At 43.6% G+C, this 72,089-nt stretch overlaps 1 protein-coding gene across 1 annotated transcript; it reads left to right on the top strand.

Moving 5' to 3' along the window:
• The first annotated feature begins 33,212 nt into the window (after positions 1-33,212).
• On the top strand, positions 33,213-62,316 carry LOC110504210 (estrogen receptor beta-like). The gene is given in 9 exon segments (XM_036962978.1): positions 33,213-33,703; positions 33,855-34,009; positions 34,254-34,370; positions 34,524-34,847; positions 49,182-49,320; positions 55,609-55,742; positions 60,957-61,140; positions 61,333-61,589; positions 61,727-62,316. Coding segments are annotated over 8 exon segments (1,608 nt in total). The 5' UTR covers positions 33,213-33,380; the 3' UTR covers positions 61,565-61,589; positions 61,727-62,316.
• Positions 62,317-72,089: the final 9,773 nt, after the last annotated feature.

Here is a 72,089-nt window from a genome sequence, read left to right as displayed (position 1 = left end):
CCTCAGATATCATAGTTGTTGTATCAACTTCAAGTCTGAATGGCAATAATGAAGCATATGGATTGAGTGGAATATAATAACTTTATTGTGCCAAGGATGCAAGTCCTATATACATGTACTGTAGTTATTACCATGCATGATATCCCCACATTGTAGCCTGTACATTGAATATATTCACTGATCATGTACTCTTCCTTGGAAAATAAAGGTGTGGTTCAGGTATGAATCTCTGTGAGACATTCTTTTTCAGTCATATCCAATACCAGGTGTATCAAACTCTATTCTTTGAATGATGCTGTGTCTGCATGTCTGTATTACAATTATTCATCTGAGGACACAGGATAGTGTTTCAATGGGATACTTATTTTCAACCAGTGGAGAATGTGTGCCCTCTGTGTCAGCCAGTTCAAATGCGGGAGGGGTTCACCAACACAGCTGATATAACCTAGAGGATTTAGGGAGAAGGGGGAGAGGGATGAAGTGAAGGAGAGAGACTGTTATTGTGTGTGTGTGTGGTCTCACCTGGTGTCCACACTAAGTGGCTACAGAGTACTTTATGCTGACAAACAGACACATGAGGACAAACAATAGAAGATAATATAATTATTAGACATAAATATGATGACTTGATCATTTGAATCAGCTGTGTAGTGCTAAGGCAAAAAAAAAAAACAACGTGCATAGGTGTTTGGAGCATTCCAATATGCCACAGCTGGTGAGGTGTCAGGTTTGCCTCTGTACTTAAAGGGTGATTATTCCAACTCTCTGTGAAATGCTGCAGATCTGCCCGCAGACGATGTAGGAACACATATCCCACACAGAACAGGTGGATAGAATTCAGGTCAATGTATCCTTCTTCCTCCAAACTGTGTATGTGAGACAGGTTCCATGTACAAGACAGGCAGAGAAGAAGAGTGAAAAAGAACACAGAACAGTTTAATTACCTCTGGTTATGGACACTTTTGCCAGCAATAAAGCTTCCACGGCCTATCCCTCGGACAGTGAACATCTGGCAATTTCTACATTTGAGACCCCTTGATCAGCTTGCACGCTGAAAGCTTATTTTTTGTAGATATGAAAACAACAACTGAGATATGACCATTCAATCTAAAGCAGTAGATGTCATTTTCAGGATACGTCAATACAGCACAGAAAGCTTAACACCAGACTGGTATTGTGGTAGTTTATTAGGTGATGGGAAATATGCAATATGTATTCAAAATAATATAAAAAGTGAAATGTTTAACCTATTAACCTGCTTCATTATTTATGTATTACCAGTTGATGAACAACTCCAATTTCATACATCATTGAAAATTTGTCTAGGAATAAGTAAAAATAAACAGGTTAAAATAACTTCTTAGATTTGAAGGAGACATTATACATTGCTCAAAAAAATAAAGGGAACACTTAAACAACACAATGTAACTCCAAGTCAATCACACTTCTGTGAAATCAAACTGTCCACTTAGGAAGCAACACTGATTGACAATAAATTCCACATGCTGTTGTGCAAATGGAATAGACAACAGGTGGAAATTATAGGCAATTAGCAAGACACCCCCAATAAAGGAGTGGTTCTGCAGGTGGTGACCACAGACCACTTCTCAGTTCCTATGCTTCCGGCCTGATGTTTTGGTCACTTTTGAATGCTGGCGGTGCTTTCACTCTAGTGGTAGCATGAGACGGAGTCTACAACCCACACGAGTGGCTCAGGTAGTGCAGCTCATCCAGGATGGCACATCAATGCGAGCTGTGGCAAGAAGGTTTGCTGTGTCTGTCAGCGTAGTGTCCAGAGCATGGGGGCGCTACCAGGAGACAGGCCAGTACATCAGGAGACGTGGAGGAGGCCGTAGGAGGGCAACAACCCAGCAGCAGGACCGCTACCTCCGCCTTTGTGCAAGGAGGAGCACTGCCAGAGCCCTGCAAAATGACCTCCAGCAGGCCACAAATGTGCATGTGTCTGCTCAAACGGTCAGAAACAGACTCCATGAGGCTGGTATGAGGGCCCGACGTCCACAGGTGGGGGTTGTGCTTACAGCCCAACACCGTGCAGGACGTTTGGCATTTGCCAGAGAACACCAAGATTCGCAAATTCGCCACGGGTGCCCTGTGCTCTTCACAGATTAAAGCAGGTTCACACTGAGCACGTGACAGACGTGACAGAGTCTGGAGACGCCATGGAGAATGTTCTGCTGCCTGCAACATCCTCCAGCATGACCGGTTTGGCGGTGGGTCAGTCATGGTGTGGGGTGGCATTTCTTTGGGGGGCCGCACAGCCCTCCATGTGCTCGCCAGAGGTAGCCTGACTGCCATTAGGTACCGAGATGAGATCCTCAGACCCCTTGTGAGACCATATGCTGGTGCGGTTGGCCCTGGGTTCCTCCTAATGCAAGACAATGCTAGACCTCATGTGGCTGGAGTGTGTCAGCAGTTCCTGCAAGAGGAAGGCATTGATGCTATGGACTGGTCCGCCCGTTCCCCAGACCTGAATCCAATTGAGCACATCTGGGACATCATGTCTCGCTCCATCCACCAAATCAAAATCAAATCAAATCAAATGTATTTATATAGCCCTTCGTACATTAGCTGATATCTCAAAGTGCTGTACAGAAACCCAGCCTAAAACCCCAAACAGCAAGCAATGCAGGTGTAGAAGCACGGTGGCTAGGAAAAACTCCCTAGAAAGGCCAAAACCTAGGAAGAAACCTAGAGAGGAACCAGGCTATGTGGGGTGGCCAGTCCTCTTCTGGCTGTGCCGGGTGGAGATTATAACAGAACATGGCCAAGATGTTCAAATGTTCATAAATGACCAGCATGGTCCAATAATAATAAGGCAGAACAGTTGAAACTGGAGCAGCAGCACGGCCAGGTGGACTGGGGACAGCAAGGAGTCATCATGTCAGGTAGTCCTGAGGCATGGTCCTAGGGCTCAGGTCCTCCGAGAGAGAGAAAGAAAGAGAGAAACAGAGAATTAGAGAGAGCACACTTAAATTCACACAGGACACCAACGCCACGTTGCACCACAGACTGTCCAGGAGTTGGCGGATGCTTTAGTCCAGGTCTGGGAGGAGATCCCTCAGGAGACCATCCGCCACCTCATCAGGAGCATGCCCAGGCGTCGTAGGGAGGTCATACAGGCACGTGGAGGCCCAGGCGTTGTAGGGAGGTCATACAGGCACGTGGAGGCCACACACACTACTGAGCCTCAAGGTATGTTTGTTCTTAACTGACTTGCATAGTTAAATAATATATATATATATATACACTGTGCACCAAAAGCATGCTCAAGCCGCAGAGTCGATAGAGGGCATCCTCGCGGTAGCTTGCTACTCAATGTAATGACTTTTCAAATAAGTTACCTTACATGTTATGTTGGCTGACAATTTGTTAGCTACGCTGTCCTTACGAACCACATAGCATATCATTACAGCAGTATGTACCGGTATGTTAGCTAGCTACCTAACGTTAGTAGTTATACATCAAACTAGACAGTATATTAACTATCTAACTACCCAACGTTTATTGACCTGATTATTCCAGTCATTCTTAGCTTAGCTAAATGGTATAGTTGTTGTGTGTTCTCAATGGACATTCGGGTGCTTTCATAAATTCGCTCTGGCTATCTACTCCGATTTCAGAGCACTCTCAACTGAACTCTTGAATCAACTCTTCTCTTTGGCCCGAACGCCCAGTGTGCGCTCCGAGAGCAAAATGGCCTGAATTTACCCAGAGTGCTTTTCGTTTTTCATGGAATAGAAACACCATAATATTAATCAAATTAATTAAGCAAGTACCAGTCAAAAGATTAGACAAACCTACTCATTCCAGGATTTTTCTTTATTTTTAATGTTTTCTACATTGTAGAATAATAGTGAAGAAATCACAACTATGAAATAGCACATATGGAATCAGTGAAGAACAAATTCAATGATGGCATTGAGATAGAAGCTGTTTTTCAGTCTCTCGGTCACCGCTTTGATGCACCTGTACTGACCTCGCCTTCTGGATGATAGCGGGGTGAACAGGCAGTGGCTCGGATGGTTGTTGTCCTTGATGATCTTTATGGCCTTCCTGTGACATCAGGTGGTGTAGGTGTCCTGGAGGGCAGGTAGTTTGCACCCGGTGATGCGTTGTGCAGACCTCACTACCCTCTGGAGAGCCTTCCGGTTATGGGCGGAAAAGCTGCCGTACCAGGCGGTGATACAGCCCGACAGGATGCTCTCGATTGTGCATCTGTAAAAGTTTGTGAGTGTTTTTGGTGACAAGCCGAATTTCTTCAGACTCCTGAGGTTGAAGAAGCGCTGCTGCGCCTTCTTCACCATGCTGTCTGTGTGGGTGGACCATTTCAGTTTGTCCGTGATGTGTACGCCGAAGAACTTAAAACTTTCCACCCTCTCCACTACTGTCCCGTCAATGTAGATAGGGGGCTGCTCCCTCTGCTGTTTCCTGAAGTCCACAATCATCTCCTTTGTTTTGTTGACGTTGAGTGTGAGGTTATTTTCCTGACACCACACTCCGAGGGCCCTCACCTCCTCCCTGCAGGCCGTCTCGTCGTTGTTGGTAATCAAGCCTACCACTGTAGTGTCGTCTGCAAACTTGATGATTGAGTTGGAGGCGTGCATGGCCACGCAGTTGTCGGTGAACAGGGATTACAGGAGAGGGCTCAGAACGCACCCTTGTGGGGCCCCAGTGTTGAGGATCAGCGGGGTGGAGATGTTGTTACCTACCCTCACCACTTGGGGGCGGCCCGTCAGGAAGTCCAGGACCCAGTTGCACAGGGCAGGGTCGAGACCCAGGGTATCGAGCTTAATGACGAGTTTGGAGGGTACTATGGTATTAAATGCTGAGCTGTAATCGATGAACAACATTCTTACATAGGTATTCCTCTTGTCCAGATGGGTTAGGGCAGTGTGCAGTGTGATGGCGAATGTGTCGTCTGTGGACCTATTGGGGCGGTAAGCAAATTGGAGTGGGTCTAGGGTGTCAGGTAAGGTGGAGGTGATATGGTCCTTTACTAGTCTCTCAAAGCAATTCATGATGACGGAAGTGAGTGCTACAGGGCGGTAGTCATTTAGCTCAGTTACCTTAGCTTTCTTGGGGACAGGAACAATGGTGGCCCTCTTGAAGCATGTGCGGACAGCAGAATGGGATAAGGATTGATTGAATATGTCTGTAAACACACCAGCCAGCTGGTCTGCGCATGCTCTGAGGATGTGGCCGGGGATGCCGTCTGGGCCTGCAGCCTTGCGAGGGTTAACACTCTTAAATGTTTTACTCACTTTGCGGGCCGTGTCAGTGGCACTGTATTTTCCTCAAAGGAGCAAAAAAATGTGTTTAGTCTGTCCGGGAGCAAGTCATTGTGATCCGCGACAGGGCTGTTTTTTCTTTTGTAGTCCGTGATTGACTGTAGACCCTGCCACATACCTCTCGTGTCTGAGCCGTTGAATTGCGACTCCACTTTGTCTCGGTCATGTTTCCGGTCACCTTGCCCTGAGTAAAAGCAGTGGTTCACGCATTCAGTTTTGCACGAATGCTGCCATCAATCCACGGTTTCTGGGGAATGTTGGGGAATGTTTTAATAGACGCTGTGGGTACAAAATCACCGATGCACTTGTTAATAAACTCGCACACCGAATCAGCGTATTCGTCAATGTTGTTGTTCTCGGCAATGCGGAACATATCCCAGTCCACATGATCGAAGCAATCTTGAAGCGTGGAATCCGATTGGTCAGACCAGCGTTGAACAGACCTGAGACAGACCTGTCTATAGGCTGGGAGCAACAAAATGGAGTCGTGGTCAGCTTTTCCGAAGGGAGTGCGGGGGAGGGCCTTATATGCATCGCGGAAGTTAGAATAACAGTGGTCTAGGGTTTTGCCAGCCATGGTAGCACAATCGATATGCTGATAGAATTTGGGGAGCCTTGTTTTCAGATTAGCCTTGTTAAAATCCCCGGCTACAATAAATGCAGCCTCAGTATATGTGGTTTCCAGTTTACATGGAGTACAATGAAGTTCTTTCAGGGCCGTCGATGTGCCTGCTTGGGGGGGAATATACACGACTGTGATTATGATCGAAGATAATTATCTTGGTAGATAATGCGGTCGACATTTGATTGTGAGGAATTATAAGTCAGGTGAACAAAAGGACTTCCTTCCAGTATGTTGTTATTGTAACGTTCGTTGTTGGGAGAGAGAGAGAGAGGAGGACCAAGGTGCAGCGTGGTAAGTATTCATATTCTCTTTTAATGAAAACGAATACTCGAACAAAACAACAAAACACAAGAACGAAACGAAAACAGTCCTGAACGGTGAAATACAAACACAGAACAGAAATTAAACACCCACGAAACACAGGTGGAAAAAGGCTACCCAAGTGTGATTCTCAATCAGAGACAACTAACGACACCTGCCTCTGATTGAGAACCATACCAGGCCAAACTCAAAACACAACATAGAAAAACGAACATAGACAACCCACCCATCTCACGCCCTGACCATTCTAAAACAAAGACGTAACAAAAGAACTAGGGTCAGAACGTGACACTTATGATCACACCATGTCTCGTTAATCATAAGGCATACACCCCCGCCCTTCTTCTTACCAGAGAGATGCTTGTTTCTGTTGGCGCGATGCGTGAAGAAACCAGGTGGCTGTACCGACTCAGATAGCGTGTCTGGAGAGAGCCATGTTTCCATGAAACAAAGATTGTTACAGTCTCGGATGTCTCTCTGGAATGCTACCCTTACTCGGATTTCATCTACCTTGTTGTCAAGAGACTGGACATTGGCGAGTAGTATGCTCGGGAGCTGTGAGCCCATCTACGGAGCCTGACCAGAAGACCGCTCCGTCTGCCCCTTCTACGGCGCCGTTGTTTTGGGTCGCCGGTTGGGATCCGATCCATTGTCCTGGCTGGTAGGCCAAACAGAGGATCGGCTTCGGGAAAGTCGTATTCCTGGTCGTAATGTTGGTGAGTTCACGTTGCTCTTATATCCAATAGTTCCCCCCGACTAAGTAATAAAACCTAAGATTACCTGGGGTAACAATGTAAGAAATAACACATAAAAAACAAAATACTGCATAGTTTCCTAGGAATGCGAAGCGAGTCGGCCATCTCTGTCGGCGCCGGAAGTTGTTAAATATACAGTTGAATTCAGAAGTTTACATACACTTAGGTTTCAACCACTCCACAACAAACGTTAACAAACGACAGTTTTGGCAAGTCAGTTAGGACATCTACTTTGTGCATGACACAAGTAATTTTTCCAACAATTTTTTACAGACAGATTATTTCACTGTATCGCAATTCCAGTGGGTCAGAAGTTTACATACACTAAGTTGACTATGCCTGTCATACCCTGACCTTAGAGAGCTTTTTATGTCTCTATTTTGGTTTGGTCAGGGTGTGATTTGGGTTGGCATTCTCTGTGTTTTTTTTCTACGTTTCTGTATTTCTTTGTTTTTGCCGGTTATGGTTCGCAATCAGGGACAGCTCTCTATCGTTGTCTCTGATTGGGAACCATACTTAGGTAGCTTTTTCCCACATGGGTTTTGTGGGTAGTTATTTTCTGTTTAGTGTTTTCTGCACCTGACAGGACTGTTTCGGTTTCGTTTAATCTCTTTGTTATTTTGTTCCAGTGTTCAATTCATTAAAAGTCATGAACCCTTACCACGCTGCGCTTTGGTCCGATTCTTCCTCTTCAGACAACAACAGTGCCTTTAAACAGCTTGGAAAATTTCAGAAAATTATGTCATGGCTTTAGAAGTTTCTGGTAGGCTAATTGACATAATTTGAGTAAATTGGAGGTGTACCTGTGGATGTATTTCAAGGCCTACCTTCAAACTCAGTGCCTCTTTGCATGGGAAAATCCCCCCAAAAATTGTAGACCTCCACAAGTCTGGTTCATCCTTGGGAGCAATTTCCAAATGCCTGAAGGTACCATGTCCATCTGTACAAACAATAGTACGCAAGTATAAACACCATGAGACCACGCAGCCGTCATACCGCCCAGGAAGGAGACGCGTTCTGTCTCCTAGAGATGAAGGTACTTTGATGCTAAGTGCAAATCCATCCCAGAACAACAGCAAAGGACCTTGTGAAGATGCTGGAGGAAAAGGGTACAAAAGTATCTATAACCACAGTATAACGAGTCCTATATCGACATTACCCTGAAAGGCCGCTAAACAAGGAAGAAACCACTGCTCCAAAACCGCCATAAAAAAAGCCAGACTACGGTTTGCAACTGCACATGGGGACAAAGAACGTACCATTTGGAGAAATGTCCTCTGGTCTGATGAAACAGAAAGAGAACTGTTTGGCCATAATGACCATTGTTATGTTTGGAGGGAAAAGGGGGAGGTTTGCAAGCCGAAAAACACCATCCCATCCGTGAAGCACAGGGGTGGCAGCATCATTTTGTGGGTGTGGTTTGCTGCAGGAGGGACTGGTGCACTTCACAAGATATATGAGGTAGGAAAATGATATGGATATATTCAAGCAACATCTCAAGACAAACCTGACTCAGTTACACCAGCTCTGTCAGGAGGAATGGGCCAAAATTCCCGCAACTTATTGTGGGAAGCTTGTGGAAGGCTACCCAAAACGTTTGAGCTAAGTTAAACAATTTAAAGGCAACGCTACCAAATACTAATTGAGTGTATGTAAACTTCTGACTTCAACTGTATATATTTTTTTAAATACACCAGAGAGTGCTGTTGAAGTTACCATAGACCTTTGATGGATTCTGTTAAAATGTAACATTTAAAGTTAAATTGTAGTTTGTTTGTATCCTGTTTAGTGAATGACTACTGTGAGTGTTAATGGAGTTTCGGCCATGAAACTGTGTGTATGTTAATTTAGAAAGGTTGACCTATACAGATAAGAGGAAATTGCCAAGGATCAGAGTGTCAGGGGGGTGTTCTAGTCATTTATTTTCTATGTTGGTGATTTGTATGGTTCCCAATTTGAGGCAGCTGGTAATCGTTGCCTCTAATTGGGGATCATATTTAGGAAGCCCTTTCTCCCAGCTGCTTTGTGGGATATTGTTTTGAGTGAGTGCGTGAAGCACTACGGTACTGCATGGTCGTTGTTAGTTTCTTGGTTTGTTTAAGTTTCACTAAATAAAGATGTGGAACTCCAATCACGCTGAGCCTTGGTCCGTCTCTCCTCACGACCGTGACACAGAGAGAAGGGTCAGGCCAAGGATGAAAATGGACGGGGTGTGATTCTGACATCTAGCTAAACAAGAGAGGACCATTGACATTCCACAGGGGAAAGGAGGGAAACTCAATGGGATCATAAAATGTATAGCTGGGGAGATGACGCCTATAAGGGACGAGTATAAAATGTGTTGTAAACTTTCTAAATGGATGCACTCAGCTGACTGTATCCTTGGTATTAATCACTTGAAACTTCTCTTGAGCTTTTAGTCTCAGTTCCTTATTGCAAAGAGGTTGCAATGTCATTTCTTCTTAACACCTTCACTGCAAAACCGTGTGTTTTAATAAATTATTTGGTGACAAACATATTTAGTATAGTTTCATCTGAAAAGGATCACTTTTTTAATGTTTCGCTATTTTTATTTTTTGAAATTTCAGTGAGGAGGATGGTCCTCCCCTTCCTCCTCTATGGAGCCTTCACTGCAGCATTCAATAACATTCTAGACGATTCCATGCTTACAACTTTGTGGCAACAGTTTGGGGAAGGCCCTTTGCTGTTTCAGCATGACAATGCCCTGTGCACAAAGCAAGGTCCATACAGAAATGGTTTGTCAAGATCGGTGTGGAAGAACTTGACTAGCCTGCAGAGAGCCCTGATCTCAACCCCATCGAACACCTTTGGGATGAATTGGAACGCTGACTGCGAGCCAGGCCTAATCACCCAACATCAGTGGCCGACCTCACTAATGCTCTTTTGGCTGAACGGAAGCAACTACACATTAATGACTATGATTTTGGAGTTAGATGAGAAGGTGTCCAATACTTTTGGTTTTGTAGTTTGTGAACAGGTGTGTAACTTGCAGGAGATGGTGGTCATGACCAACACCAACTCTAATATGATAAACAGGTCAATTTGCCCCCCCCCCCTCCCCCAATATTACACAATGAAGTAGATGAAGGTAATGGAATCGAAATTATTTCTGCACCATAGAGAATGGCTTTCTGTGACTTTACACTATGCAGTACTACTCAATTTCATATTTTATGATTGAAACACCCTGTGAAGAGGTGATGAGGTGCACAATGTGACATTTAGAATGGGCCATTATCATGCACCTGTCAGAACAGGGGCTAAAAATATATGTCATCCGTATGCACTTGAATAACTAATGGAGGAAGCTTTCACCACTGTTCATTATCATGTCAGCCAGTTGGCTACTCCGGTTGTAAAGCGAACTAATGTGCTGAATATTAAGAAAGTTGAGAAATTAACATAGTAGACCACGACTATAGAAAGCAGTTGGGCTCCTCCTCTTTTAATTAGAGTCCATCCAAACTCTGTTTTGTCACTTAATTGCATAGTCTACAGAAATGTTGCGCAACATGGGTTATTAGGAACACATTTCATTCCATGCATCAACCAGCTATGAGGAGCTCCGCCCACCTGCGCAACAGCTGATCCTATTCCACTCAAACTCTGAATGCCAGGGCTCTCATGAAGTGTTTGATTTGATTTTCAAATGAATAAAAACATATCAAATGTCCTAATTTGGATAATAGTAGGGGACAGTGTATTAAAAAAGCCAGAGACGATTTCTGGTCCCAATCCACCCCTGTGATGACACAATTATTAATATGTTGTCTATTACCATATTAATAATAGCTAGCAGGCAGATGAAAGTAATGAGCCTCTACTTCCAACTCTCAGATAGAGCAATGGGATAATGGAAGTAATTAAGGAATGAGTAAGGGAGGAATGGGGCCTCAGCTTAGCTACAAATGTGATCCCGATTTTCTCCACTCCCTCTGATCCCCACTCGTCCCACATTATGGTCAAGAGCTAGCGTACGCTCGCTGTCTCCCCATTTCTCTGGGAGGTGCTACCCTCTCTGTTGCCTTGGAGCAGAATTAAGTGGAGAGGAACAAAAGTGAGAGGACACAATTCCAATTCCAAGGTCATTTTTTCAATCAAGATTTTGGATATGAAATAGCCCACTAGTGATCCTTTTCAGCGGCAGATTTGATTCTGGGAAATTACACATGCAATTTGACATCCTGTTACCTTATGCTGCAGGGACTCGGCTATTAGGGTCAGTGACATCATCACCAGAAAAATATGGAGGAGAGGATGAGAGAGAGGGTACTGGATTATATAATTTCTTCTGAGTGAATTAAGTTGCATAGTGTAGAGACTAATCAGCTTCCCATGAACTGGGTCTCTGTGGCCATGCACTAAGAAAAGAGTGGATGCTGTCCTATGCTCCTCTCATACTCCTCTCATCTATCTGGCCTGGTTCTAGGTTCTGTATTCCTTGTTCTGCCCATGCTGTTGGTCATGTTCTTTCCACAAATAGTGCACATGCTATTTTATCTTTCAGGCAAATATGTTATTGTTCCTTTGTATTTTTTAATGATGTGTCACGATTGGGTCAATGTACAGAAGTGATGTCTTATGGGATTGTTTTTTATAAAGGCATAGATTATGGCACTAGGGGAACTGAGTCGAGGTGTGAATGGTCTGACACTAGTAAAATTGTCTTGCATGCCACAGTTGCTGTATGTACAAATGACATGATGGCATCTGCCTTTTAGGGGGTTTATATTAAAATGTAATTGTAAGTAAAAACTAAACAGAGACGATGTGAGGACTTATGGTTTGTTTGTTGAGTTGCGTTCTTGTTGGAATGAAGCAGTGGCTTCCATCAGATTTTGATCATTATTGAACATGTTGAACAAGGGGGCAATACTTCTTGAGAGATGATGATCAGGCTAAACTCTGACTCTTATCTAAATAACGATGTTAAGACTGATTTATTGTAACGGCTTTCGTCGTCAGATGAGGAAGAGCAGTTGGACCAAAGTGCAGCGTGGTAAGTGTTCATGTTTGTTTATTGACCTGAACACTAATACAAAATAACAAAAGACTAAATGAAACCAAAACAGTCCGTAAGGTACTAATATGGAAAATAACTACCCACAAAAACCCTGTGGGAAAAAGCTACCTAAGTATGGTTCACAATCAGAGACAACGATAGACAGCTGTCCCTGATTGAGAACGATACCCGGCCAAAACATAGAAATACAAAAACATAGAAAAAAGAACATAGAATGCCCACCCAAATCACACCCTGACCAAACCAAAATAGAGACATAAAAAGCTCTCTACGGTCAGAGCGTGACATTTCTTGTTAACATATGTGTTATTCAAATGAGCGTAGGCCTAATATTGGCGCTGGAGGGAATGGGCCAGAGGGTATGACGGATGTTTTACGTGCTTCTGACCAATTGTGCTATTTTGTGTATTTTTTTTCTCTGATCACTTTTTTTGTACATAATGTTTCCCCCATCGTTTCCTATGACCGGAAGAGATTCTGGAAATCAGAACAGCTATCACGAGCCTCGATGTGGACGAGGACTTCTACTTCAATGAGTCGGAGGTGAAAGATATTGATTATCCCTGACCAGGCACCCTGATGAGACTACGGGGGTGAATTAATAAATCGCCTCTGCCCTCTGTTCTATTGGCGAATGTGCAATCGCTGGAGAATAAACTGGACCATTCGAGACTATCCTATCAGTGGGCTGAACAAGGACATGAAAATATACATCTAGCTGTTTTTTCTATGCATCGGCGAGACAGAACGGCAGAGTCCGGTAAGATCGGGGGTGGTGGTGTGTGTCTATTAACAACAGCTGGTGCGCAATCTCTATTATTAAGGAAGTCTCAAGGTTCTGCTCGCCTGAGTTATAATACATAGCTGGCCACATATGGATGTTCAATTTCACTTCCTGGGTTGGTTATGTAGGCTTCTTGTAAACCATCCCTTTCTATTACATATATAATAATATGATTACATAAGATCTTTACATTAAAAACCAAAGTCTATTATAATTCCAGTCATTCCAATAAATGTTATACCCCTTGATCTTCAAGAATAGGACTTGGAAATATGGAAGTATAGATTAGCCAATTTGTTTTACCTGAGCATGACCCCAAAACTAAGGAAATATTTGCTAGCCCAACTCTACTGTTTGTGATTTTGTTGTCATGGAGGACTGATTGATTCACAAAAGTGTGAAAGTTTGAGCATTAGGTTAATGGATATATATATATTTTTTTTTTCAGCATGAATTAGATTGAGCCATAAAAGCCCCACTTTTATTCCGTAGACTTGGATTCGCACTATGCAGCTGTGGCAAGAGCACATTTTTCACTGGCTGTCCACTGCTTACAAAAACAATGATTGAGAGCCAGCTAAAATGTCTTAAATTCAGTGATTATTTGGTTAAAATACACATTAGATCTGTGAACAACCATCCACAACAACCACAATCAGTAAGGCGCAAATTGCTAACAAACATCAATGCGCTATGTAAATATCAATAAAAGTAAATGCTGTATCACCGTGGACTACACCACAACTGTCATCCTTACCTCCAAGCGTTTATTCAAGTTGGATAATCTTTTGATGCTGACAGCAGTTGCACCATTGGAAGACATAGCTTGAACTTTAGCCTGCAAAAGCCTATTCCTGCTCTTTTCCCACGATCCATCAAACACGTTTGGTGTGTCATCATAGGGGTCTCAGACTCGCTCAGGAACTAATTTAAATTAGCGCCTTTTTTCAATGATGATTTGAATGTCATTGAGAAAGCAGAAGTGTCAAAGATTTTTTTCTCGCAAATATCCTTTCTGAATTTAAAACTAATCAAGTAATCATCTAGTTTTTCAAAAGTATCGGTAATCTGATTACAATATTTTTGCTGGCAATGTAACGGATTACAGTTACTGTTTTTTGTATGTAATCCCTTACATGTAATCTGTTACTCCCCAACCCTGAATGCACTGTATATACACTGCTCAAAAAAATAAAGGGAACACTTAAACAACACAATGTAACTCCAAGTCAATCACACTTCTGTGAAATCAAACTGTCCACTTAGGAAGCAACACTGATTGACAATACATTTCACATGCTGTTGTGCAAATGGAATAGACAACAGGTGGAAATTATAGGCAATTAGCAAGACACCCCCAATAAAGGAGTGGTTCTGCAGGTGGTGACCACAGACCACTTCTCAGTTCCTATGCTTCCTGGCTGATGTTTTGGTCACTTTTGAATGCTGGTGGTGCTTTCACTCTAGTGGTAGCATGAGACGGAGTCTACAACCCACACAAGTGGCTCAGGTAGTGCAGCTCATCCAGGATGGCACATCAATGCGAGCTGTGGCAAGAAGGTTTGCTGTGTCTGTCAGCGTAGTCCAGAGCATGGAGGCGCTACCAGGAGACAGGCCAGTACATCAGGAGACGTGGAGGAGGCCGTAGGAGGGCAACAACCCAGGAGCAGGACCGCTACCTCCGCCTTTGTGCAAGGAGGAGCAGGAGGAGCACTGCCAGAGCCCTGCAAAATGACAAATGTGCATGTTTCTGCTCAAACGGCCAGAAACAGACTCCATGAGGGTGGTATGAGGGCCCGAGGTCCACAGGTAGGGGTTGTGCTTACAGCCCAACGCCGTGCAGGACGTTTGGCATTTGCCAGAGAACACGAAGATTGGCAAATTCGCCACTGGCGCCCTGTGCTCTTCACAGATGAAAGCAGGTTCACACTGAGCACATGTGACAGACGTGACAGAGTCTGGAGATGAAGTTGAGAATGTTCTGCTGCCTGCAACATCCTCCAGCATGACCGGTTTGGCGGTGGGTCAGTCATGGTGTGGGGTGGCATTTCTTTGGGGGGCCGCACAGCCCTCCATGTGCTCGCCAGAGGTAGCCTGACTGCCATTAGGTACCGAGATGAGATCCTCAGACCCCTTGTGAGAACATATGCTGGTGCGGTTGGCCCTGGGTTCCTCCTAATGCAAGACAATGCTAGACCTCATGTGGCTGGAGTGTGTCAGCAGTTCCTGCAAGAGGAAGGCATTGATGCTATGGACTGGTCCGCCCGTTCCCCAGACCTGAATCCAATTGAGCACATCTGGGACATCATGTCTCGCTCCATCCACCAGTTGCACCACAGACTGTCCAGGAGTTGGCGGATGCTTTAGTCCAGGTCTGGGAGGAGATCCCTCAGGAGACCATCCACCACCTCATCAGGAGCATTCCCAGGTGTTGTAGGGAGGTCATACAGGCACGTGGAGGCCACACACACTACTGAGCCTAATTTTTACTTGTTTTAAGGACATTACATCAAAGTTGGATCAGCCTGTAGTGTGGTTTTCCACTTTCATTTTGAGTGTGACTCCAAATCCAGACCTCCATGGGTTGATAAATTTGATTTCCATTGATAATTTTTGTGTGATTTTGTTGTCAGCACATTCAACTATGTAAAGAAAAAAAGTATTTAATAAGAATATTTCATTCATTCAGATCTAGGCTGTGTTATTTTAGTGTTCCCTTTATTTTTTTGAGCAGTGTATATAGACTATTTAAAAGGAAGAGAGCTAGCCCCAGAGATAGAAACTTTTGAATTAAAAATTCAAATCACAGGGCCTTTGCGCCATTATTCGAATTACATTTTTACGGCAGCCTAGAGTAGAATGTGTACTTGCTTGAAAACAATACAGAATTATTCATTGTATTGTGGAGTTGTAGGTTAGTCAAGGTAGGATAATTTAATTGTACCTAAACAAGATTTATAGGGGAGCTTTTTGAGCTGTGTGTCATGTCTTCACTGTTCTTTCATGCACAATGATGAACGTGGCCATTAAGCTGCCTATCAGCTATTTCTATTTGTTCTCGTTGATTCATTTTGGAAATTGGACAAATGATCCACCTAGGACTATTGTCACTATGAATGGTGGGTAGAGGGCAGGATGGACCGTTAGACTGGTAGACTATACTGACGTGTGGTATAGTTAAGCAATAATTCCTGAGGGGGTTTTGGCATATGGCCAATATACCACGTCTAAGGGCTGTTCTTATGCATGACACAAGGCGGAGTGCCTTGATACAGGCCTTAGCCGTGCTATATTGGCCATATATCACAAACCCCCGAGGTGCCTTATTGCTATTACAGTATAAACTGGTTACCAACGTAATTAAAGCAGTTAAAATAAATGTTTTGTCATACCAGTGGTATACCGTCTGATGTACCATGGCTGTCAGCCAGTCAGCATTCAGGGCTCGAACCACACAGTTTATAATATAAGTTAGCACACAGAGAGGCATAGCGCATAAGGGAAGTACCAAAACACCTTGATATAAGGGAGGCATATGCAAGAAGATTAGGAAATTTGGCTAGGATGGAAGAAATTACATAGCAAAACCTGCAATAAATGAATGTAATCCTGGGGAAACAATGCACTACCCTCCCCTGTGCCCAATAAAAAAACATACAAACCTCCCCAAAGCAAAGTTTTGAACCACCCCCCAAATAAATTGCAAGTTTCCTTCTCCGTTTTCTAGATGCCCTGCAAACCTCAGTGACTGGCACTTCGCTCAACTCACTGACTGGAAGAAAAGTCACCTTTCACTGATTACAGAAGATCAAGTGACAGGTTGGTTTGATCAAACTATTTTTTATTATTGCCATCTTTGAAATGAGAAACAGAGTTTAAGTAAAAAGACAACAAATATTGTGTGTATGAAAGTGACAAGTTGTAGATGTTGTTGAAAAGGTAACTCACAAAATTGTCATATAGCCTATGAAATTACTAGGCTTTTACGCTTGATTAAAGTAACTGTGTTAAAGCTATGTTAAATTGTACTTTTTATGTGTGATTTGGTAGGGTAGCCTATGCTATACTGTCTCAAATCTATAACTGGTATTGTGCTCTGTAAATATCCTTGGGCTACTGTCAGTGAATCAATGAGACATTTTGTTTAGGCTACACTGTAATTACGTAGTGGTAAGATTTAATACAGGTTTGGTGACAAATTGATAACAGATCTGGATTCATTAAATTGAATAACAAGAAATATTATGCAATTGACTTGACACTACATTATTATATTTTACTGTAAATGGTTGTATAGTCTAGGCTACTGCATAATTAATTGTATGCCCATTTTCAGTTCTATTATTTTGACATATTTACTCATGTCTCACAATATGCTGACTTTAAATAGCAAACTGAACAAGACTTTGACAAAAAGAAACACATTGGCAATTTGAGAGACAACAAGATTTATGTTAATTTAAGCTTTAATGAGGCATGCGTGAAATGAGCTGTGCAAACCAAAAGTTGGGTTTGTCTGTGGGAAATAACATAGGTTGACAAGACACCGGTAAGATAAGAGATTCATGCCTTTATGTTTGCATGCTTGCTCGCTCCTCAATTTAAATAAATAATGTCCAGACTGTGTGAAATAGAGAATTAATGGATAGACGGGCAATTTGCTTTTATGAGTACCATGTTACAGATTTTGGTTTTTCCCTTTATGTTTTGAGGTTGGACTTAAGCACATATAACATGTTAGCACATAGGCTGCACCGATTGGTGTCACCTCGTTAGTCCGTATGTGTTCCACCTGTGCTGGGTTGTCCTTCTCGTTAGTCAGAAGGAGGTTAAACCTGTGTTGGCATAAGTAAAATATTGGTGACAAACTGATAACAGATCTGGATTCATGAAGTTGAATAACAAGAAATATTATGCAATTGACTTGACACTACATTATTGGCTGGCCCAGTGCTCCCTGTTTTAGTTTTGCTCCACTTTTGGTTTGCTTCCTTTCTTTAAGTTTGTAGTGGGTTTTTCTTTTGTTTGCCTCTTCTTGGGCAAATTTAGTGGAAGCTCATGGTGGGTGTCTTTTAGATTCCAGTTGTTGTTGCTATTCAACTTTCAGTGGAATCCCCCATAAGGGTCTTGCCAAATGGGGATCGTAACAACCAGCTTAGATCACATTTAAAATGTAAAGTTAGATTTGGATTTAGTATGGATTTAAGATACAGAGAGGCAGAAAAATAGTTAACTCGCTAATTATAATGTCGTTATCCTCGCAAGGGGAGGGTGCTATTATGATATTATTTGTTAAACTAAATCTTTCTCTGAGCAATTGTATTAATATCAAATAAAATAATTTTTAGCATACAATATAGCTCAATATTTGTATAATTTATGCCAATAAATGTGCCAATAATAATGGACCCCACTTTATTATACAAATATTATCCTTATCAGCCACTGGCTTGCATCCCATCATACACATTACCAAAATGGCAGCAAGTCCGTTTTTGTTTCCCATGTTATCTTATTTACTTGGTTCTTTTATCTTTTTATGCAGCAGAAGAATATTTTATTTAAATGAAAATGGTCTTACCTGTCATGTATTGTCATGTTGTGTCTTGTTTCTGTCCTTTCTCTTCACCCTGTCTCCCTCTGCTGGTCGTTTTAGGTTACCTTTTCTCCCCCTCTTTCCCCCAGCTGTTCCTTGTCTCCTCCTAACTACCTCGTCACCCCTTTTCCCACCTGTTCCCTTTTTCCCTCTGATTAGTCCTCTATATCTCTCTCTGTTTTTGTTTCTGTCTTTGTCGGATTCTTGTTTGTGTTATTCATGCCTGAACCAGACTATCGTCATGTTTGCTGCAACCTTGTCCTGTCCTGTCGGAATCTGCCGGTCCATCTGAGCCTACCTATGTTTTGTTATTAAAGAAGCTCTGTTTACGTTAATTCGCTTTTGGGTCCTCATTCACGCACCGTAACAGAAGAATCCGACCAAGAATGGACCCAGCGACTTCGGATCCTCTCCACTCAGCCGTCGAGATCCAGGGAGCGATGCTAGGCAGACACGAGCAGGAATTGTCTGCTGCTCGACATGCCGTTGAGACCCTGGCCACCCAAGTCTCCAACCTCACAGAACAGGTTCACCATCTCCGCCTCGATCCACCGGCCACTTCCAGGGCTTTCGAATCTCCGGAGCCCAGAATCAATAACCCGCCGTGTTACTCTGGGGAGCCCACTGAATGCCGCTCGTTCCTCACCCAGTGTGATATTGTGTTTTCTCTCCAGCCCAACACTTACTCCAGGAGCACTGCTCGTGTCGCCTACGTCATATCTCTCCTTACTGGACGGGCTCGTGAGTGGGGCACGGCAATCTGGGAGGCAAGGGCTGAGTGTACTAACCAGTATCAGGACTTTAAGGAGGAGATGATACGGGTTTTTGATCGATCTGTTTTTGGGGAGGAGGCTTCCAGGGCCCTGTCTTCCCTATGTCAAGGTAATCGATCCATAACAGACTACTCTATTGAGTTTCGCACTCTTGCTGCCTCCAGTGGCTGGAACGAGCCGGCTTTGCTCGCTCGTTTTCTGGAGGGTCTCCGCGCAGAGGTAAAGGATGAGATTCTCTCCCGGGAGGTTCCTTCCAGCGTGGATTCCTTGATGGAACTCGCTATTCGCATTGAGCGACGGGTTGATCTTCGTCACCGAGCTCGTGGAAAGGAGCTCGCGTTCTCCGTTGCCCCCCTCTCCGCATCACTACCATCTTCCTCTGCCGGCTCGGGTGCTGAGCCTATGCAGCTGGGAGGTATCCGCATCTCGACTAAGGAGAGGGAACGGAGAATCACCAACCGCCTCTGTCTCTATTGCGGTTCTGCTGGTCATTTTGTCACTTCATGTCCAGTAAAAGCCAGAGCTCATCAGTAAGCGGAGGGCTACTGGTGAGCGCTACTACTCCTGTCTCTCCTTCAAGATCCTGCACTACCTTGTCGGTCCATCTACGCTGGACCGGTTCGTCAGCTTCCTGCAGTGCCTTAATAGACTCTGGGGCGGAGGGCTGTTTTATGGACGAGACCTGGGCTCGGGAACATGACATTCCTCTCAGACAGTTAAGGGAGTCCACGGCCTTGTTCGCCCTGGATGGTAGTCCTCTCCCCAGGATTCAGCGTGAGACGCTACCTTTAACCCTCACTGTTTCTGGTAATCATAGCGAAACCATTTCTTTTTTAATTTTTCGTTCACCTTTTACACCTGTTGTTTTGGGCCATCCCTGGCTAGTTTGTCATAATCCTTCCATTAATTGGTCTAGTAATTCTATCCTCTCCTGGAACGTCTCTTGTCATGTGAAATGTTTAATGTCTGCTATCCCTCCTGTTTCCTCTGTCTCTTCTTCACAGGAGGAGCCTGGTGATTTGACAGGGGTGCCGGAGGAATATCACGATCTGCGCACGGTGTTCAGTCGGTCCAGGGCCACCTCTCTTCCTCCACACCGGTCGTATGATTGTAGTATTGATCTCCTTCCGGGAACCACTCCCCCCCGGGGTAGACTATACTCTCTGTCGGCTCCCGAACGTAAGGCTCTCGAAGATTATTTGTCTGTAGCTCTTGCCGCCGGTACCATAGTCCTCTCCTCCTCTCCCGCCGGAGCGGGGTTTTTTTTTGTTAAGAAGAAGGACGGGTCCCTGCGCCCCTGCATAGATTATCGAGGGCTGAATGACATAACAGTGAAGAATCGTTATCCGCTTCCTCTTATGTCTTCAGCCTTCGAGATCCTGCAGGGAGCCAGGTTTTTCACTAAGTTGGACCTTCGTAACGCTTACCATCTCGTGCGCATCAGGGAGGGGGACGAGTGGAAGACGGCGTTTAACACTCCGTTAGGGCACTTTGAATACCGGGTTCTTCCTTTCGGCCTTGCTAACGCTCCAGCTGTCTTTCAGGCATTAGTCAATGATGTCCTGAGAGACATGCTGAACATCTTTGTTTTCGTTTACCTTGACGATATCCTGATTTTTTCACCGTCACTCCAGATTCATGTTCAGCACGTTCGACGTGTCCTCCAGCGCCTTTTAGAGAATTGTCTTTTTGTGAAGGCTGAGAAGTGCTCTTTTCATGCCTCCTCCGTCACATTTCTCGGTTCTGTTATTTCCGCTGAAGGCATTAAGATGGATCCCGCTAAGGTCCAAGCTGTCATTGATTGGCCCGTCCCTAAGTCACGCGTCGAGCTGCAGCGCTTTCTCGGCTTCGCGAACTTCTATCGTCGTTTCATCCGTAATTTCGGTCAGGTGGCAGCTCCTCTCACAGCCCTTACTTCTGTCAAGACGTGCTTTAAGTGGTCCGTTTCCGCCCAGGGAGCTTTTGATCTCCTCAAGAATCGTTTTACATCCGCACCTATCCTTGTTACACCTGACGTCACTAGACAGTTCGTTGTCGAGGTTGACGCGTCAGAGGTGGGCGTGGGAGCCATTCTTTCTCAGCGCTCCCTCTCTGACGACAAGGTCCACCCTTGCGCGTATTTTTCTCATCGCCTGTCGCCGTCGGAACGTAACTATGATGTGGGAAACCGCGAACTGCTCGCCATCCGCTTAGCCCTAGGCGAATGGCGACAGTGGTTGGAGGGGGCGACCGTTCCTTTTGTCGTTTGGACTGACCATAGGAACCTTGAGTACATCCGTTCTGCCAAACGACTTAATGCGCGTCAGGCGCGCTGGGCGCTGTTTTTCGCTCGTTTCGAGTTCGTGATTTCTTATCGTCCGGGCTCTAAGAACACCAAGCCTGATGCTTTATCTCGTCTCTTCAGTTCTTCAGTAGCCTCCACTGACCCCGAGGGGATTCTCCCTGAGGGGCGTGTTGTCGGGTTGACTGTCTGGGGAATTGAGAGGCAGGTAAAGCAAGCACTCACTCAAGCTCCGTCGCCGCGCGCTTGTCCTAGGAACCTTCTTTTCGTTCCCGTTCCTACTCGTCTGGCCGTTCTTCAGTGGGCTCACTCTGCCAAGTTAGCCGGCCACCCTGGCGTTCGGGGTACGCTTGCTTCCATTCGCCAGCGTTTTTGGTGGCCCACCCGGGAGCATGACACGCGTCGCTTCGTGGCTGCTTGTTCGGTCTGCGCGCAGACTAAGTCCGGTAACTCCCCTCCTGCCGGCCGTCTCAGGCCGCTTCCCATTCCCTCTCGACCGTGGTCTCACATCGCCTTAGATTTTGTCACCGGACTGCCTTCGTCAGCGGGGAAGACTGTTATTCTTACGGTTGTCGACAGGTTCTCTAAGGCGGCTCATTTTATTCCCCTTGCTAAGCTTCCTTCTGCTAAAGAGACGGCACAAATCATCATCGAGAATGTTTTCAGAATTCATGGCCTTCCGTCAGACGTCGTTTCGGACAGAGGTCCGCAATTCACGTCTCAATTTTGGAGGGAGTTTTGCCGTTTGATTGGGGCTTCCGTCAGTCTCTCTTCCGGCTTTCACCCCCAGTCTAACGGCCAATCAGACTATTGGTCGCATCTTACGCAGTCTTTCTTTTCGCAACCCTGCGTCTTGGTCAGAACAGCTCCCCTGGGCAGAATACGCCCACAACTCGCTTCCTTCGTCTGCGACCGGGCTATCTCCTTTTCAGAGTAGCCTCGGGTACCAGCCTCCGCTGTTCTCATCTCAGTTCGCCGAGTCCAGCGTCCCCTCCGCTCAGGCTTTTGTCCAACGTTGCGAGCGCACCTGGAAGAGGGTCAGGTCTGCACTTTGCCGTTATAGGGCGCAGACTGTGAGAGCTGCTAATAAGCGTAGAACTAAGAGTCCTAGATATTGTCGCGGTCAGAGAGTTTGGCTCTCCACTCAGAACCTTCCCCTTAAGACCGCTTCTCGCAAGTTGACCCCGCGGTTCATTGGTCCGTTCCGTATTTCTCAGATCATTAATCCTGTCGCAGTGCGACTTCTTCTTCCGCGATATCTTCGTCGCGTCCACCCGGTCTTCCATGTCTCCTGTGTCAAGCCCGTTCTTCGCGCCCCCGCTCGTCTTCCCCCCCCCCCCCCCCCATCCTTGTCGAGGGCGCACCCATCTACAGGGTCCGTAGGATCTTGGACATGCGTCCTCGGGGCCGTGGTCATCAGTACCTAGTAGATTGGGAGGGGTACGGTCCTGAGGAGAGGAGTTGGGTTCCCTCTCGGGACGTGCTGGACCGTGCGCTGATCGATGATTTCCTCCGTTGCCGCCAGGTTTCCTCCTCGAGTGCGCCAGGAGGCGCTCGGTGAGTGGGGGGGTACTGTCATGTATTGTCATGTTGTGTCTTGTTTCTGTCCTTTCTCTTCACCCTGTCTCCCTCTGCTGGTCGTTTTAGGTTACCTTTTCTCCCCCTCTTTCCCCCAGCTGTTCCTTGTCTCCTCCTAACTACCTCGTCACCCCTTTTCCCACCTGTTCCCTTTTTCCCTCTGATTAGTCCTCTATATCTCTCTCTGTTTTTGTTTCTGTCTTTGTCGGATTCTTGTTTGTGTTATTCATGCCTGAACCAGACTATCGTCATGTTTGCTGCAACCTTGTCCTGTCCTGTCGGAATCTGCCGGTCCATCTGAGCCTACCTATGTTTTGTTATTAAAGAAGCTCTGTTTACGTTAATTCGCTTTTGGGTCCTCATTCACGCACCGTAACATTACCAATCCATTCATATAATTTCTGGAGCAATTCAACATTTTAACTGGATTTTACATCCCCTCTTGATAGATAGCCTTGAGAATGCTCGCGGAGTAATAATTATCTTACTGTTACTGTGGGTTACTCTCATCCTTTTTACTTACAAATAACTCAACTGTGAGGGATTTAGTACATTGGAAAGTATTCAGACCCGTTGACTTTTTCCACATTTTGTTACGTTAAAGCCTTATTCTAAAATGTATTAAATTGTTTTTTCCCCCTCATCAATCTATACACAATACCCTATAATGACAAAAATTTGCAAAAAAAAGAAATATCACATTTACATAAGTATTTACTCAGTACTTTGTTGAAGCACCTTTGCAGCGATTACAGCCTCGACTCTTCTTGGGTATGAGCTACAAGCTTGGCACACCTGTATTTGGGGAGTTTCTCCCATTCTTCTCTGCAGATCCTCTTAAGCTCTGTCAGGTTGGATGGGGAGCGTCGCTGCACAGCTATTTTCAGTCTCTCTAGAGATGTTCGATCAGGTTCAATTCCGGGCTCTGGCTGGGCCACTTAAGGACATTCAGAGACTTTTTCCAAAACCACTTCTGCTGTATCTTGGCTGTGTGCTTAGGGTCTTTGTCCTGTTGGAAGGTGAACCTTCGCCCCAGTCTGAGGTCCTGAGTGCTCTGGAGCAGGTTTTCATCAAACCTGACTAGTCTCCCAGTCCCTGCAGCTGAAAAACATTCCCACAGCATGATGCTGCCACCACCAGGCATCACCGTAGGGATGGTGCCAGGTGTCTTTCAGACGTGACGCTTGGCATTCAGGCCAAAGAGTTACATTTGCAAACATTTCTAAAAACGTTTTTTTCTTTGTCATTAAGGGTTATTGTGTGTAGATTGATAAGGGGAAAACTATTTAAACAATTCTAAACAACAACAATTCAAAACGTGGAAAAAGTCAAGAGGTCTGAATACTTTTCGAATGCACTGTGTGTCCTCCGAGGGTGAAGGTGTGATTGTCCTTCTGCCCTGTTTACAGCCTCAGCAGCATGTTGTTCAGTCTCTCCAGCTCCCGCCTATCCTTACCACCATGAGGGCAGCTATTGACTCCCTGGTGCACAGGTGACATGTCTATAGTGTTGTCCTCCTCAAAGGTCTGAGAGTTGACAGTTTACCGCAGTGTCCGAGAGCAAGAGAGAGATTGTTTTTTATAAACATAGACCTCTTTTATATGTAGGCCTAATAGTGCTTAACAATAATACATAATTGACAGTTACCTTCTTCTCAAAAAGCTTGGCTGAGAGGCTGTAGCATCACATGGTGGCTCCAACTTCCTTTGGCTGCTCCATTTCAATATCATTCTCTTTGTCCTCATCTTCCCGAAGCAGTAATAAATGTTCAGCACATAAAAAAAGGGAATTGTGAATGGAAGGGAATTGTACAAGTTATCAATAGGCTTGCAAGGTGACGAAGTTACATTTATTATCCAAAGGTTTTCACTGTAACATTTGAGAAAACATGTAACAATTTCATATTTGATAGTCCATAACTGAAATAATATGATAATGTATGCCTGTAAGTAGCAAAGACACAAACCAGCTAGATCAGGATAATTTTGATACCAAGCAAACTACCAACCTGAGCTTCGAAACGTCATTATAGCCATCTATCAATCAACGGTTAGGCTTCAGCCTTAGGCTACATGAATTCATGCAATCAGCAGTCAGTTAGGAATCATAGCTATCACAGATTTTTTTTAAATACATAATATATATACAGTGGGGAAAAAAAGTATTTAGTTAGCCACCAATCGTGCAAGTTCTCCCACTTAAAAAGATGAGAGAGGCCTGTAATTTTCATTAACTATGACAGACAAAATGAGAAAAAAAATCCAGAAAATCACATTGTAGGAGTTTTAATGAATTTATTTGCAAATTATGGTGGAAAATAAGTATTTGGTCACCTACAAACAAGCAAGATTTCTGGCTCTCACAGACCTGTAATTTCTTCTTTAAGAGGCTTCTCTGTCCTCCACTCGTTACCTTTTTTATTTTATCTTTATTTAACCAGGCAAGTCAGTTAAGAACAAATTCTTATTTTCAATGACGGCCTGGGAACAGTGGGTTAACTGCCTGTTCAGGGGCAGAACGACAGATTTGTACCTTGTCAGCTCGGGGGTTTGAACTCACAACCTTCCGGTTACTAGTCCAACGCTCTAACCACTAGGCTACCCTGCCACCTGTATTAATGGCACCTGTTTGAACTTGTTATCAGTATAAAAGACACCTGTCCACAACCTCAAACAGTCACACTCCAAACTCCACTATGGCCAAGACCAAAGAGCTCTCAAAGGACACCAGAAACAAAATTCTAGACCTGCACCAGGCTGGGAAGACTGAATCTGCAATAGGTAAACAGCTTGGTTTGAAGAAATCAACTGTGGGAGCAATTATTAGGAAATGGAAGACTTACAAGACCACTGATAATCTCCCTCGATCTGGGGCTCCACGCAAGATCTCACCCCGTGGGGTCAAAATGATCACAAGATCGGTGAGCAAAAATCCCAGAACCACACGGGGGGACCTAGTGAATGACCTGCAGAGAGCTGGGACCAAAGTAACAAAGCCTACCATCAGTAACACACTACGCCGCCAGGGACTCAAATCCTGCAGTGCCAGACGTGTCCCCCTGCTTAAGCCAGTACATGTCCAGGCCCGTCTGAAGTTTGATTTAGAGCATTTGGATGATCCAGAAGAAGATTGGGAGAATGTCATATGGTCAGATGAAACCAAAATAGAACTTCTTGGTAAAAACTCAACTCGTCGTGTTTGGAGGACAAAGAATACTGAGTTGCATCCAAAGAACACCATACCTACTGTGAAGCATGGGGGTGGAAACATCATGCTTTGGGGCTGTTTTTCTGCAAAGGGACCAGGAAGACTGATCCGTGTAAAGGAAAGAATGAATGGGTCCATGTATCGTGATATTTTGAGTGAAAACCTCCTTCCATCAGCAAGGGCATTGAAGATGAAACGTGGCTGGGTCTTTCAGCATGACAATGATCCCAAACACACCACCCGGGCAACGAAGGAGTGGCTTCGTAAGAAGCATTTCAAGGTCCTGGAGTGGCCTATCCAGTCTCCAGATCTCAACCCCATAGAAAATATTTGGAGGGAGTTGAAAGTCCGTGTAGCACAGCAACAGCCCCAAAACCAACAAAGGGTATATAACAAAGTATTGAGATAAACTTTTGTTATTAACCAAATACTTATTTTCCACCATAATTTGCAAATAATTTCATTAAAAATCCTACAATGTTATTTTCTGGATTTTTTTTCTCATTTTGTCTGTCATAGTTGAGGTGTACCTATGATGAAAATTACAGGCCACTCTCATCTTTTTAAGTGGGAGATCTTGCACAATTGGTGGCTGACTAAATACTTTTTTGCCCCACTGTATATATATATATATAGATATATACATTTGTTTGTATTTTTTTGCAAACAAGTGGACTTCTACACACACATACATACACACACACACACACACACACACACAGACATATATATATATATATATATATATATATATATATATATATATATATATATATATATATATATATATATATATATATATATATATACAGTGCCTTCAGAAATTGTTTAGACCCCTTGGCTTTTTTCACAATTTGTTACGTTACAGCCTTATTCTTTTTTTCACCAATCTGCACAATGTATTAAAAATACCTTATTTACATAAGTATTCAGATCCTTTGCTATAATATTCTAAATTGAGCTCAGGTGCATCCTCTTTCTGTTGAGATGTTTCAACAAGTCCACCTGTGGTAAATTAAATTGATTGGACATGATTTGGAAAAGCACACACCTGTCTATATAAGGTCCCACAGTTGACAGTGCATATCAGAGCATAAACCAAGCCATGAGATCGAAGGAATTGTCTGTAGAGCCACGAGACAGGATTGTGTCGAGGCTCAGTTCTGGGGAAGGGTACCAAAAAATGTCTGCAGCATTGAAGGTCCACAAGAACATAATGGCCTCCATCATTCTTAAATGGAAGAAGTTTGGATACACCAAGACTCTTCCTAGAGCTGGCCACCCGGCAAAACTGAGCAAACGGGGGAGAAGGGAGGTGACCAAGAACCCAATGGTCACTCTGATAGAGTTCCTCTGTGGAGATGGGAGCACCTTCCAGAAGGACAACCATCTCTGCAGCACTCCACCAATCAGGCCTTTATGGTAGAGTGGCCAGACGGAAGCCATTCCTTAGTAAAAGGCACATGACAGCCCGCTTGGAGTTTGGCAAAAGGCACCTAAAGACTTGAGAAACAAGATTATCTGGTCTGATGACACAAAGATTCAACTCTTTGGCCTGAATGAGAAGGCTGTAATCGCTGCCAAATGCGCTTCAACAAAGTACTGAGTAAAGGGTCTGAATATTTATGTAAATAAGATAGTACCCCCACCAAAAAATATATAGATTTGCAAAAAAAAATGTAAAACCTGTTTTTGCTTTGTCATTGTGGGGTATTATGTGTAGATTGATGAGGGAATAAAACTATTTAATAAAGTTTAGAATAAGGCTGTAATGTGGAAAAAGTCAAGGGGTCTGAATACTTTCTGAATACACCGTATATCCATAGTCTACCTGTAGTTTAAAAAATAAATATATATATTTTAGGCTACAAGCCTCAACTTTAGTGCTTAATTGTACGTGCGCCAAATAGCCTACACGGCAATCGCCAAAAAATAATTTTGTGAACAGGCAGAAAACGCTAGTTAGCCTATAAGAAGCTTCTAAAGTCCTGACATCATTTTCGGGAATTTTCCAAGCTGTTTCAAGGCACATTCAACTTAGTGTATGTAAACTTCTGACCCACTGGAATTATGATACAGTGAATTATAAGTGAAATAATCTGTAAATTAGAGTTTTTCTAATCAGGTCACAGGGTTTTAAAAAACTATTGGAAAAACTTTTGGCCTTCGGGTGGACGAAAATGCAGTTAGACTGCAGCAACCTGTCACGTTCTGACCATAGTTCTTTTGTGTTTTCTTTGTTTTAGTGTTGGTCAGGACGTGAGCTGAGTGGGCATTCTATGTCTAGTTTGTCTATTTCTATGTTTGGCCTGATATGGTTCTCAATCAGAGGCAGGTGTTAGTCATTGTCTCTAATTTTCGTTTTTTTCACATTTGTTATTTTGTAGTGTTCACGTTTATTGTCCTTATTAAACATGTTGAACGCTAACCACGCTGTATTTTGGTCCTCCTCTCCTTCAACGGAAAAAAAAAACGTTACAGAATCACCCACCACAACAGGACCAAGCAGCGTGGTGACAGGCAGCGGCCGAGGACACAAGACTCCTGGACGTGGGGGGAAATCCTAGAGGGGAGAGGACCCTGGGCTAAGCCAGGGGAATATCTCCGAACAAAAGTGCAGCAGGAGAAGCAGCAGAGGCAGCAGCAGCAGCAGGAGAGGCAGCAGCAGCAGGAGAGGCAGTATCAGCAGCAATGTCAGGATTCCTGGACTTCGGATGACGTTTTGGATGGCAAGGGTTGCTACACATGGGAGGATATCCTGTCTGGTAGGGATCGCCTGCCATGGGAACAGGTGGAGGCAGCGAGGAGAGCAGAGGCAGCCGTAGAGAGGAGCCAACGATACGAGGGAACGCGACTGGCAAGGAAGCCAGAGAGGCAGCCCCAAAAATGTATTGGAGGGTGGCACACAGGGAGTGTGGCTAAGCCAGGTAGGAGACCTGTGCCAACTTCCTGTGCTTACCGGAGAGCGAGAGGGACCGGGCAGTCACCGTGTTATGCTGTGGAGCGCACGGTGTCTCCAGTGCGGGTGCATAGCCCGGTGCGGTACATTCCAATTCCTCGTATCGGCCGGGCTAGAGTGGGCATCGAGCCAGGTAAGGTTGGGCAGGCTCGGTGCTCAAGAGCTCCAGTGCACCTGCACGGTCCGGTCTATCCAGTGCCACCTCCATGCACCAGCCCTCCGGTGGCAGCCCCTCGCACCAGGCTGTCTCTCCGTCTCATCCCTACAGGTGCTCCCGCCTGTCCAGCGCTGCCAGAGCCTTCCTCCTCTCCAGCGCCGTCAGAGCCTCCCATCTGTCCAGAGCTGCTAGAGTCTCCCGCCTGTCCAGAGCTGCTAGAGTCTCCCGCCTGTCCAGAGCTGCTAGAGTCTCCCGTCTGTCCAGAGCTGCCAGAGCCGCCAGTCTGCAAGGAGCCGCCAGAGCCGCCAGAGCCGCCAGGATCCGCCAGAGCCGCCAGTCAGCCAGGATCCGCCAGAGCCGCCAGTCAGCCAGGATCCGCCAGAGCCGCCAGTCAGCCAGGATTCGCCAGAGCCACCAGTCAGCCAGGATCCGCCAGAGCCGTCAGTCAGCCAGAAGCTTCCAGAGCCATCAACCAGCCTGAGCTATCTCTCAGTCCTGAGCTACATCTCGGTCCTGAGCTACCTCTCGGTCCTGAGCTACCTCTCGGTCCTGAGCTACCTCTCGGTCCTGAGCTACCTCTCGGTCCTGAGCTACCCCTCGGTCCTGAGCTACCCCTCGGTCCTGAGCTACCCCTCGGTCCTGAGCTACCCCTCAGTCCTGAGCTGCCCCTCAGTCCTGAGCTACCCCTCAATCCGGAGGAGTTTGTTTAGTCCAGTGGGGCCCTTTAGTAGGGTTGCCAATCCTAGGTCGGCGGCGAGGGTCGCCGTTCCTAGGAGGAGACTAAAGCGGACAAAGACTATGGTGGAGTGGGGTCCACGTCCTGCGTCAGAGCCGCCACCTTTTGTGTTTTCTTTGTTTTAGTGTTGGTCAGGACATGAGCTGAGTGGGTATTCTATGTTGTTTGTCTATTTCTATGTATGGCCTGATATGGTTCTCAATCAGAGGCAGGTGTTAGTCATTGTCTCTGATTGGGAACCATATTTAGGTAGCCTGTTTGTGTTGGGTTTTGTGGGTGGTTGTCTTCTGTCTTTGTGTCTATGCACCAGATAGGACTGTTTCGTTTTTTTCACATTTGTTGTTTTGTATTTTGTAGTGATCACGGTTATTGTCCTTATTAAACATGTTGAACACTAACCACGCTGCATTTTGGTCCTCCTCTCCTTCAACGGAAGAAAACCGTTACACAACCTTGCACTTCATATTGTAATTATATTTTAAAGAAGAACTATGGGGGTTTCCTACACAGACAAACAGAAAGCCAGTTTGCAGATAGTCCTGTCTTACAGAACTGTAGGCCTAAAAACATTTACTCACAGTCTGTGGCAACTAGATAGCCTAATCAGCCCACATTTGATCCAATTCTAATTTTCTCACAAACGAATGGGCTATAAATACAAAACATTACCGCTTAGTTTACCCTGGCCAGAGAGACAGGGCGCATGGTATTCTAGACTATGCAGCTGCTTCTGTTAGTAGCCTACAGTTGATCAGACTGAAAAATAGTCTGGCTTCCATGCAAAACAGCATGTCAGATCGCTAATGTTTAGGTGTAGGCCTTTAAGCTGCTACATTTATGTAAGAGTTTTTGCTTGTGTCTGAGAGTGATGTGTTATAACGATTGCAAATGAATACCAGAGGAAAGTGGAGTGCGCCTTTATATTTGTGCGTTGCATCGGCCCTCGTAAGATGTGATTTTCGTGAATCTGATTTGGTCAAGACACACAAAGAGCCTGCAGCTGTCACAGTGTCTTCCTGGAAATGACCGGACCAAAGCGCAGCGTGATGAGCATACATTTCTTTATTTTTTAATGAATGTCGCCAACAAAACAAGGAAACGACTGTGAAGCTTAACTTTGGCAACAACGCCACTAACAAAGTCAACTACCCACAAAATACAAAGGAAAAAAGACTGCCTAAGTATGATTCCCAATCAGAGACAACGATAGGCAGCTGTCCCTGATTGAGAACCATACCCGGCCAAAACATAGAAACAGAAAACATAGAAATAAAGAAACTAGAATGCCCACCCTAGTCACAATAGAGACACCCTACCCAAAATAGAGAATAAAAGCCTCTCTATGGCCAGGGTGTGACAGCATCAGCACTGTGATGTGAAGAAATGATTCGGTCTAAGACAAACAGCACTTTGTCCCTCTTTTAACACTTTACATCGATATATTTTATTAAACTAAAGCAAAAGTGTTGTGGTGCTGCCACACCTGATTGAAAAGTGCTGAGGAAAATGCTTCCTCGCTAAGTTTTCCAGCGGCCCTGACTGTGCTCTTCTCTACCTGTGCTGTTGGTAGCTGTGTTATTCACTTTGAAACTGATTAATGTGCTGATGGCCTGTTTGTCCCAGCCTAATAATACAGTATTTTACCTACAGTACATGTAAAAACTGAATACCTACATAAAAACTCCTTATGTTGCACTTAGTTCTATTATTTATATATGAGTATTGAACATGTTCTATTATTAAATATAAGTAGGCCTATAGACTTTGTGCAAACTTGGATTCATGCCACCAGGACAGTCCATTTTGCATGCTTCTCATCCATGTGACCCAGTGTTTTACCCCACATGCATAAAGTTAGGGCCATAACCTACGTCCAGTAAATCAAGGCACTGGCCAAGTGCCTGTGTCATGTTCGTTTAAAGAAGGATTGGACCAAGGTGCAGCTTGGTAGGCGTACATCTTTCTTTATTAGATGACACCGAGAAAACAACAAATACAAAATGAAACGCACAATTCTGTAGGGCTGGAAAGCAACAGTACAAAAAACACGATCCCACAAACTAAGGTGGGAAAAAGGCTGCCTAAGTATGATCCCCAATCAGAGACAACGATAGACAGCTGCCTCTGATTGGGAACCATACCAGGCCAAACAAAGAAATAGGAAAACTAGAATGCCCACCCCAACCTAACCAAATAGATAAATAAAAAGGCTCTCTAAGGTCAGGGAGTGACAGCCTGGACGTGTTTATGACTCTTTATGATTGTGCATGTCACTCATCAGAGGCAGAAAGGAAAGGCAAGCAAATGTATTGTGCAAAATTTCCAGGAGGCTTCGGTGCAATGATGCTTTCTCTTCCATACACTAGGCATGAATTCCATCTCGCTCTGATCCATCTTAGCTGTGCTATACTCCAGGGGATAGAGAGGGGCAGACTCTAGCGAGGCATCAAAAACTTCATAGCCTGGCTTTTAGTATCCAGCTGAGCATATTGAACAGAGGAAAAATCTATCAAGCTAGCACAGCTGAGTCAGTCACACACACACACACACACACACACACACACACACACACACACACACACACACACACACACACACACACACACACACACACACACACACACACACACGTTTCTTGAGAAGGTCTTCGGGGTGCAGAGGGAGATGCAACGTATGGACAATCTCGCCGATTCCAAGGATTATAACATTTAGGGGACAAATTAATAAATTGAGGGAATGAATTAATATATTTGGGGGAAAAAAATATTGAGGGAATTAATAAAAACAAAAAACAGAGGGAACAAATAAAAAAACAGAAGGAACAGATTAGCCTGGCTGGGTTTTTTTCTTCATCACCATGACTCCTGAGGGGCTCCTTAAATGAATTCAAATAATGATCAAATAGTTTTTGTTGAGGAGGATGAGTGAAGATAACATTATCGTTGAGTGACTTGGTGTGCACTTTAGAATATCTATGTGGTATTTGAGTGTGACTCCATATCCACTTTCTCTATCCTGCTCTCTATCCCACTCTCCATCCCTCCCTCCATACTGCAGATGGACTTCTCTCTGACCGGGCCCAGTGAGCTATGCAATAGACATCAGCAGCAGCCACAACTTCAGCCCAATGTTAGCCCCAGCATTGCCTGTTTTCCTGGGAGTGGGACTGACACTTCTCCCCTGCTCCAGGTCCAGAAGGTGGGCTCCAACAAGGCCCCTGGACTCCTGCCCCCCATTTACAGCCCCCTCAGTGGCATGGAGAGCTCCAGCCTCTGCATCCCCTCTTCCCACACAGGCAGCAGCCATGATTACAGCCCTGTAGCCTTCTGCAACCACTCTACGCTGGGCAACAGCAGACCAACCATCTCTGACAGCTACTCTCTGTGTCCCCCACTCAGTCCCCACCTCTTCTGGCCCTCCAATGACCACGGCCAGCACAACATGCCCCTGCTGACCCAGCACTGTCCCCAACCCTTGCCGTACAGCAATCCCAACCACCACGCCCCCTTTGAAGAGCCTAAACCCCACAACCTCAACCTCACCCCTAGCAGGTAGCTACGACCTTCCAGCATCTGACAGTGACACACCCTCCGTTTGTATCTTTCAATCTTTACACCTGTCTTATTTGACCCTTGCTTGTCTCCTGTAACATCTCAGATGGGTAAACAAAAGGAGACAGCCTCTTTGCAAAACATAGGCAACCTATTTTGTAGTTTGTGTGTTAAACAGTGTGATTGATGTTCCTTCTCATAGCCCTCTCCTCCACCCTACCAAGCTGCCGGGGGAAAACTTATGTGCCGTATGTAATGAATACTCTTTGGGCTACCATTACAGCGTACAGTCTTGTGAGGGCTGCAAGGCCTTCTTCAAGAGGAGCATCCAAGGTAGGACCAACAAGGGAGCTGTGTGGTGTCATTACAGTGTCTCTGCCCTGGGAACTGGGGTCATGGTGTCCACTGTAGGGTCTGATCTCTGCGAGACCTCATTATATCCTGTTTTTACCTACTGTACTATAGGTCTCCAAGGATTATCTGCAGTCTATTATGTAGTAATATGGTTTATTGTAGGTCAATCAGATGTGATACAATTCATGTAATATTTCCCAATGTCTAGCTCTATCTTTTCTAGGGCACAAGGACTACGTTTGTCCAGGGACTAACCAGTGCACTATCGACAAGAACCTCCGTAAAATGTGCCGGTCCTGCCGCCTACGCAAGTGTTATGAAGTGGGCATGAAGAAGTGTGGTAGGCAGCCATCATCCTTATCTACTCTCTCTCACTTGCTGAGTTGTGAAACCCAACCTCATGTAGTCAAACATGTGAGCTGTGAGCCTGTGAGCTTGTAGAAGTATCTGTAGGAGTGAAATGCATCAGTTGTTTGTCTGTGCTGTTGTTCAGGTATGAGGCCGGAGCACTACAGTTACATGGGGGCGAGGCACAGGCGTGTGCCTCAGGGGCGGGGGGCACCAGGCGGGCTGGTGGGGGTTGGTGCCAGGGCCCAGTGGAATCTGGGGGGGGGCTCCCTCCCCCTGCTGGAGGGGCACCACTCATCCCTGACCCCTGAACAGCTGATATCCTGCATCATGGATGCGGAGCCGCCAGAGATCTACCTGATGGAGGACCTAAAGAGGCCCTTCACTGAAGCCAGCATGATGATGTCACTCATCAAACTGGCCAACAAGGAGCTGTTCCTCATGATCAGCTGGGCCAAAAAGATCCCTGGTGAGACACCTGTGTGTGTGTGTGTGTGTGTGTGTGTGTGTGTGTGTGTGTGTGTGTGTGTGTGTGTGTGTGTGTGTGTGTGTGTGTGTGTGTGTGTGTGTGTGTGTGGTGTGTCAGCTTGCGTGCAGCACATGTTCAAGGTTTGGTTGATGCCCCGAGTTTAAATGTGAGATACAGTAGGTATGTCTAAAGAAAGACTACATGGCTAGCTGTAGACCCTTCACACCCTGCCCTACTTCAATATCTACTAACTGTGATCAGTACTGTAGTAGTTTGCCCTTAGCCTTCTCATTACCCCACGTACTGCAGCCAGCCATATGGCTGTGTAGTCCCGAGGGACAGGAAATCACACGGGCTATGAAGGGGTTACTCCTCCTCTCCTCTCCTCTCCTCTCCTCTCCTCTCCTCTCCTCTCCTCTCCTCTCCTCTCCTCTCCTCTCCTCTCCTCTCCTCTCCTCTCCTCTCAACCCTGCTGCAGAGCATTGTTCCCCCCTCACTCAGGGTTGTAGAAGTGAGCCTAGCAGGTGCCCTCTCAGGGGAGATGTGTCTGAGTTCACAGACTCTTTTGTCTGAAATGGGGGTTTGGTGAAATAAGGAGATGTGAAAATTAGCTTGTATTGTCAGTTATAAAGAAGAACAAAACCTCTACAGACTAGCTGTGCATAATGGATTTGCTCCAGAGAGCATTGCAGTTTCATTTATGAAGGTGCCTCAGCATTTGGCTTTGTTCCAATATCAATCTTTCAGTACTTGTCCAGCTAAGACTGCTGTGTGCTTTAGGGTGCTCCTAGTCTGTCAGGGCTTTACTATGCATTTCATCTGTCCTTTATTAGTCCCTTTAAATGTAAAATGTGAACGTTATTTATACATGGAGAAAATCGAAACTCTCTGAAATGAAAATGGATGGCCCTTAAAAAATCAAACAAGTGACCCTCCCATATACCGCAAAATAATATTTAAAACAAAGTTGATAGCAGAGAACATGTCTACCGTTTACCCTCACTTCTTGGACAGACCAGAGCCTTTGTCCTGTAAGCATTACATGGCAACGCTGGAATTTTGATAGCACACAGGGCTGCGAGCCAGAAGGTCGTTGGTTCGCAGACCACTATGGACAAAAGTAGGGATATAAATATCTCCTTCACAGTAAAAGCATTGCATGAATCAATTGTCGTATTTGCAGGTCTGAGAATTGTTTTCCTTTTTATTAACATTATATGTAATTCTATGTAATTTTACATATTAGTTTAATACATTTTTAATACCACACAAATGACCGAAATTACAAGCTATGAATGGACAGAGAGATAGGCCTATCTTATCATATTTCTCCAATGCCAAATGAGTGTCTTGTTTGCAACGAAACTGTCCCTGTTTAAATACACTGCTCAAAAAATAAAGGGAACACTTAAACAACACAATGTAACTCCAAGTCAATCAAGGAGTGGTTCTGCAGGTGATAACCACAGACCACTTCTCAGTTCCTATGCTTCCTGTCTGATGTTTTGGTCACTTTTGAATGCTGGTGGTGCTTTCACTCTAGTGGTAGCATGAGACAGAGTCTACAACCCACACACAAGTGGCTCAGGTAGTGCAGCTCATCCAGGATGGCACATCAATGGGAGCTGTTGCAAGAAGGTTTGCTGTGTCTGTCAGCGTAGTGTCCAGAGCATGGAGGCGCTACCAGAAGACAGGCCAGTACATCAGGAGACGTGAAGGAGGCCGTAGGAGGGCAACAACCCAGCAACAGGACCGCTACCTCCGCCTTTGTGCAAGGAGGAGCAGGAGGAGCACTGCCAGAGCCCTGCAAAATGACCTCCAGCAGGCCACAAATGTGCATGTGTCTGCTCAAACGGTCAGAAACAGACTCCATGAGGGTGGTATGAGGGCCCGACGTCCACAGGTGGGGGTTGTGCTTACAGCCCAACACCGTGCAGGACGTTTTTCATTTGCCAGAGAACACCAATACAGTGCCTTGCGAAAGTATTCGGCCCCCTTGAACTTTGCGACCTTTTGCCACATTTCAGGCTTCAAACATAAAGATATAAAACTGTATTTTGTTGTGAAGAATCAACAACAAGTGGGACACAATCATGAAGTGGAACAACATTTATTGGATATTTCAAACTTTTTTAACAAATCAAAATCTGAAAAATTGGGCGTGCAAAATTATTCAGCCCCTTCACTTTCAGTGCAGCAAACTCTCTCCAGAAGTTCAGTGAGGATCTCTGAATGATCCAATGTTGACCTAAATGACTAATGATGATAAATACAATCCACCTGTGTGTAATCAAGTCTCCGTATAAATGCACCTGCACTGTGATAGTCTCAGAGGTCCGTTAAAAGCACAGAGAGCATCATGAAGAACAAGGAACACACCAGGCAGGTCCGAGATACTGTTGTGAAGAAGTTTAAAGCCGGATTTGGATACAAAAAGATTTCCAAGCTTTAAACATCCCAAGGAGCACTGTGCAAGCGATAATATTGAAATGGAAGGAGTATCAGACCACTGCAAATCTACCAAGACCTGGCCGTCCCTCTAAACTTTCAGCTCATACAAGGAGAAGACTGATCAGAGATGCAGCCAAGAGGCCATGATCACTCTGGATGAACTGCAGAGATCTACAGCTGAGGTGGGAGACTCTGTCCATAGGACAACAATCAGTCGTATATTGCACAAATCTGGCCTTTATGGAAGAGTGGCAAGAAGAAAGCCATTTCTTAAAGATATCCATAAAAAGTGTAGTTTAAAGTTTGCCACAAGCCACCTGGGAGACACACCAAACATGTGGAATAAGGTGCTCTGGTCAGATGAAACCAAAATTGAACTTTTTGGCAACAATGCAAAACGTTATGTTTGGCGTAAAAGCAACACAGTTCACAATCCTGAACACACCATCCCCACTGTCAAACATGGTGGTGGCAGCATCATGGTTTGGGCCTGCTTTTCTTCAGCAGGGACAGGGAAGATGGTTAAAATTGATGGGAAGATGGATGGAGCCAAATACAGGACCATTCTGGAAGAAAACCTGATGGAGTCTGCAAAAGACCTGAGACTGGGATGGAGATTTGTCTTCCAACAAGACAATGATCCAAAACATAAAGCAAAATCTAAAATGGAATGGTTCAAAAATAAATATATCCAGGTGTTAGAATGGCCAAGTCAAAGTCCAGACCTGAATCCAATCGAGAATCTGTGGAAAGAACTGAAAACTGCTGTTCACAAATGCTCTCCATCCAACCTCACTGAGCTCGAGCTGTTTTGCAAAGAGGAATGGGAAAAAATGTCAGTCTCTCGATGTGCAAAACTGATAGAGACATACCCCAAGCGACTTACAGCTGTAATCGCAGCAAAAGGTGGCGCTACAAAGTATTAACTTAAGGGGGCTGAATAATTTTGCACGCCCAATTTTTCAGTTTTTGATTTGTTAAAAAAGTTAGAAATATCCAATAAATGTTGTTCCACTTCATGATTGTGTCCCACTTGTTGTTGATTCTTCACAAAAAAATACAGTTTTATATCTTTATGTTTAAAGCCTGAAATGTGGCAAAAGGTTGCAAAGTTCAAGGGGGCTGAATACTTTCGCAAGGCACTGTATTGGCAAATTTGCCACTGGCGCCCTGTGCTCTTCACAGATGAAAGCAGGTTTACACTGAGCACGTGACAGACGTGACAGAGTCTGGAGACGCCGTGGAGAACGTTTTGCTGCCTGCAACATCCTCCAGCATGACCAGTTTGGCGGTGGGTCAGTCATGGTGTGGGGTGGCATTTCTCTGCGGGGGCCGCACAGCCCTCCATGTGCTCGCCAGAGGTAGCCTGACTGCCATTAGGTATCGAGATGAGATCCTCAGACCCCTTGTGAGACCATATGCTGGTGCGGTTGGCCCTGGGTTCCACCTAATGCAAGACAATGCTAGACCTCATGTGGCTGGAGTGTGTCAGCAGTTCCTGCAAGAGAAAGGCATTGATGCTATGGACTGGCCCGCCCGTTCCCCAGACCTGAATCCAATTGAGCACATCTGGGACATCATGTCTCGCTCCATCCACCAACGCCACGTTGCACCACAGACTGTCCAGGAGTTGGCGGATGCTTTAGTCCAGGTCTGGGAGGAGATCCCTCAGGAGACCATCCGCCACCTCATCAGGAGCATGCCCAGGCGTTGTAGGGAGGTCATACAGGCATGTGGAGGCCACACACACACTACTGAGCCTCATTTTGACTTGTTTTAAGGACATTACATCAAAGTTGGATCAGCCTGTAGTGTGGATTTCCACTTTAATTTTGAGTGTGACTCCAAATCCAGACCTCCATGGGTTGATAAATTTGATTTCCATTGATAATCTTTGTGTGATTTTGTTGTCAGCACATTCAACTATGTAAAGAAAATGAATGAATATTTAATTCATTCAGATCTAGGATGTGTTATTTTAGTGTTCCCTTTATTTTTTGAGCAGTGTATAAAGAAATCTGAGAATCAATCAATCAAATGTATTTATAAAACCCTTTTTACATCAGCCGATGTCAATAAGTGCTATACAAAAACCCAGCCTAAAACCCCAAACAGCAAGCAATGCAGATGTAGAAGCACGTGGCTAGGAAGTCATTAAGAATCTGAGCATGGTACTTTCAAAAGTTAGGCCTACCTTTCCACCACAGACAGAGTAGGCCTGCCGATGCAGAAAAATTGAAGCTTTAACTGCTGGCCTCTCTTCTACCGTGGCTTAACCCAATGAGAGGTCACAAGTGTTTCTCTAAATGCTATCTGTGTTTAAATATCTTCTATTGTACAGAAAGTGAATAGCTTAATCATTTGATAGTGACATAATTAGATTACCTCCCTGAATGTCAAAGAAACAAAACAATGATATCCCCAAGTGCATCAAAGTCAAGTCTTTCCCGGGTATTTTACACTTGTTTCTAGCATAAAGCATTGCGGATCAAAGCAATGTTATAGATCACTTTATATAATCAGATCTGTTTAATTTTCTACAAAATATTAAAACTCTAAGGATGCACCCCTTTTTTTTAAATTTTCACCTAAAATGACATATCCAAATCTAAGTTCCTGTAGCTCAGGCCCTGAAGCAAGGATATGCATATTCTTGGTACCATTTGAAAGGAAACACTTTGAAGTTTGTAGAAATGTGAAAGGAATGTAGGATAATATAACACAATAGATCTGGTAAAAGATAACACAATAGAAAAATACAACCGTTCTGTTGTATTTTTTTGGTACCTTCTTCTTTGAAATACAAGAGAAAGGCCATAATTGACACGATCGTCATGGTAATCATACTCGGAACAAGGCGTAAAGTTCCACATGTTTAATTAATTGAAACTCACAAAAACAATAAAGCGCAACGAAACATGACGTTCTGTAGAGCTCACAGGCATCAACACGAAAACATGATCCCACAAAACCCAGTGAGGAAATGGCTGCCTAAATATGATCCCCAATCAGAGACATTAACATTAACAGCTGCCTCTGATTGGGAACCATACCAGGCCAACATAGAAATAAATGCACTAGATCACCCACCCTAGTCACACCCCGACCTAACCAAAATAGAGAATAAAAAGGCTCTCTATGGTCAGGGCGTGACAATAATGTATTATTCCAGCCCAGGTGCAATTTAGATTCTGGCCACTAGATGACAGCAGTGTATGTTCAAAGTTTTAGACTGATACAACAACCATTGCATTTCTGTTAAAAATGTTGTATCAGGACTGCCCAAATGTGCCTAATTTGTTTATTAAAACCTGTTATGGCAAGGCGATCCCCGAGGGGAACTCCATCCCCCATTCAGCTGAAAAGGTGGCACAGGGAATTCAAAAATATTCTTTAGAAATATTTAACTTTCACACATTAACAAGTCCAATACAGCAAATGAAAGATAAACATCTTGTTCATCTACCCATCATGTCCGATTTTTTTAATGTTTTACAGCGAAAACACAACATATATTTATGTTAGACCACCACCAAATCAAAGGGAAAACACTTTTGGCTATTTCCAGCCAGAGTCACAAAAGCAGGATTAGAGATAAAATGAATCACTAACCTTTTGAAAATCTTCATCAGATGACACTCATATGACATGTTACACAATACATTTATGTTTTGTTCGATAATATGCATATTTGTATCCACAAATCTCGGTTTACATTGACGCCATGTTCAGAAATGCCTCCAAAATATCCAGGGGAATTATAGAAAGCTATGCCAGATAACAGAAATACTCATCATACACTTTGACTAAAGATACATGTTCTACATATAATTAAAGATACACTGGTTCTTAATGCAACCGCTGTGTCAGATTTTTTTTAAACGTTACGAAAAAAGCCTACCATGCAATAATCTGAGACAGCGCTCAGACGTGAAAGTATTTCTCCGCCATGTTGGAGTCAACAGAAATACGAAATTACATCATAAATATTCCCTTACCTTTGATGATCTTTCATCAGAATGTAGTGCAAGGAGTCCTAGTTCCACAATAAATTGTTGTTTTGTTCCATAATGTCCAATACTAGTGTCCAATTAGCTGCATGTGCTAGCACTTTCAGCTCACGTGCCCAAAAGCTGACGCTGGTCCAGGACAACTCGCACGAAAACTTAAAAAATATATATTCCAGGTCGAATAAACTGGTCAAACTAAGTAGAGAATCAATCTTCAGGATGTTATTTTCATATACAGTGCCTTGCGAAAGTATTCGGTCCCCTTGAACTTTGCAACCTTTTGCCACATTTCAGGCTTCAAACATAAAGATATAAAACTGTATTTTTTTGTGAAGAATCAACAACAAGTGGGACACAATCATGAAGTGGAACAACATTTATTGGATATTTCAAACTTTTTTAACAAATCAAAAACTGAAAAATTTAGCACTGATTATGCTGACAATGAATGGGTGACATAAACCTAAATAGAAACTGATAATTGTGCAGGACTTCAGTATTATTTACTAAAACTGTTGTTACACTAAGGTTTTTATTATTTTATTTTGCTCTTGCTGTAGTATTGTAGCTCACTCCTGACCGGTCACATTGTACAGTGCCTGAGTGGCGCAATGGTCTAAGACATTTTTGATTTCTTTCCCTCTAAAAACAGAAATAAATAATTCTAAATAACAAACTGGCTATATTTACAAATTAGTAACAATGTCTCACCCCATGTTCAAGAATGGCCTTTTCTCACTAATTTTACATTATTTGAAAACAAAATCATCTCCAAAATATTGTTATTTTTTTAAACAATTAATTTTGAATGATATAAAAGTCCCTTGGATATTCTCACAGATATATTATAAACCATGTTATTAGCAGAACAATATACACTACCATTCAAAAGTTTGGGGTCACTTAGAAATGTCCTTGTTTCTGAAAGAAAATCTAATTGTTTGTTCATTAAATAACATAAAATTGATCAAAAATACAGTGTAGACATTGTTAATGTTGTAAATGACTATTGTAGCTGGAAACGGCTGATTTTGAATGGAATATCTACATAGGCGTACAGAGGCCCATTATAAGCAGCCATCACTCCTGATTAAAGAAGCAATAAAACGGGCAATCTTTAGACTAGTTGAGTATCTGGAGCATCAACATTTGTGGGTTCGATTACAGACTGAAAATGGTCAGAAAAAAAGACTTTCTTCTTAAACTCGTCAGTCTATTCTTATTCTGAGAAGAAATTGCCAAGAAAACTGAAGATCTCGTACAACGCTGTGTACTACTCCCCTCACAGAACAGCGCAAACTGGCTCTAACCAGAATAGAAAGAGGAGTTGGAGGCCCTGGTGCACAACTGAGCAAGAGGACAAGTACATTAGAGTGTCTAGTTTGAGAAACATACGCCTCACAAGTCATCAAGTGGTAGCTTCATTAACTTCTTGACGCACCCATCCCGTTAACGGGATCATTTTCATCAACACCCGCTGAATTGCAGTGCGCCAAATTCAAATTAATTTACTAAAAATATTTAATTTTCATGAAATCACAAGTGCAATATAGCAAAACACAGTTTAGCTTGTTGTTAATCCACCTGGCGTGTCAGACCCCAATACAGATTTTCTGCGAAAGCATAACAAGCGTTTATGTAAGAACATCTCTCTCAGTAGACAAAATATTACAAACAGCTAGCAGCCAAGTAGATTGGTCACGAAAGTCAGAAAAGCAATAAATTAAATTGCTTACCTTTGATGATCTTTGGATGTTTGCACTCACGAGACTCCCAGTTACACAATAAATGTTCCTTTTGTACCATAAAGATTATTTTTATATCCAAAATATCTCCATTTGTTTGGCGCGTTATGTTCAGAAATCCACAGGCTCGAGCGGTCATGACATCGCAGACAAAAATTCCAAATAGTATCCGTAATGTCCACAGAAACATGTCAAACGTTTTTTATAATTAATCTTAAGGTTGTTTTTAAAATATATAATCGATAATATATCAACCGGGACTGTAGCTTTATCAATAGGAGAGGGAGAGACAATGGCTGCCCCACTCTGTTGCGCAAGCAAAACTCTCAAACACCCAGCTATCCACTGACGCGATGTGATCTTTCTCGCTCATTTTTCAAAATAAAAGCCTGAAATTATGTCTAAAGACTGTTGACACCTTGAGGAAGCCATAGGAAAAGGAATCTGGTTGATTTCCCTTTAAATGGAGGCAAGGCATCCAATGGAACAGAGAGCTTTCAGGAAAAACAGCACTTCCTTGTTGGATTTTCCTCAGGTTTTCGCCTGCAATATCAATATTTTGACAGTTTTGGTTTTCTATCCTAATCTGACAATTATATGCATATTCTAGTTTCTGGGCCTGAGAAATAGGCCGTTTCAAATGGGTACGTTTTTTAGCCAAAAAAACAAAATCCTGCCCCCTACACTCAAGAAGTTAACTAGTACTGGCAAAACACCAGTCTCAACATCAACAGTGAAGAGACGACTTCGGGATGCTGGCCTTCTAGGCAGAGTTGCAAAGTAAAAGCCATTTCTCAGACTGACCAATAAAAATAAAAATTAAGCTGGGCAAAAGAACACAGACACAGGACAGAGGAACTCTGCCAGGCAACATGAGTCTCACTAGTGTTGAGTAATGTGCTGGTAAAAGTGGTGTAGGTCTTCTTTATTTAGAGCATATTGAAGTTAGAAGCAATAGGATTTGAAGAAATAGCGTACAACTATTTTAGCACCATTTCCCTCTGCTCTGAGACAAGCATGGGGACTGGTCTTGATAAATCAATGAGATGTTTATTTTCACTGAATCTCCGTTTGGGTATACTACAATTATACAATTAGGGTATGGAAATGTTATGTTCTTAGTGTAACCTTTATTTAACTAGGCATGTCAGTTAAGAACAAATTCATATTTACAATGATGGCCTACACTGGCCAAACCCGGACGACGCTGGGCCAATTGTGTGCCGGTTGTGATACAGCCTGGATCAAATACGCACACTCCCAGATCCATTACATTATATCTTAGTCTCAGGGACGAGTTCCTTCTCCTCAAGGCCAATAAATCCTCTTACCTTCCGGACTGATCAGATTCACCCAACACCAGAACTACAACTAAATAAACAACGTTTAATACTTAACAAACCCCAATGTCATAGTTTTTTGGGCTACAAACAAAGTGGGACATGTGTGATTTAGAGCCATAAACCTTTTGTTAACCTGTCTACGATACTGGTTCCCAATTGGGAATCAACCCTCCCACGTTCAGCTGAAACGGTGGCGCATGGAACGCAAAAATATTCTTAAAAATATTTAACCTCCACACATTAACAAGTCCAATAGCTCAAATGAAAGATAAACACCTTGTTCATCTAGCCAGCAAGTCAGATTTCTAAAATGTTTTACGGCGAAAACATAGCACATATATATGTAAAACCACCACCAGACACAGCTCATTTCAATAGCCAAAACATGCAATCAACAAACGCAGGATTAAAAAATAAATCGCTCACTAACCTTTTGAAAATCTTCATCAGATGACAGTAATATGACATATTACACAGTACATTTTTTTTTTTTTCAATAATATGCCATTTATATTCATAAATGTCCATTTACAGTGAGTTCACCTTCAGAAATTACTCAAAAATGCCCGCAGGAAATCTATGTAGCGCGGCAAGATAACGTAAATAGACATCATAAACTTTGACTAAATATACATGTTCTACATATAGTTAGAAAGATACACTGCTTCTTTATGCAACCGCTGTGTTAGATTTATTTTTAACGTTACAGAAATCGCACACTATTCCATATGCTGAGACAGCGCTCAGTTCCAAGCTACATTTCCACGTAATGTTGGAGTCAACAGAAACACAGATTTAAGCATAAATATTCCCTTACCTTCGATGGTCTTCGTTCAGAATGTTCTGGAAGGCTTCATACTTACCCAATACATCGTTTGGTTTCAAGTCTTGCGTCTTTGTATTAGCTACTGCTAATAACATCAGCTGAAATGCACCCAAAACGTCCTTTGGTCCGGAAAAGTTGCGCATCAAAACTTCAAAATTACATATTATATGTCGACTAAACAGGTCAAACTAAGTGCAGAAGCAAGCTTTATGATGTTTTAGACACGCAAAACAAACTTCAATTCAATCGGCCATCGTCTGCTCTTCTCTTGAGTGCTGGAACAAAGGAATGGCTGGGACCAATTCGCGCCCATACGCACAGCCTATTCTCTCGTGGCACGCACTAATTTCACTCCCATAGGGTCAATTCTCGCGGGATTTGAACGATTCAAAGCTCTAATGAAAGAGGACATCTAGCGGAAGAGATAGAAAGTGTCCCCAGAATCATAACTGGTTGGGAAGGGTGGGGGCCATGACGTCAAAGTTGCTCCAACTTTCATGGCCACAAAAACTAGTTTGGAAGAATGCCTGCCCTGTGAGTTCTGCTATACTTACAGACATAATTCCAACGGTTTTAGAATCTTTAGAGTGTTTTCTATCCAATAATAATTTTTATTTGCATATATTAGCAATTTTTGACAGATTTTTTTTCCAGTTTACTAGGGGTACCCAATCTCTCCAAAGGGGGCGTATGTCTGCCATATCCTTAACAGGTTTTAACTGACAATTCAAAGGTGCTTTGTCAGCAGTGTCACGCCCTGACCTTAGAGAACCTGTTTATGTCTCTAGTTTGGTTTGGTCAGGGTGTGAGTTGGGGTGGGTATTCTATTATTTGTATTTCTATGTTTTGGCCGGGTAGGGTTCTCAATCAGGGACAGCTGTCTATCATTGTCTCTGATTGAGAACCCTACTTAGCTAGTCCTTTTTCCACCTGTCTTTGTGGGAAGTTTACTTTGTTTAGGGCACATAGCCTTTAGCTTCACGTTTTTTTTTTTTTTGGTAGTGTTTATTGTTTTGTTCGGCGACATTTTCCAAATAAAGAGAAAATGTACGTTCACCACGCTGCACCTTGGTCCTCTTCTTTTAACTGCCGTGACAAGCAGTCAGAGTTTGATATGGCCAAAATTCAAAGTCAAACTTAACTCAAGAACCTAAAAAAAACAAATCAATAAGGAATGTAAAAATACAAGGACTGTATGTTTGAAGCAAACAATATCGGTATTAATATTATTGTATTTTCAGATAGCTCATAGATTTATGGGATGTCAACCTCTCAGCAATTTAAAGGGCAAAGATACTGTAATAAGAACACCGGTTTCCCGCGTGCCCACACAACATGGGGATCCTTTAGATAAATAGCCCGTCAAGTTGTATGGTCGGGAGTAGGTTACAGTACTGGGCTAAAATAAAGTACTATGGCACTTAAATAAAGTGCCATAGAATTCTGCGGCACCATGCCAGCTGTGCTGCAGTATGCTGGAACTTTTATAGGACGAACCACTGTAGGATGGAGAGTGCACCAAAGGAGGGGGGCTCCACAGCAGCGCAGAGGCGATAGACTGGGGATGTGGTGGTGTGGACAACGGGGCAGCGGAAGGTGAGCTGGCAATGCATGAACATGGGGAGGGGTGCTCCATAGTGCACAGGGAGGGAGGCGAGTTTCAAGTGGATCGAGAATTCAGCAAGGCCTTTGGGAAGAAAGGTTTACATTTTGTGCAATTAAATGTCCAAAGCTTACTACTGAAGATGGATGAGATATGCCTGTTGGTTCGCAAATCAGAGGTGGGTGTCTTATGTTTTACAGAGACATGGTTGGATTAATCTGTTTGTGAAATTGAGATGGACAATTATTCTGTCAGGAAGGATTGGAACGGTGATGAGATATGTGCCTTAGTCCGTTGGACTGATTAGTCCGTGGGACTGCCAGATGATGAAGCTGCTCCAGAGTCCAATGTCGGCAAACTTTACACCACTCCAGCTGAAGCTTGGCATTGTGCATGGTGATCTTAGGCTTGTGTGTGACTGCTCGGCCATGGAAGCTCCCAACGAACAGTTATTGTGCTGACGTTGCTTCCAGAGGCAGTTTGGAACTCAGTAGTAAGTGTTGCAACTGAGGACATCATTTATTTTCACACGCTACGCACTTCAGCACTCTGCGGACTCGTTCTGTGAGCTTGTGTGGCCTACCACTTTGCGGCTTCTAGAAGTTTCCTCTTCACAATAACAGCACTTACAGCTGACTGGGGCAGCTTTACCAGGGCAGAAATTTGACGGACTGACTTGCTGGAAAGGTGGCATCCTATGACAGTACCATGTTGAAAATCACTGAGTTTTTCAGTAAGGCCATTCTACAGCCAGTGTTTGTCTATGGAGATTGCATGGCTGTGTGCTCGATTTTATACACCTGTCAGCAATGGGGTGTGGCTGAAATAGCCAAATCCACCAATTTGAAGGGAGGTCCACATACTTTGTGTAGGTCCTAAACTAAATTGTGTAGGTCCTCTGAAATCATGAAATCAGAGCGGAGTTAGGGGTTAGGTGCTGACTACTAAAAACCTCTGTTAGCTAGCAGGGATGCCGGAAGCTTGATAGGGGTGAGCATGGCCACTAAAGTGCTAGGGAAGGTTAATGCCAGGACTACATTTTTGGCTAGAAAGTCCAAGCTGCTTGATAAGGATTCCATGACAGTGCTAGCCACTGCCCTCATTCAATGCCATTTTGACTACACTAATACTTCCTGGTTAGGGGGCTTATATACGTTTCTGAAGGGGAAACTAAATATTCCACAATAAGCTGATCAGGGTGGTGTTGAAGGTGAGTCCACATACTCACAGGCAGGAGCTGCTTTCAGGAACTCAACTGGCTGCCTGTTGAGGCTAAGGTGTCCCAGATTAGACTGGGTTTGGTTATCAGGAGTATTGATGATTCTGCGCCCAGATATCTAGCTGATTACTTTCCCCATGTTAGGGATGCACACAATCACAGCACCAGATCAGGTGATGCTAATGTGGGCTTATACAGGTTCAGGAGTAATCGTGGGAAAGATACTATCTTCTACACTGTAGTCTCAGAGAGGAATGTGTTGCCTCTAACCATAAAAACAACATCCTCTCTGGGCAAAAAACTATTTGATGTCTTCTGTGTACCTTGCGATGCAACTGCAATGATATCATATATGTTCTTCTTCATTTTTAGGTTTTATTATCTCGCTGTAATACTGTTTGCAACCGTGTTGGATCTTAACTTGCCGTCTTGTCTCAAGAGGACCAGAATGGAAATAAGTCCCAGACGTTATCGTGTATTATCCTCAATGATTTTACTCATGTGCATGTATGGCTTTTCAAGTTTTGTGTGTGCTTGTTTATTTAAATGGTTGAATTAATAAACAGAACTACATTTATATTGTGCGTCCAGTGGAGAATGAGAGATGGGGAACACTTCGATATACAGTACCAGTCAAAAGTTTGGACACAACTACTCATTCAAGGTTTTTTTGTTTTTTTTAAAACTATTTTCTACACTGTAGAATAATAGTGAAGACATCCATGCTATGAAATAACATGTGGTAACCAGAAATGTGTTAAACTAATACAAATATATTTGAGATTCTTCAAAGTAGCCACCCTTTGCCTTGATGAAAGTTTTGCACACTCTTGGCATTCTCTCAACCAGCGTAATGAGATAGTCACCTGGAATGCATTTCAATTAACTGGTGTTAAACTTTTGACTGGTACTCTATATATATCATAATAAGCAACTCGTTCAAAAATACTGAAGAATATTGAAATTTCGTCAATTACAGATTACATGTCCCTCCCCTGGACTAGATAAAAAAAATACTAATCCCTCCCCTTGACTGAAATTGAAAAAGCATGACCCTCTCCTATTTTTCTCCCTTCAGAATACAATCAGCACTAACTGCCTCCACTTTCTTTTCATCTGTGCATGTGTGTACTATAGGCTTTGTAGAGCTGAGTCTGACGTACCAGATGCACCAGTTGGAGAGTTGCTGGTTGGACGTGCTGATGCTTGGTCTGATGTGGAGGTCTGTCGACCACCCTGGGAAACTCATCTTCTCAGCAGACCTAAAGCTCAACAGGTACAAATTCCTGAATTTCACTACTAAGCTCCAGTAAGAATAAGATGAGAATGATGTTGGTTACAGTATCTTCGCCCTTTAAATTGCTGAGAGGTTGACATCCCATACATCTATGATCTGAAAATACAATAATACTGATTTTAATGTTTGCTTCAAACATACAGTCCTTGTATTTTTACATTCCTTATTCATTTGTTTTTTTTAGGTTCTTGAGTTAAGTTTGACTTTAAATTTTGGCCATATAAAACTCTGACTGCTGACAAATCACCTTTTGAATTGTCAGTAAACAAAAGGTTTATGGCTCTAAATCACACACGTCCCACTTTGTTTGTCAGAATTATATATTTGTGTTGTAGCCCAAAAAACTATAATATTGGGGTTTGTTTATTTAGGTGTAGTTCTGGTGTTGGGTGAATCTGATCAGTCCGGAAGGTAAAAGGATTTATTGGCCTTGAGGAAAATGATCTCATCCCTGAGACTAAGATACAATGTAATGGATGTGGGAGTGTGCGTATTTGATCCAGGCTGTATTACAACTGGCGCACAATTGGCCCAGCGTCGTCCGGGTTTGGCCAGTGTAGGCCGTCATTGTAAATATGAATTTGTTCTTAACTGACTTACCTAGTTAAATAAAGGTGAAATATAATGTTTACAAAAAAATGATGCATATTCCCACATACATTACACTGTATTTTAGTCTCAGGGATGAGAACATTCTCCCCAAGGCCAATAAATCCTCTTACCTTTCGTACCACTTGTCTATATGGGAGTGTGTGTGTACCGCTTGTCTATATGTGAGTGTGTGTGTACCGCTTGTCTATATGTGAGTGTGTGTGTACCACTTGTCTATATGTGAGTGTGTGTGTACCACTTGTCTATATGTGAGTGTGTGTGTACCACTTGTCTATATGGGAGTGTGTGTGTACCACTTGTCTATATGGGAGTGTGTGTGTACCGCTTGTCTATATGGGAGTGTGTGTGTACCGCTTGTCTATATGTGAGTGTGTGTGTACCACTTGTCTATATGTGAGTGTGTGTGTACCACTTGTCTATATGTGAGTGTGTGTGTACCACTTGTCTATATGGGAGTGTGTGTGTACCACTTGTCTATATGGGAGTGTGTGTGTACCACTTGTCTATATGGGTGTGTGTGTGTACCGCTTGTCTATATGTGAGTGTGTGTGTACCACTTGTCTATATGTGAGTGTGTGTGTACCACTTGTCTATATGTGAGTGTGTGTGTACCACTTGTCTATATGTGAGTGTGTGTGTACCACTTGTCTATATGTGAGTGTGTGTGTACCACTTGTCTATATGGGAGTTTGTGTACTACTTGTCTATATGGGAGTGTGTGTACTAATTGTCTATATGTGAGTAGGGGTATTACTTGTCTACATGTGAGTTTGTGTACCACTTGTCTATGTGTGTGTACCACTTGTGTCGTGACTTTACTTTCATTAAGGCAGCAGACAAAATCATTTGTCCTCTCAGTGTGGAGGATTGGAATGTGTGAATGGGCCCTATGGAGAATCTTACTCAAAACAGTAACATGCAATAAATGGATTTTGGGACAATATATTCCATCAGCCAAAATGGTGGTAATAACGATAGATGGAATATGAAAATGAATATCATTTTTGTTATGTTATTAAAAGTTAAATGACGACGTTATAACAAAAACATTTTAACTTGTAGAGTTTCCATAATACAGTGCCTTGCGAAAGTATTCGGCCCCCTTGAACATTGCAACCTTTTGCCACATTTCAGGCTTCAAACATAAAGATATAAAATTTTATTTTTTTGTGAAGAATCAACAACAAGTGGGACACAATCATGAAGTCGAACGACATTTATTGGATATTTCGAACTTTTTTAACAAATCAAAAACTGAAAAATTGGGCGTGCAAAATTATTCAGCCCCTTTACTTTCAGTGCAGCAAACTCTCTCCAGAAGTTCAGTGAGGATCTCTGAATGATCCAATGTTGACCTAAATGACTAATGATGATAAATACAATCCACCTGTGTGTAATCAAGTCTCCGTATAAATGCACCTGCACTGTGATAGTCTCAGAGGTCCGTTAAAAGCGCAGAGAGCATCATGAAGAACAAGGAACACACCAGGCAGGTCCGAGATACTGTTGTGAAGAAGTTTAAAGCCGGATTTGGATACAAAAAGATTTCCCAAGCTTTAAACATCCCAAGGAGCACTGTGCAAGCGATAATATTGAAATGGAAGGAGTATCAGACCACTGCAAATCTACCAAGACCTGGCCGTCCCTCTAAACTTTCAGCTCATACAAGGAGAAGACTGATCAGAGATGCAGCCAAGAGGCCCATGATCACTCTGGATGAACTGCAGAGATCTACAGCTGAGGTGGGAGACTCTGTCCATAGGACAACAATCAGTCGTATATTGCACAAATCTGGCCTTTATGGAAGAGTGGCAAGAAGAAAGCCATTTCTTAAAGATATCCATAAAAAGTGTCGTTTAAAGTTAGCCACAAGCCACCTGGGAGACACACCAAACATGTGGAAGAAGGTGCTCTGGTCAAATGAAACCAAAATTGAACTTTTTTGGCAACAATGCAAAACGTTATGTTTGGCGTAAAAGCAACACAGCTGAACACACCATCCCCACTGTCAAACATGGTGGTGGCAGCATCATGGTTTGGGCCTGCTTTTCTTCAGCAGGGACAGGGAAGATGGTTAAAATTGACGGGAAGATGGATGGAGCCAAATACAGGACCATTCTGGAAGAAAACCTGATGGAGTCTGCAAAAGACCTGAGACTGGGACGGAGATTTGTCTTCCAACAAGACAATGATCCAAAACATAAAGCAAAATCTACAATGGAATGGTTCAAAAATAAACATATCCAGGTGTTAGAATGGCCAAGTCAAAGTCCAGACCTGAATCCAATCGAGAATCTGTGGAAAGAACTGAAAACTGCTGTTCACAAATGCTCTCCATCCAACCTCACTGAGCTCGAGCTGTTTTGCAAGGAGGAATGGGAAAAAATGTCAGTCTCTCGATGTGCAAAACTGATAGAGACATACCCCAAGCGACTTACAGCTGTAATCGCAGCAAAAGGTGGCGCTACAAAGTATTAACTTAAGGGGGCTGAATAATTTTGCACGCCCAATTTTTCAGTTTTTGATTTGTTAAAAAAGTTTGAAATATCCAATAAATGTCGTTCCACTTCATGATTGTGTCCCACTTGTTGTTGATTCTTCACAAAAACATACAGTTTTATATCTTTATGTTTGAAGCCTGAAATGTGGCAAAAGGTCGCAAAGTTCAAGGGGGCCGAATACTTTCGCAAGGCACTGTATGCACATGATGTTTACATATTGTACTTTTGGTTGGAAAATGTCCAGATTAAAGAGAACGTTTTTGTAAAATTGAACTGTGAAATTACTTGTCTAAACTTGATTAGAGTACAATCTTGATGCCTTGCCTCGTAACTACATACACCCAAAGAACTTGCCATGAAGGCGGAAACACCCAATTCTACCCTGGGGTATAAAACATGTGAGTTAAGAATTTACACATCAGACTAGGTGACCACGCACTGCAGCCAAGGTCCGAGTAGTCGCAATCCCAAAACGCAACACGAGGTTTCAAGACGTTACTAGAGTAATTCCCTGGACTATCTATCAGGCAGCCTGCCACAACGGAGACCTCCCGGACGCTCAGTAATTCCCTTGCCAGTGATGATTTTGTACAGCCTACCCCGGCTTCCCGAGAACCTCGCTTACCTCCTCCTGAGCGCTATGTTGGGGACCCTGGAACCTGCCGGGCGTTTCTTTCCCAGTGCTCCCTCATCTTTGAGCTGCAGCCCTCTTCGTTCCCTTCGGAGGTGAGGAAGGTATTCGATCATCCGGTGTCCGGGAGAGATGCGGCCTGAAAGCTACTTTCATTACCTCAAGAACCAACCCCGTAGTGTGGCAGACTACACAGTAGACTTTCACACGTTGGCTGCCGAGAGTGCCTAGAACCCGGAGTCTCTGTTTGATACCTTTCTTCATGGACTATCCGAGGAGAGTAAAGTTGAGCTCGCAGCTCGGGAGTTACTTCTGGACCTTGACTCCCACATAGTCTTAACAATAAGGCTCGATGGACCACTTGTCTATATGTGAGGGGGCGGAGGAGGGAGAAGAGGCCTGTTTTAATCTCTATTCGTTCATCCACGGCTACTTGCTCGCCCCCGAAGAACCCCGGAAGTCCCCAATGCCTGCGTTTCCGAGAGGATCCAAAGGCACTCGAGTCCCCTCGGGAATCATTGGGCACAGTGACTCATTTTCTACTGTGCCTACGAAACGGGGCAGAGCCAGGTAAGAGTACTATGGTGGGTCATACTGGGAGTTTTCTAACTCTCATTACTCATACTCTCTTTCATGTTATCCTGCTGTGGGGTGACCCATCTAAATCTCTGAGTGCTCATTGACTATGGAGCTGAGTTTTATGAACGCTACTCTGGTATCAGAGCTGGGTATCTCCACACAACTCCTCTCTGTTCCCATGGACGCCAGAGCACTGGACGGACGTACCATAGGCAGGATCCCTCATAGTACGGTGCCCATTAACCTGTGTTTGTCGGGCAATCACAGTGAGTCCACACAGCTTCTTCTCATTGAATCTCCCCATGTTCCTGTTGTTTTGTGATTCTCATGGCTCCAGAGGCACAACTCCGTTATTGACTGGACCACTGGTTCTATCCTGGGTTGGAGCCCGTTCTGCCACTCACATTACCTTCAGGCGGCTTAGCCTGCCCCGGGATGTCCTGCTGCGGTCTCTGGTAAAGCCTCGGATATCTCGTTCCAGCAGAATACCAGGACCTCCTGGAGGTGTTCATCAGCAAGGCTTGCGCTCCTCCCTCCGCATCGTCTCTACGATTGCGCTATTGATCTCCTCCCGGGCACAACACCACCTCGTGGGTGACTATATTCCCTGTCTGGCCCTGAGACCAAGGCCATGGAGGAGTACATTTAGGACTTTCTGGCTGCTGGGAGCATTCATACTTTTGCTTCCCCTGCCGGCGCAGGGTTCTTCTTTGTGGGAAAAGAGGACAAGACCATGCGTCCATGTATTGACTACCGGGGCCTCAATTACATCACGGTGAAGAATCGCTACCCTCTACCACTCCTCTCCTCGGCTTTTGAACCTCTCCAGGGGACAACCATCTTTTCCAAGTTGGACCTTCTGAATGCATACCATCTAGTTTGGATACACAAAGGAGACGAGTGGAAGACGGCCAACACAGCTAATGGACACAATGAGCACCTGGTCATGCCGTTTGAACTCACCAACGCTCCAGCAGTGTTCCAGGCCCTGGTCAATGATGTGCTCTGTGACATGATGAATGGATCTCTGTTTGTCTATCTCAACGACATCCTTGTTTTCTCCTGTTCCGCTCAAGAACACGTCAAGAACATGCCCGTCAAGTCCTTCAAAGCCTCCTAGAGAACCAGTTTTTTTGTGAAAGCTGAGAAGTGCAAATTCCACCACTCCACTATCTCCTTTCTGGGATACATCATCGCTGAAGGGAGTGTTCAGATGGTTCCTGAAAAGGTGAGAGTGGTGGTAAATTGGCCCCAACCCACATCCAGAGTGCAGCTGCAGCGTTTCTTGGGATTTGAACATTTCTACCGCCGCTTCATTCAGGCTACAGCACCCTGGCGGCTCCCCTCTCTGCACTCACTTCTCCTAAGGTGTTGTTCACATGGTCTCCTGTTGACAGGGCATTTTTGGACCTCAAGCGTCAGTTTACTATCGCCCCCATCCTCATCCATCCGGATCCGTCTGTCAGTTTGTGGTTGAGGTCAACGCTTCTGACATTGGAGTGGGGGCCGTCCTGTCCCAGCGGTCTGCTCAGGACCCAAAGCTGCATCCCTGTGTCTTCCTGTCCCATTGTCTCAACCCCGCTGAGAGAAAATACGAGATCGGGAACTTCTGGCGGTCAAGATTGCATTGGAGTGGAGGCACTGGCTGGAAGGGGCAGAACATACATTTTTGGTGTGGACCAATCATAAGAATTTAGAATATCTCTGCACTGCCAAGCGCCTTAATTCTAGGCAGGCCCATTGGCCTGTCTATATGTGAGTGTCTGTAATACTTGTCTAAGGATGTGCATGGCGTTTGAGTATAGTAGGTGTGCACATGTGCTGCTATATCTATTTGCCAATCTTTGAGTTTACATGTCTGAACTGTTACACAAGTGTACATGTCTGTGAGTGTGTGTTATATAATATGTCTCTTTCACTCTGTGTGTGACTGTGTGCTTGTAGGGAAGAGGGGAACTGTGTGGAGGGAATCATGATTATATTTGACATGCTACTGGCAGCCACCACTAGGTTTCGAGAGCTGAACCTCCAGAGAGAGGAGTATGTCTGTCTGAAAGCCATGATCCTCCTCAACTCCAGTAAGTCAAATAATCAGTACTTCTGTACAGTGACATGTTGTAAGATCGGAGGCTGGGCTATTATCAATTATCAAAGCCAGATTTACTCACAAATAAACCTTGATGAAGCCCAAGTTCACCATACAACAGATAGCTCCAACATCCAGTGACATAGGCGATTAACCGAAATTGACAAACAATTTTCACTAAATGTAAATACAGTACCAATGTAGCCAAGATACACAAGCAATAGCCTCCGATGGTGGCATATTTCATATCATCCGACAAAATATATAACCAATAGGTAGCATTAAAAAACCAATACAAGCACACATTTAATCCGAGTAGTTTGCAATGCAAACTCCTTAGCCTTTCAGAATGGATATACAATTCCTCCAATGAACCGCATGCATCATGCACATACACACATGATAATAATAATAATAACATTATGTGAACAATTATTATACACATTATAATAATATTATAATACTGAAATATTATTATACACATTATACACACACATATAATAAAGTTCTAACAAAATGTCAATATCAACAATCAAAATGACTGAAAAATGCAGTTCAAAAGATTAAAAGTGTCTCATCAAAACAAAATTCTAGCTTGATAAATCAAATGCATCAAAGGGATGTTGTCTATTGTCATGTTTCATGTTCATTCAACAGTAGCCTAACCCACAAATCGCAAAGTATTTAGGCTTAACTTTACCTGTAAATGAAGTCCATTCATCTGTCCTTCAGGGTGAACCTCTCTGTGACAGTGTTGCAGGGCCAAGGATGACAAAATGATCAAACCTTGCTTACATTTGAAAGCTACAATTGTCCAAAATGTTATAAAACAGTCATCTCTGATCGGCTGTCTGTTCTGGGTTGCTGTGCATTCGATCAGATGATTTTCTGATCCTTCCTCTGATGAAGGTCAGGAAGCAGAGCTATTGCTCTCCTTCTGAATTACACCAAGATTTCCTTAGAAAATTGTTTGAGGTGCAGTATACCACCTAAATATGAGGTTGTTTTTGCTAGCTAGCATTGTTCAGTTCAAAGGATGTGAGTGCCTAATTATGTACAGTGCATTCGAAAAGTTTTCAGACACCCTTTAGCCTTGTTCTAAAATTGATTAAATTGTTTATTTCCCGCATTCAATCTACACAAAATACTCCATAATGACAAAGCAAAAACAGGTTTTTAGAAATGTTTGCAAATGTATTAAAAAGGACAAACATGTCACATTTACATCTCAGTACTTTCTTGAAGCACCTTTGGCAGCAATTACAACCTCAATTCTTATTGGGTATGGCTATACAAGCTTGGCACACCTGTATTTGGGTTTCATTCTTCTCTGCAGATCCTCTCAAGCTCTGTCAGGTTGGATGGGGAGTGTCGCTGCACAGCTATTTTTAGGTCTCTCCAGAGATATTCGATCGAGTTCAAGTTCGGGCTCTAACTGGGCCTCTCAAGGACATTCAGAGAATTCTCCCGAAGCCACTCCTGTGTTGTCTTGGCTGTGTGTTTAGGGTAGTTGTCCTGTTGGAAGGTGAACCATTTTGAGCCTGTAATCTAACCCACAAATGCTGATGCTCCAGATACTCAACTAGTCTAAAGATGGACAGTTTTATTGCTTCTTTAATCAGGACTACAGTTTTCAGCTGTGCTAACATAATTGCAAAAGTTTTTTTTATTTTTTTTTATTTTTTATATATATTTTTTATTATATATATTTTTTTAGCCCTTTTTCTCCTCAATTTCGTGGTATCCAATTGTTGTAGTAGCTACTATCTTGTCTCATTGCTACAACTCCCGTACGGGCTCGGGAGAGACGAAGGTTGAATGTCATGCGTCCTCCGATACACAACCCAGCCAGCCGTACTGCTTCTTAACACAGCGAGCATCCAACCCGGAAGCCAGCCGCACCAATGTGTCGGAGGCTACACCGTGCACCTGGCAACCTTGGTTAGCGCGCACTGCGCCCGGCCCGCCACAGGAGTCGCTGGTGCGCGATGAGACAAGGACATCCCTACCGACCAAGCCCTCCCTAACCCGGACGACGCTAGGCCAATTGTGCGTCGAACCTCCCGGTCGCGGCCGGTTACGACAGAGCCTGGGCGCGAACCCAGGGACTCTGATGGCAAAAGGGTTTTCTAACGATCAATTAGCCTTTTAAAATCATAAACTTGGATTAGCTAACACAACGTGACATTGGAACACAGGAAGAATGATGGTTGCTGATAATGGACCTCCTCGCTACGGAGATATTCCATAAAAAATCAGCCGTTTCCAGCTACAATAGTCATTTACAACAATAACAATGTCTACACTGTATTTATGATCAATTTTATGTTATAATAATGGACAAAAACTGTGCTTTTCCTTCAAAAACAAGGACATTTCTATGTGGCCCCAAACTTTTGAACGGTAGTGTATATTTTGAAAGAGGTGTTGATCATCATTATTTGGCCCATATACAGTGCCTTGCGAAAGTATTCGGCCCCCTTGAACTTTGCGACCTTTAGCCACATTTCAGGCTTCAAACATAAAGATATAAAACTGTATTTTTTTGTGAAGAATCAACAACAAGTGGGACACAATCATGAAGTGGAACGACATTTATTGGATATTTCAAACTTTTTTAACAAATCAAAAACTGAAAAATTGGGCGTGCAAAATTATTCATCCCCCTTAAGTTAATACTTTGTAGCGCCACCTTTTGCTGCGATTACAGCTGTAAGTCGCTTGGGGTATGTCTCTATCAGTTTTGCACATCGAGAGACTGACATTTTTTCCCATTCCTCCTTGCAAAACAGCTCGAGTTCAGTGAGGTTGGATGGAGAGTATCTCCGCCTTTTCTTCACATAAATGACAGGGATTTGGGGCTGGTCTCCGTAAAGCAGTATATCCTTCGCTTCGGACTCATAAAAAAAAATTGTCAATTGTCAATTTCGAGATGAGTAATCACTGTTTTGAAGTCCAGAAGCTCTTTTCAGCCATAAGAGATGGTAGCAGCAACTTTAAATTACTGCACAACTTGTACTACGTTAGCCTAATATGATCCACTATCGCTAGCGATCCTAAGGAACAACCACACAAACGTGACAGGAAAGGACGGTAAACGATGCAATGGAATTAATAAAAATTGTAAGGAAACGAACACTAAAATCTGTGACAGTTATAAATGTACTTTATGTGAGTATGTGTGACCGACCGGCTCAAATCGGTCTTATGTAGCAACATTTGAAATTGTTTTTTACTTTGGATAAAAGTAGAGACTCAGCTGTACAATTGTATGTCATACACTACAGTTGAAGAACAATGGGAAAGTAATTCTGCTTTGAAAGTTGATAAACTTGTAAAAACTCACTTTTGAGAAAATGGCTATTGAATGTTTTGGTAAACTTATTGGAGAGAGCTTTTTTGTCTACACACATTCAGCATCATTCAAACCCTCTTAAGATTTAGCCCCACCAATCTCTTTAAGGGTTGATCCGAGCAAAACCGCGACTCGTCAGTGAAGAGCACTTTTTGCCAGTACTGTCTGGTTCAGCGATGGTGAGTTTGTGCCCATAGGTGACGTTGTTGCCGATGAGGTCTGGTGAGGATCTGCCTACAACAGACCTGCAAGCCCTCAGTCCAGCCTCTGTCAGCCTTTGCGGATAGTCTGAGCACTGATGGAGGGATTTTGCGTTCCTGGTGTAACTCGGGCAGTTGTTGTTGCCATCCTGTACCTGTCCTACAGGTGTGATGTTCGGATGTACTGATCCTGTGCAGGTGTTGTTACACGTGGTCTGCCACTGTGAGGGCGATCAGCTGTCCGTCCTGTCTCCCTGTAGCGCTGTCTTAGGCGTCTCACAGTACGGACCACAACTGCAGTCCTCATGCCTCCTTGTAGCATGCCTAAGGCACGTTCACACAGATGAACAGGGACCCTGGGCATCTTTCTTAGTCAGTAGAGAGGCCTCTTTAGCGTCCTAAGTTTTCATAACTGTGACCTTAATTGCCTACCGTCTGTAAGCTGTTAGTGTCTTAACGACCGTTCCATAGGTGTATGTTCATTAGTTGTTTATAGTTCATTGAGCAAGCATGTGAAACCGTGTTTAAGCCCTTTACAATGAAGATCTGTGAAGTTATTAGGAATTATCTTTGAAAGACAGGGTCCTGAAAAAGGGACATTACCTTTTTTGCTGAGTTTATAAAAAAAAAAAAGCTGTGTTAGACAGGACTACCTACACATACTAACCAGCTCAAATAGACAGAAGTACTATATGGCAGGCCAATCTGAACTCATCTCATGTTCAGCCCACTCATTATCTGTCTTTTTCTGTGGCTAAACCAACTAGGCTTGTAATTTAACAATGGCATACACATTTGTTATTAAGGCAAATGAAAGTTCACATGTTCCAGAAGGCACTTCTGCCAATAAATATTTGATTTAAAACATTGCGTTCAATGAAATATGCCTAGTTTCCTGAAACGGGTCACAAATCTGACGGTCAGTAGCGGTGTGTGGGTAAAATCACTGAGGAAGCCAAGCCAGTAAAAAATACATATTACAACCTATGTTGTGATAATTGCGTTGTTTGCTCTATAACCCATTCGTTCATATACAATAAGCCTGTGACAACAAAAAGACAACAGTCACACATACCACACAAATTTCTCTACACATACCTTTGTTTCATCACAAAACTGAGCTTCATCTGTCTGAAGTCCACAGCATAGCCAAGCAAGTTAATGTTTTAGACAGTTAACTTAACAACTACGGATTTACAACCACAGAGTTACCGCAAGTCAGTACAAAGACAACAGGAACATCGCTATTCCATCACTATTTCAACTTAAACATCATCAAATCAAGAAAGGCTAAATATACAGTACCAGTCAAAAGTTTGGACACACCTACTCATTCAAGGGTTTTTCTTTATTTTGACTATTTTCTACATTGTAGAATAATAGTAAATACCTCAAAATGATGCAATAACACATATGGAATCATGTATTAACCAAAAAAGTGTTAAACAAATCAAAAATATATTTTATATTTGAGATTCTTCAAAGTAGCCACCCTTTGCCTTGATGACAGCTTTGCCTACTCTTGGCATGTTTTTAAAACTCATGCATAAAAAGGGAATTATGTTCCATTTACATACACTTAACTCTGGTCGGAATTCCCCCTAAATGAAAAGTCAGTTTACATATGGTCTATGTTTGTGTCCACCAGTAGACATATGCTCTACCTCTCCGGAGATGGCAGAGGATCTGGAGAGCAAGGGGAAGCTGCAGCTTCTGTTGGACTCAGTGACAGATGCCCTGGTGTGGGCCATCTCCAAACAAGGCCTGTCCTTCCAGCTGCAGTCAACCCGCCTTTCCCACCTCCTCATGTTGCTCTCAGACATCCGCCACGTCAGGTAGACTACAGCTACACCAGCTACAGCTACGTAATCACTAGCAGCAAAAAGAGCCTTCTTTAAGAGTCTACTTAGTTACTATCTGTTTAGACATTCATCAACACTTTTTTAGATCAAAGTGGCATAATTGTATGTTTTTAGTTGTTTGTCAAAACTAAATTTCTATGCTCCTCCTCTCCACTGTCTCATTAGTGGCAAAGGCATAAACCACCTCTCCGGCATGAAGAATAATAATATTGTGCAGGTCTCCGACCTGCTCTTGGAAATGCTCACCAACACATGCCACAGAAGCCGTATGTCCGCACCTCTTGACCCCTCTAATCACGACCTCACCGTGCTCCCAGCAGCCCAAGCCCCTGCCCCTGCCCCTACCCAGGCTTCAGCCTCTGCTGTGGACCCCCAGTTCCAGCCACATTCCCTATAGCCACCATCCCAAACACTTGAGAGCAGTAAGTAAGCCAAACACTTGAGAGCAGTAAGTAACTCATGAAGTTGGGTTAGCCACTGAAGACGTAGAATGTATATTTACCAATACTCCATGAATCATAATCCGATGTGTTCTCCTTCTCCGGGTATATCCACCCAGGGTGCTGGCCAGCTGAGGGTAGATGTATGCCTCAGTGAGTGGGAAAGTGACAGAATACAGCGTGGGACATGGGTGGAGACGTCCTGAGACTGTAAAGCACCCCACAGGGGTGACTGGACAGAAAGAGAGGCCAGACTAGCACTAGGACAAGTGATGGATCTGACCGAAGTCCACTCTCTGGGACAGTGGACATAATTCTCAATAGATTGACAAAGAGAAACTCGTAGAAACACTGCAGAATGTGTCATTGTGAAGTAAATGTATTTTTTGTGATTTCCTTATAAATATGTTGTTGGTAAGTGTACTTATGCATCTTGATCATGCTCTGTCCCTTCTGTAATGATGTGGGGCTTGTGCTGTTTATCTGGTGTTCAATGTCAAAGCCATGTTTGTATTTATAGAAAACCCACATCCAGAGATTGTCATTTCAAGACATTTTAGACCCAATTGAATTTCAACCAAACATCTTATTAAAAGCAGTGGTAAAATGTGAATGTAGTTATATTGACATGAGCACAGATCATGGAAAACCATGTTTATTGTTAAGTAAAAATTCATCATCCATAAATAAGCATTAAAAATAAATCTAACTGTACACACCATTGTGTTCTCTATGTTCCATTTTACTACTGAGCAGTACAGAGTGACTTGACTATTTATACTAATAATGGATCAGTGTAAATTAATTGTTTTACACTGTCCGCTGATCAGTTCCATCTTGACTATTGTCGTGACTTTACTTTCATTAATTTGATGACTGTCATTTGTGACTCACAACCTAGATTTGGTCTTATGTAGCAAAATTTGAAATTGTGTTTTTTACAGTGGATAAAAGTAGAGACTCCGAGCTACAAAATTGTATATCATACACTGCATTGTTGAGGAACAATGGGAAAGCAATTCTGCTTTGAAAGTTGATAAACTTGTAAACTCACTTTTGAGAAAATGGCCTTTAAATGTTTTGGTATCTAGTGAAGAGCTCTTCTTTGTCTACACCCATTCAGTATCGTTCACGCCCTCTTAAGCTTTAGACCCACCCATCTCGCTTTGCCCTCCGAGCGTTCAGAGTGCACACTTGACGCTCTGGCCAATGATTTGTTTACCTATGGATAACATGAAAGCAGCCTAACCAGCTCTACTGGCAACAATTTCAATACGCTTTTTTTGCAGACGTTTACTGACACCGGCCATATTCAATGCGTGTTATACACTTTAGCTTAAGACATGTAGCTAGCTAACTAGGTAAACAATGAACCTAGCTAGGCAAACAGGGTGTAAGATCACACACATCACATAACGTTAACTGACGAGTCAGCCAGGTAACGTTAGCTAGTTAAACAACAATGATCATAGTGCCAAATCATGTCATTACTACCCTGCATTAATATGCTGGAAGCTAACCATCCAGGTTCAATGTTAGCTAGCTAACATTAGGCTCTAACTAGCGAATCAAACAGCTGTGGGATACAAATAATAATGTCAGCTACATTAAAATGGCTCTTCTGTGAAGTTGTGACTTGTGACATACGCCGAGTTTCTTGAAACGGGTCACATTTATCTAATCAACTAACTATGTTTAATTATTACCCGATTAAATGAATAATGTAACAATTAACTCATTAGGAATTTGGGGCAGCACGAGAGCAGTTGTTTAAAGAGTTACCATCTCCCGAATTAAACTCTAAATGGTCTTTACCTATCACATCCATAAAACAGTCAACGTATTAATCATAACCTCATATCATATCATCATTCTGAACAGTCGTAACATCCTGAATCTGCAAAAAACCCAGCCTTACTTATGATTCAGTACCACATAAGTTGGTTTAAGTATTTATTTACTAGCTAACTAAACGGTAACACAGGATAATCATACATTCTTAATACAGTAAAACAAGTCCCTAGCGGACTGACACAGTATGGTGGCTTTTTTACAAAAGACATGGAGAGGGTGAGAGAGAAAGAGAGAGGAACAGAGACATAACACTTTGGTACATTTAGAACTACTCTCGCAGTAATCATATACTTTGCACACGAACCGCCGCCCGTTTGAAGTAAGAAATCATGAAGGTATTTTACGTGTAAATGTCTTTGTTCGCCGTGTATCTATGTCAGAACCAAGCCTTCTTAGGATGGGTGTTGGGACTTTCCGCAGCATGTTTGTAAGGCTCTGATTGTGCAAAAGGAGTTATTTACCCATCTCTTCTACTGTTGCTCTACTCTGCCGTCGCCTAAAATCCGATGACCCGTCGTATAGTCCTGAACAGAACTACAGAGTTTATTTGACTTTCAATTCGCACCTGAAGCTGCTTATTTGAAGATAGCTAGACATCCATGTCGATGGTTCTCAAGGGTGATGAGAGTAGTAGAATACGACAATTTGAAGAGTAGTAGAATGGTACAATTTAAATGAGCTTTTCTAGATACTTTACTTAAGACAGCTATTCAGCTGTATCAGTGAATGTCCAGGAGGTGAGCTTCTCGCCTCTGCCTCGTGTTGATATTCAGAGTTCGAACCACCTTGGACGTCAGCTGAAGCTACACACCTCTCTGGTGTCTCTGGTCTGAATGTCTTTACCTTTATGCACTCTGGTCAACAGGGGCGGTTCCGTCAGGTTGACACGCTCTCTGGCCTCACTCGCGGTGTGGCTACTTACTGTGCAAAGTTTATAGGAGACAAATTATCTCTTATGGCTCCTAAAATCACATTCATATCTAAAAAAAAAAATGCTTTAATCATTTGTTATATTTCCAACACAACATTAAGGATGGAGAATTCGTACATATAGTGTACAGTATATGCTTTTCAAGTTACAGTATTTTCTTTATACATTTTTTATGAAATCACAAAATAACAACCCATATGACATTATTACTCTGTAAATCGCCTCTGACCATTCCTCACGTTCTATGTTAGAAATATTGTTCCAGTATTCGCTTCACCTTTTAGGGCTGCAATCCCATTAACGGGATCGATATGACAACAGCCAGTGAAAGTGCAGGGCGCCAAATTCAAACAACAGAAATCTCATAATTAAAATTCCTCAAGCATACAAGTATCTTATACAATTTTAAAGGTCATCTTGTTGTTAATTCCACCACAGTGTCCGATTTCAAATAGGCTTTACAGCGAAAGCACCACAAACAATTATGTTAGGTCAGAGCCAAGCCACAGAAAAACATACATTTTTCCAGCCAAAGAGAGGAGTCACAAAAAGCACAAATAGAGATCAAATTAATCATTCACCTTTGATGAACTTCATCAGATGACACTCATAGGACGTCATGTTATACAATACATGTATGTTTTGTTCGGTAAAGTTCATATTTATATGAAACAATCTCAGTATACATTGGGCGCGTTATGTTCAGTAGTTCCAAAAACATCCAGTGAATTTGCAGAGAGCCACATCAATTTACAGAAATACTCATCATATGATGAAAATACAAGTGTTATACATGGAATTAAAGATATCCTTATCCTTAATGCAACTGCTGTGTCAGATTTCAAAAACAGCTTTATGGAAAAAGCAAACCATTCTATAATCTGAGTACAGCACTAAGAGAACAAATACATATATCCACCATGTTGGAGTCAATAGAAGTCAGAAATAACATAAATATTCACTTACCTTTGATGATCTTCATCAGAATGCACTCCCTGGAATCCCAGGTCCACAAAGATGTTTGATTTGTTTGATAATGTCCATCATTTATGTCCAAATAGCTGCTTTTGTTAGCTCATTTGGTAAACAAATCAAAACTCACGAAGCGCGTTCACTAGTTGCAGACGAAATGTCAAAAGGTTCTGTTACAGACCATAGAAATGTGTCAAACGATGTATGGAATCAATCTTTAGGATGTTTTTAACATACATCTTCAATAATATTCCAACCGGAGAATTCCTTTGTCTTCAGAAAAGCAAAAGAACGGGAGATACCTCTCATGTGAAATGCGCGTGACCAGCACGTGACTGCTGCCAGACCTCTGACTCAATCCACTCTCATTCGGCCCCACTTCACAGTAGAAGCCTCAAACAAGTTTCTAAAGACGGTTGACATCTTAGTGGAAGCCTGAGGAAGTGCAAGATGACCAATATCCCACTGTAACGTCAATAGGGGCTGAGTTGAAAATCGACCAACCTCAGATTTCCCACTTCCTGGTTGGATTTTTTCTCAGGTTTTTGCCTGCCATATGAGTTCTGTTATACTCACAGACATCATTCAAACAGTTTTAGAAACTCAGAGTGTTTTCTATCCAATACTAATAATAATATGCATATATTAGCAACTGGGACTGAGGAGCAGGCAGTTTACTCTGGGCGCCTCTGGGCACCTTTTCATCCAAGCTACTCAATACTGCCCCTGCAGCCATAAGAAGTTAAGAAAGTGTTAGCGTTTCGTCGGGAAAAGTCTCTGGAGACAAAGGAACATTTCTGTGTGAATTTGGAGAGGGATACTCTGGATTTACTCTCCTTTCATTTACAAAAGGGCGTGAGGTGTCAACTCCCACCAGCTCCCTCCTCCCTCCTCTGTGGATGAGAGAGGGTCTGGTGGATGTCATCCATTGCCAAGCTGATCTGACCTATTTGGATCCGCACAGGACAGTCATGACACTATCTTTATTCCACTGATGATTTATAAACATGAGTAAACCTTCTTTGTGACAACTATGTTGATCAGTGCTGCTGTGTAAAAATGTTTCTAAGCAGCACTCGATATATCCACACAAACAGAATACACCCCTCCAGTGTCACGCCCTGACCGTAGAAATCCTTTTATTCTCTGTTTGTTTGGTACGGGTGTGACTCGGGTGGGAAAGTCTATGCTTTCTGGTTATTTGTTTTTGGCCGGGTATGATTCTCAATCAGGGATAGCTGTCTATCGTTGTCTCTGATTGGGAATCATACTTGGGCAGCCTTTTTTCCTTTTCTCATTTGTGGGTTGTTGTCTTTGTTAGTGGCATGTATAGCCTTACAGAGCTTCACATTAGTTTTGTTGTTTATTGTTTTGTTGGCAACATTTAAAAATAAAAGAATTCACACTTACCACGCTGCACCTTGGTCCGGTCATTTCCTTGACAACGATCGTGACATCCAGCACAGTGTGGGTTACACACTTTCAAACAGACACACAAATCGTCAATAATTTACCATAGCTTTTTAGTAGTTTGCCATTATGTACAAATGCACTCATAAACACAAAATAATTGGTAAACTGATAAAAATATTTTCAAACAAAACAAATATTTTCTAAAGCATTGACTACAGCAAGGCATGTTTGGAGTTGAGCACTACCATTATTCAGTGAAAAAATTCACAGTGTACGTGAATCTAAATCAAATAGAAAAAAACAATATTGATTTCAGTCGGCCCAATGGAGGTAGTATGTACATGAATGTATAGTTAAAATGACTATGCATATATGGTAAACAAAGAGTAGCAGCAGAGTAAAAAGAAAAGTTGGACGGGCACACAATGCAAATAGTCCGGGTAGCCATTTGATTACCTATTCAGGAGTCTTATGGCTTGGGGATAAAAACTGTTGAGAAGCCTTTTTGTCCTAGACTTGGCACTCCGGTACCGCTTGCCATGCGGTAGTAGAGAGAACACTCTATGACTGGGGTGGCTGGGGTCTTTGACCATTTTTAGGGCCTAACTCTGACACCGCCTGGTGTAGAGGTCCTGGATGGCAGGCAGCTTAGCCCCCGTGATGTACTGGGCCGTAAGCACTACCCTCTGTAGTGCCTTGTGGTCAGAGGCCGAGCAATTGCCGTACCCGGCAGTGATGCAACAAGTCAGGGTGCTCTCGATGTTGCAGCTGTTGAACCTTTTGAGGATCTCAGGACCCATGCCAAATCTTTTTAGTTTCCTGAGGGGGAATAGACTTTGTCGTGCCCTCTTCAAGACTGTCTTGGTGTGTTTGGACCATTCTAGTTTGTTGTTGATGTGGACACCAAGGAACTTGAAGCTCTCAACCTGCCACACTACAGTCCTGTCGATGAGAATGGGGAGGTGCTCGGTCCTACTTTTCCTGTAGTCCACTATCATCTCCTTAGTCTTGGTTACAATGAGGGATAGGTTGCTATTCTGGCACCACCCGGCCAGGTCTCTGACCTCCTACCTATAGGCTGTCTCGTCATTGTCGGTGATCAGGCAATAGACTCTGTGGTGTCGTCTGCAAACTTAATGATGGTGTTGGAGTTGTGCCTGGCCATGCAGTCGTGGGTGAACAGGGAGTACAGGAGGGGACTGAGCACGCACCCCTGGGGAGCTCCAGTGTTGAGGATCAGCGTGGCAGATGTGTTGCTACCTACCCTCACCACCTGGGGCGGCCCGTCAGGAAGTCCAGAATCCAGTTGCAGAGGGAGATGTTTAGTCCCAGGATCCTCAGCTTAGTGATGAGCTTTGAGGGTACTATGGTGTTGAACGCTGAGCTGTAGTCAATGAACAGCATTCTCACGTAAGTGTTCCTTTTGTCCAGGTGGGAAAGGGCAGTGTGGAGTGCAATAGAGATAACATCATCTGTGGATATGTTTGGGCGGTATGCAAATTGGAGTAGCCTAGGGTTTCCGGGATAATGGTGTTGATGCCAGTCATTACCACCCTTTCAAAGCACTTCATGGCTACAGACGTGAGTGCTACAGGTCTGTAGTCATTTAGGCAGGTAGCCTTTGTGTTCTTGGGAACAGGGGGTATGGTGGTCTGCTTGAAACATGTTGGTATTACAGACTTAATCATGGACATGTTGAAAATGTCAGTGAAGACACCTGCCAGTTGGTCAGCACATGCACGGAGCACACGTCCTGGTAATCCGTCTGGCCCCGCAGCCTTGTGTATGTTGACCTGTTTAAAGGTCTTTTTTTAATTTTTATTTCACCTTTATTTAACCAGGTAGGCTAGTTGAGAACAAGTTCTCATTTGCAACTGCGACCTGGCCAAGATAAAGCATAGCAGTGTGAGCAGACAACACAGAGTTACACATGGAGTAAACAATTAACAAGTCAATAACACAGTAGAAAAACAAAGGGGGAGTCTATATACAATGTGTGCAAAAGGCATGAGGAGGTAGGCGAATAATTACAATTTTGCAGATTAACACTGGAGTGATAAATGATCAGATGGTCATGTACAGGTAGAGATATTGGTGTGCAAAAGAGCAGAAAAGTAAATAAATAAAAACAGTATGGGGATGAGGTAGATGAAAATGGGTGGGCTATTTACCAATAGACTACGTACAGCTGCAGCGATCGGTTAGCTGCTCAGATAGCTGATGTTTGAAGTTGGTGAGGGAGATAAAAGTCTCCAACTTCAGCGATTTTTGCAATTCGTTCCAGTCACAGGCAGCAGAGTACTGGAACGAAAGGCGGCCAAATGAGGTGTTGGCTTTAGGGATGATCAGTGAGATACACCTGCTGGAGCGCGTGCTACGGATGGGTGTTGCCATCGTGACCAGTGAGCTGAGATAAGGCGGAGCTTTACCTAGCATGGACTTGTAGATGACCTGGAGCCAGTGGGTCTGGCGACGAATATGTAGCGAGGGCCAGCCGACTAGAGCATACAAGTCACAGTGGTGGGTGGTATAAGGTGCTTTAGTGACAAAACGGATGGCACTGTGATAGACTGCATCCAGTTTGCTGAGTAGAGTGTTGGAAGCCATTTTGTAGATGACATCGCCGAAGTCGAGGATCGGTAGGATAGTCAGTTTTACTAGGGTAAGCTTGGCGGCGTGAGTGAAGGAGGCTTTGTTGCGGAATAGAAAGCCGACTCTTGATTTGATTTTCGATTGGAGATGTTTGATATGAGTCTGGAAGGAGAGTTTGCAGTCTAGCCAGACACCTAGGTACTTATAGATGTCCACATATTCTAGGTCGGAACCATCCAGGGTGGTGATGCTAGTCGGGCATGCGGGTGCAGGCAGCGATCGGTTGAAAAGCATGCATTTGGTTTTACTAGCGTTTAAGAGCAGTTGGAGGCCACGGAAGGAGTGTTGTATGGCATTGAAGCTTGTTTGAAGGTTAGATAGCACAGTGTCCAATGACGGGCCGAAAGTATATAGAATGGTGTCGTCTGCGTAGAGGTGGATCAGGGAATCGCCCGCAGCAAGAGCAACATCATTGATATATACAGAGAAAAGAGTCGGCCCGAGAATTGAACCCTGTGGCACCCCCATAGAGACTGCCAGAGGACCGGACAGCATGCCCTCCGATTTGACACACTGAACTCTGTCTGCAAAGTAATTGGTGAACCAGGCAAGGCAGTCATCCGAAAAACCGAGGCTACTGAGTCTGCCGATAAGAATATGGTGATTGACAGAGTCGAAAGCCTTGGCAAGGTCGATGAAGACGGCTGCACAGTACTGTCTTTTATCAATGGCGGTTATGATGTCGTTTAGTACCTTGAGTGTGGCTGAGGTGCACCCGTGACCGGCTCGGAAACCAGATTGCACAGCGGAGAAGGTACGGTGGGATTCGAGATGGTCAGTGACCTGTTTGTTGACTTGGCTTTCGAAGACCTTAGATAGGCAGGGCAGGATGGATATAGGTCTGTAACAGTTTGGGTCCAGGGTGTCTCCACCTTTGAAGAGGGGTATGACTGCGGCAGCTTTCCAATCCTTGGGGATCTCAGACGATATGAAAGAGAGGTTGAACAGGCTGGTAATAGGGGTTGCGACAATGGTGGCGGATAGTTTCAGAAATAGAGGGTCCAGATTGTCAAGCCCAGCTGATTTGTACGGGTCCAGGTTTTGCAGCTCTTTCAGAACATCTGCTATCTGGATTTGGGTAAAGGAGAACCTGGAGAGGCTTGGGCGAGGAGCTGCGGGGGGGGCGGAGCTGTTGGCCGAGGTTGAAGTAGCCAGGCGGAAGGCATGGCCAGCCGTTGAGAAATGCTTATTGAAGTTTTCGATAATCATGGATTTATCGGTGGTGACCGTGTTACCTAGCCTCAGTGCAGTGGGCAGCTGGGAGGAGGTGCTCTTGTTCTCCATGGACTTCACAGTGTCCCAGAACTTTTTGGAGTTGGAGCTACAGGATGCAAACTTCTGCCTGAAGAAGCTGGCCTTAGGTTTCCTGACTGACTGCGTGTATTGGTTCCGGACTTCCCTGAACAGTTGCTTATCACGGGGACTATTCGATGCTATTGCAGTCCGCCACAGGATGTTTTTGTGCTGGTCGAGGGCAGTCAGGTCTGGGGTGAACCAAGGGCTGTATCTGTTCTTAGTTCTGCATTTCTTGAACGGAGCATGCTTATCTAAAATGGTGAGGAAGTTACTTTTAAAGAATGACCAGGCATCCTCAACTGACGGGATGAGGTCAATGTCCTTCCAGGATACCCGGGCCAGGTCGATTAGAAAGGCCTGCTCACAGAAGTGTTTTAGGGAGCGTTTGACAGTGATGAGGGGTGGTCGTTTGACTGCGGCTCCGTAGCGGATACAGGCAATGAGGCAGAGATCGCTGAGATCCTGGTTGAAGACAGCGGAGGTGTATTTGGAGGGCCAGTTGGTCAGGATGACGTCTATGAGGGTGCCCTTGTTTACAGAGTTAGAGTTGTACCTGGTGGGTTCCTTGATGATTTGTGTGAGATTGAGGGCATCTAGCTTAGATTGTAGGACTGGCGGGGTGTTAAGCATATCCCAGTTTAGGTCACCTAACAGAACAAACTCAGAAGCTAGATGGGGGGCGATCAATTCACAAATGGTGTCCAGGGCACAGCTGGGAGCTGAGGGGGGTCGGTAGCAGGCGGCAACAGTGAGAGACTTATTTCTGGAGAGAGTAATTTTCAAAATTAGTAGTTCGAACTGTTTGGGTATGGACCTGGAAAGTATGACATTACTTTGCAGGCTATCTCTGCAGTAGACTGCAACTCCTCCCCCTTTGGCAGTTCTATCTTGACGGAAGATGTTATAGTTGGGTATGGAAATCTCTTAATTTTTTAAATTGATTGTGACTGATGATAAAGCCAGTGACTGATGTGGTGTACTCCTCAATGCCATCGAAAGAATCCCAGAACATGTTCGAGTCTGTTCAAGCAAAACAGTCCTTTAGTTTAGCATCTGCTTCATCTGACCACTTTTTTTATAGACCTAGTCACTGGTGCTTCCTGATTCAATTTTTGCTTGTAAGCAGGAATCAGAGGGATAGAGTTGTGGTCGGATTTACCAAATGGGGGGCGAGGGAGCTTTGTATGCGTCTCTGTGTGTGCGTCTCTGTGTGTGGAGTACAGGTGATCTAGATTTTTTTTCTCTCTGGTTGCACATTCAACATGTTGATGCAAATTTGGTAGAACTGATTTAAGTTTCCATGCCTTAAAGTCTCCAGCCACTAGGAGCGCCGCCTCTGAGTGAGTGGTTTCCTGTTTGCTAAT

The sequence above is a fragment of the Oncorhynchus mykiss genome, chromosome 25, assembly GCF_013265735.2.
Source record: "Oncorhynchus mykiss isolate Arlee chromosome 25, USDA_OmykA_1.1, whole genome shotgun sequence".
NCBI classification, from domain to species: domain Eukaryota; kingdom Metazoa; phylum Chordata; class Actinopteri; order Salmoniformes; family Salmonidae; genus Oncorhynchus; species Oncorhynchus mykiss.
Note: the sequence above shows the minus strand (reverse complement) of the source record. Positions and strands in the feature narration are given on the sequence as shown.